This window comes from Coregonus lavaretus (genome assembly GCF_964263955.1).
Source record: "Coregonus lavaretus genome assembly, chromosome: 25".
NCBI lineage: Eukaryota > Metazoa > Chordata > Actinopteri > Salmoniformes > Salmonidae > Coregonus > Coregonus lavaretus.
In genome coordinates this window covers 2,578,802-2,650,890 of record NC_140012.1, presented here as the reverse complement: position 1 = coordinate 2,650,890, position 72,089 = coordinate 2,578,802, and the positions used below count along the sequence as shown (strand labels likewise).

General features: G+C 43.9%; 1 protein-coding gene across 1 annotated transcript; it reads left to right on the top strand.

Moving 5' to 3' along the window:
- The first annotated feature begins 12,696 nt into the window (after positions 1–12,696).
- On the top strand, positions 12,697–69,013 carry LOC311100413 (proline-rich protein 12-like). The gene is made up of 15 exons (XM_084141313.1): positions 12,697–13,550; positions 19,378–19,532; positions 21,668–21,832; positions 22,117–26,570; positions 26,913–27,143; positions 27,339–28,020; positions 37,464–37,936; positions 38,130–38,246; positions 39,153–39,283; positions 40,138–40,601; positions 42,978–43,097; positions 55,397–55,494; positions 63,878–64,009; positions 65,047–65,142; positions 67,490–69,013. The coding sequence occupies exons 1-15, from the start codon at positions 13,468–13,470 to the stop codon at positions 67,622–67,624; spliced, it is 7,536 nt and encodes a 2,511-aa protein (XP_083997439.1). The 5' UTR covers positions 12,697–13,467; the 3' UTR covers positions 67,625–69,013.
- The last annotated feature ends 3,076 nt before the right edge of the window (positions 69,014–72,089 follow it).

Sequence of the window (72,089 nt, the reverse complement as noted above, 5' to 3'; positions counted from 1 at the left end):
GGATCAGCAGCCAAAATGGTACTACAGCGCCTGGATAGAATACAGTCAAGGGCCCTGAGATTGTGTGTGGGATCCTACAGGATGACACCTGTTGAGGCATTGTAGGTGGATAGTGGGGAATTGCCACTGCGGATAAGGTGGGACAAACTTGCATTAGCATACTGGGCGAGGTTGAAAGGGAGTTCAGAAGGATATCCTGCGGTCACGGCAACTGGGAAATGCTGGGAGCGAGGAGTGGGTGCGCAGAGGGCTTACGGGTGGACCATTGGCGGGTGGACAATTGGGCAGAAAGTGGTAGAATTTGGACTGGGGAAGAAAGAGACAGGGCCGGCAATTGCATTTGGGAACGTTCCTCTGTGGTTGTTTCCGAAACCAAGTGTAGATGTGGTTATAATTGAGGGTAGGTGAGAACGGGGTGAGGACGTGAGACAGTGATAATCATGTTTATTTGTTTTTAAGGATATATACAGATGGTTCCAGTTCCATGGATCCAGTCAGTGGTAGGGTGGGGGCAGGGTTGTATATCCTAAATTTCAATGTTAGAGTATGTAAGCGATTAACGGATTATGTGTCAGTGTTTGCGGCTGAGTTAAAATCAAATCAAATTTTATTTGCCACATGGCCCGATATACAACAGATGTAGACCTTACAGTGAAATGCTTACTTACAAGCCCTTAACCAACAATGCAGTTTAAAAAAAAAAGTGTTAAGTAAAAAAAAAAAAAAAGATAGAGCAGCAGTAAAATAAAATAACAGTAGGAGGCTATATACAGGGGGTACCGGTACAGAGTCAATGTGCGGGGGCTCCAGTTAGTCGAGGTAATTGAGGTAATATGTACATGTGAGTAGAGTTAAAGTGACTATGCATAAATAATTAACAGAGTAGCAGCAGCGTAAAAGAGGGGGGTGGGGGGGGGGACAATGCAAATAGTCCGGGTAGCCATGATTAGCTCTTCAGGAGTCTTATGGCTTGGGGGTAGAAGCTGTTAAGAAGCCTTTTGGACCTAGACTTGGCGCTCCGGTACCGCTTGCCGTGCTGTAGCAGAGAGAACAGTCTATGACTAGGGTGGCTGGAGTCTTTGACCATTTTTAGGGCCTTCCTCTGACACCGCCTGCTATAGAGGTCCTGGATGGCAGGAAGCTTGGCCCCAGTGATGTACTGGACCGTACGCACTACCCTCTGTAGTGCCTTGTGGTCGAAGGCCGAGCAGTTGCCATACCAGGCGGTGATGCAACCAGTCAGGATGCTCTCGATGGTGCAGCTGTAGAACTTTTTGAGGATCTGAGGACCGATGCCAAATCTTTTCAGTCTCCTGAGGGGGAATAGGCTTTGTTGTGCCCTCTTCACGACTGTCTTGGTGTGTTTGGACCATGATAGTTTGTTGGTGATGTGGACACTAAGGAACTTGAAGCTCTCTACCTGTTCCACTACAGCCCCGTCAATGAGAATGGGGGCATGCTCAGTCCTCTTTTTTTCCTGTAGTCCACAATCATCTCCTTTGTCTTGATCACGTTGAGGGAGAGGTTGTTATCCTGGCACCACACGGCCAGGTCTCTGACCTCCTCCCTATAGGCTGTCTCATTGTTGTCAGTGATCAGGCCTACCACTGTTGTGTCGTCGGCAAACTTAATGATGGTGTTGGAGACGTGCCTGGCCATGCAGTCATGGGTGAACAGGGAGTACAGGAGGGGACAGAGCACACACCCCTGAGGGGCCCCCGTGTTGAGGATCAGCGTGGCAGATGTGTTGTTACCTACCCTTACCACCTGGAGGTGGAGGTGTTTAGTCCCAGGGTCCTTAGCTTAGTGATGAGCTTTGAGGGCACTATGGTATTGAACACTGAGCTGTAGTCAATGAATAGCATTCTGACGTAGGTGTTCCTGTTGTCCAGGTGGGAAAGGGCAGTGTGGAGTGCAATAGAGATTGCATCATCTGTGGATCTGTTGGGGCGGTATGCAAATTGGAGTGGGTCAAGGGTTTCTGGGATAATGGTGTTGATGTGAGCCATGACTCCACAGAGCTGGCTTTACGGAAGAGTCATTGCTTAAAGAAAAAAATAAGCAAACACGTTTGGTGTTCGCCAAAAGGCATGTGGGAGACTCCCCAAACATATGGAAGAAGGTACTCTGGTCAGATGAGACTAAAATTGAGCTTTTTGGCCATCAAGGAAAACGCTATGTCTGGCACAAACCCAACACCTCTCATCACCCCGAGAACACCATCCCCACAGTGAAGCATGGTGGTGGCAGCATCATACTGTGGGGATGTTTTTCATCGGCAGGGACTGGGAAACTGGTCAGAATTGAAGGAATGATGGATGGCGCTAAATACAGGGAAATTCTTGAGGGAAACCTGTTTCAGTCTTCCAGAGATTTGAGACTGGGACGGAGTTTCACCTTCCAGCAGGACAATGACCCTAAGCATACTGCTAAAGCAACACTTGAGTGGTTTAAGGGGAAACATTTAAATGTATTGGAATGGCCTAGTCAATGCCCAGACCTCAGAATCTGTGGTATGACTGAAAGATTGCTGTACACCAGCGGAACCCATCCAACTTGAAGAAGCTGGAGCAGTTTTGCCTTGAAGAATGGGCAGAAATCCCAGTGGCTAGATGTGCCAAGCTTATAGAGACGTACCCCAAGAGATTTGCAGCTGTAATTGCTGCAAAGGGTGGCTCTACAAAGTATTGACTTTGGAGGTTGAATAGTTATGAACGAACAAGTTTTCTGTTTTCTTTGTCTTATTTCTTGTTTGTTTCACAAGAAAAAATATTTTGCATCTTCAAAGTGGTAGGCATGTTGTGTAAATCAAATTATACAAACCCCCAAAAAATCCAATTTAATTCCAGGTTGTAAGGCAACAAAATAGGAAAAATGTCAAGGGAGGTGAATACTATTGCAAGCCACTGTATACCGTATTCCTATTTGTCGCATCAGCCTGAATTTCTTTAACCAACAACAAGGGGAACCTAAGTGGTCTAGAGATGCAACAGTAAGGTTACTTTCAATTATGGAACTTCAGGATTTTGGGCACTGTCCAGCTAGGCTAGTAGGCCACTATTCGTACTAGCCTGGGTCCAAAATCGGTGCCGAAAAGTACTATCCTCGAGTTAGCTTAATTTCCATTCCTGGTTACTTTTTCGTAGCGAGTGAGATGTCTACCTCAGAGTTATAGCTGCCTCTCGGCTATACACGCCTAGTGCCCAAATTGATTACGTTTGTCGCACTGCGAGAGTCAAGTGGAGATGAACAGATTCGGTTCAGTTCAGTCAGTCTTCCTGAAGAGCCCTTAAATCACTACAATACATGTGCTTTAGCTGTCACCCTGGCCTGATATTGGCTACACTATCTAGCTGCATCCCTCTCCTTACTGCAGCAAGCAGGAGCGAATGACATGGTGCCCCTGTGTTGTTGTGTTGTCAGCTTGCAGCGCAAACTCTCCGCATTGAGCAGTGTAGACTGTGTAGACTCACATGGGCTGTGTTCTCTGGCGCAACTACCTGTCAATCACGAAGTGTGTTACCAGTTTACCATTGAGACTGATGGCGCAATGTCCACCAATTAATCCCAGCTGTCATGACGGGTAACTTTAAATGTCTTTTTTTTATGGCTAGGTAGCAAGCTTTTTTGTTCTTTGTAATACGTTTTTGGTAGCTATTGTCCAAGTCGTTGTTATTAAAAGTTTGTAACTCTAACGTTGTGGTCTGATACTAGCTACCAAAATTGATTAGATAAAGTTATTTTGCAAGCTATTTTTAAGCTAGCTAGCTAGTTAGCTAATGTTAGCTTGATTCTGAATGGAGCCATACAGTGCATTTGAAAAGTATTCAGACACCTTGACTTTATCCACATTTTGTTACATTACAGCCTTATTCTAAAATTTATTGAATAGTTTTTTTCCCTCATCAATCTACAAACAATAACCAATAACGAGAAATAAAAAACGGAAATATCACATTTACATAAGTATTCAGACCCTTACTCAGTACTTTGTTGAAGCACCTTTGGGAGCGATTACAGCCTTGAGTCTTCTTGGGTATGACGCTACAAGCTTGGCACACCTGTCCCGTGTAGCTCAGTTGGTAGAGCATGGTGTTTGCAATGCCAGGGTTGTGGGTTCGATTCCCACGGGGGGCCAGTATGAAAAATGTATGCACTCACTAACTGTAAGTCGCTCTGTATAAGAGCGTCTGCTAAATGACTAAAATCTAAATCTATTTGGGGAGTTTCTCCCATTCTTCTCTAAAGCTCCTCTCAAGCTCTGTCAGGTTGGATGGGGAGCGTCGCTGCACAGCTATTTTCAGGTCTCTCCAGAGATGTTCAATTGGGTTCAAGTCCGGGCCTCTCAAGGACATTCAGAGACTTGTCCCGAAGCCACTCATGCGTTGTCTTGGCTGTGTGCTTAGGGTCGTTGTCCTGTTGGAAGGTGAACCTTCGCCCCAGTCTGAGGTCCTGAGAGCTCTGGAGCAGGTTTTCATCAAGGATCTCTCTGTACTTTGCTCCGTTCATCTTTCCCCCGATCCTGACTAGTCTCCCAGTCCCTGCCGCTGAAAAACATCACCCCAGCATGATGCTGCCAACACCATGCTTCACCGTAGGGATGGTGCCAGGTTTCCTCTAGACGTGACGCTTGGCATTCAGGGCAAAGAGTTCAATCTTGGTTTCATCAGACCAGAGAATCTTGTTTCTCATGGTCAGAGTCGTTTAGGTGCCTCTTGGCAAACTCCAAGCGGGCTGTCATGTGCCTTTTACTGAGGAGTGGCTTCCATCTGGCCACTCTACCATAAAGGCCTGATTGTTGGAGTGGTTATAAAAAAAAATATCAGAAACTTTGAACATTCCACGGAGCACCATTAAATCCATTATTAAAATATTTAAAGAATATGGCACCACAACAAACCTGCCAAGAGAGGGCCGCCCACCAAAACTCACGGAACAGGCAAGGAGGGCATTAATCAGAGAGGCAACAAAGAGACCAAAGATAACATTGAAGGAACTGCAAAGCTCCACAGTGGAGATTGGAGTATCTGTCCACAGTACCACTTTAAGCCGTACACTCTACAGAGCTGGGCTTTACGAAAGAGTGGCCAGAAAAAAGCCATTGCTTAAAGAAATAAATAAGCAAACACGTTTGGTGTTCGCCACAAGCCATGTGGGAGACTCCCCAAACATATGGAAGATGGTACTCTGTTCAGATGAGACTAAAATTTAGTTTTTTGGCCATCAAGGAAAATGCTATGTCTGGCGCAAACCCAACACCTCTCATCACCCCGAGAACACCATCCCCACAGTGAAGCATGGTAGTGGCAGCATCATACTGTGGGGATGTTTTTCATCGGCAGGGACTGGGAAACTGGTCAGAATTGAAGGAATGATGGATGGCGCTAAATACAGGGAAATTCTTAAGGGAAACCTGTTTCAGTCTTCCAGAGATTTGAGACTGGGACGGAGGTTCACCTTCCAGCAGGACAATGACCCTAAGCATACTGCTAAATCAACACTTGACTGGTTTAAGGGGAAACATTTAAATGTCTTGGAATGGCCTTGTCAAAGCCCAGACCTCAATTCAATTGAGAATCTGTGGTATGACTGAAAGATTGCTGTACACCAGCGGAACCCATCCAACTTGAAGGCGCTGGAGCAGTTTTGCCTTGAAGAATTGGCAAAAATCCCAGTGGCTAGATGTGCCAAGCTTATAGAGACATACCCCAAGAGACTTGCAGCTGTAATTGCTGCAGAAGGTGGCTTTACGAAGTATTGACTTTGGGGGGGGGGGGGGGGGGGGGGGGTGAATAGTTATGCACGCTCAAGTTATTTCTTGATTTTTATTTTTATTTTTATATTTTGCATCTTCAAATTGATAGGCATGTTGTGTAAATCAAATGATACAAACCCCCCAAAAATCCATTTTAATTCCAGGTTATAAGGCAACAAAATAGGAAAAATGCCAAGGGGGGTGAATACTTTCGCAAGCCACTGTAGCTAGCTAACGTTAGCTACCCTAGTCTGACCTCAAGAGTAACCTAACGTTAGCTGACATAGCTAGTTAGCAGACGATGATAGCTAGCTAAATGTCTACTGGCACCTGGACATGGTATGCCTCCTGTTAGAGGCTAGGGCTGACAAGATGTACACAGCCCTCATGGAGGATTGTATGGTGAGTACAGACACACACTGGCTGCTGTTGGAGAGCGGGGCACAGGTCAACATGCCTGCTGACTCTTTTGCGTCTCTGCTGACGCTGGCGGCCTGTTGGGGACACGTACTGTATAGCTGGCTGCCATGCTAATCGAGAGGGGCACCAACCTGGAGGAGGTCAATGATGAGGGATACAATCCACTCATGGAGGCTGCACGAGAGGGCCAAGAGAAGATGGTGGCCCTGCCAGACACTCACCGACTCCTATCCTTAGGTAGCCCCCATAGAGGTAGATAAAGGACTCATCTTTGCCATTATAGCATCTGAGACAGCATGGGCAGTGCCATTGAGGCTATCTATTTTAATGTAGTCAGTTTTCTTTTTCACCATTGGCTGATCCCTCCTGATGACCCGGTTGGACATGACTCCAACAGGGCCACCAGCAGGGATCAGCCAATGAAGTTGGAAGTCCCACCCAGTTGACTGCATTCAAATGGTGGAAGTACTCAATGGTGCTACCCATGCAAATACGGCCTTTTGGCCACTAGAGGCCTCTATCATTCTCTCTGGTAGCCCCCTGCCAGACACAGCTTTTGTCAAGACCTGTGGTTTTGTTGATAGATTTTACCTACCATATTGACCGTCCAAGCTCAGTGTTGAGGCAAAATATGAAACTCCTCTTTTACGTTCATAATCTCATTGAGTTTATGTAAAAGGTACAAGCTAGCTTTTCCCAAATAAATTGAAATCATTGTTCTGGGGTCAATAGCCAACAGTGGGAATAGATTAGTGCTCTTTTAATGTGCGTTCCAAGCAGAACCATTTAAAATCCTCCTTCTGTTGTATCTGTTGTCTGCAGGTGCCAACATCAACGCTCAGACAGAATAGACCCAGGAGACGGCCATAACTGGTGCTGGCTGCAGGTGAGCAGAACTTCCTAACTGGACAGCCTCTCTGTTCGGCTCTCTCAAACCAAACTCTACTGACCTCTATTTGAGATTCTATCATCCTCAATACTTACATTATCAAAATTAACTTGGTTATCACCAAAACCAACATTTCCTCAAGTTTTTCTTTGTTATCCTTAACACACACACAACCCTCTGTGTGTAATTTGACACCTGTGTTTTTCTCCTCAGGAGCCAATGTCCACACCACCACGGCGGCGGGGAGACACGGCGCTGATGTTCACTTGTGAGAACGTACACACAGACGTGCCCATAGGGCTCTGGTCAAAAGTAGTGCACTTTATAGGGAATAGGGTGCCATATAGGATGCAACCTGAGTGTTGTTTAGATGCATGACTCCTTGAATAGGCGTTTCCATGTGTCCGTTTTACTCACGCCTGTCTTTCTGTTGCAGGAACATGAATTGGAGGGGGACAGAACCCCCTCTAATGAAAGTCAAGAAGGACCAATGTTTAATGAGGTAATTTGCACACTCCAAATTGTAAGCATTGGGCATCCTACTTTTGTGTCGTATAGTTATTAGGAAATTCTGGTCAGTTTACAAATATTATGTCTTGTTTTATTTTTGCCCTGTCACATGTTCTAGCCTAGGGCAATGTAAATATGGATGTATTTTTGCTAATACAGTCTTCTCACAATTGGTAAAATGTTTAGCTTGATTGCACATGAATTTAGATGTTTTTGTGTGCAAGAAAGGAGATCCATGAAGTGAACAGGGACAGCATCTCTAATCCTGAGTTCTCGTCAAGTAAAGGTAAGGGGGGCTCACTTAGGGAGCTCTACACTCACAATTCTACTTAGTTCAGGAACTAAATGGGCATTCTTATGGAGAAATCAAATGTCTTAGTCAACTGAATTGAGATCGAATTAATTGGTAACTCTTGACTTGCTCTGGCTCCTCCCAAGTTTGGACGGGGCAGTGCATTTCCTCAAAATCAAGGGTGTCCCTGACAGTTGGAAGATGGACATGAGAGAGATCTTTACATCATCCTGCATCGAGGAGGACACCGAAGGAAAAGAGAGTGAAGAGGAAAAGGATGTGCTAAGGGTGGTCACACCATTGTGGTGTCCTACCTCCTCGACTACCCCAACAACATCCTGTCAGTCCCCGCGCCAGACCTATCTTAGCTCACACACCCCTCCCATGACACCTTTAGCTGGTTTACTAACAGACAAACAACTACTGTACTTCTGCAAACATGTTTATTTATTTGTCTGGATGGTGTTGTATTGACACCAAGTTGATAACAAATATTGATACCAAATATACTTTTGTAATATCTACTTACATCTTACCTAACCCAAACAGACTCCATGAGTTCGATTCCAAGCCCTGGCCATGGTTCTGCCTCCCTAAGAGCCAGACAGAGTACCCTCCAACATCACAACACCTCCACTCGTCAACACAAAAGGTCAGTCCAATAGGTCTAACTTTGTTAATTCCCTGACCAAGAAGACAACAAGACACCAGTTGACTGCACAAGGCATCAACGCATTACAGGTAATGATTACTGTATACTGTATGGTACAACCTTGTAGCTAAATGGTTGTGTTGTCCTGTGTGGCTGTCTCAGGCGGCTCCAAGCAGTGGCTGAGCCCCCTACAGGGTAACCCCGTTGATACAGACAGTCCAGACAGAACTGCTGCCCCCTTCCACCCATACCAGACCGTGGAGTGCACCGTGAAAGAGACTGAGGGCAAGCTGAACGAGCTGGGCCAGAGGATCTCAGCCATAGAGAAGGCCCAGCTGCAGAATAAGAGGATGATCCTCAAGGAGCAGTTCACCAAAGAGTACATGAAGGCCAAAGGCCTGAAGGATGACCCGTGCAGCCCTTGCAGACCAGCTTCGTACCTTGGCCACCCAGCAGTCCAGACGTTAGTACGGTAGACTACTCCGACAGCTCTAGCCCTGACTTGCTGAGGCTGATGGTGAGCCAGCAGCAGATGTTGGGGCAGCAGTTGACAGGCATGGGACAGGGCCTTCTCAACCAGACCCCCAACGGACTAATGGTGGCCTTCCCCACACAGGACAACATCATGGCAGGTATGTGTGCAGTTACGATAGAAGCTGGTTCTCCCTTAATTCTTTGTTCCTTAATTAAAAAAATAGAGACAGTGTTCCGTCCCCCATCCTTTTCCTTAATGCTGAACATGGTTTCAATACATTTTCAACATAATTCACAACTGGTTTTAAATTAAATCTTTAATTTAATTTACGCTGAACAAAAATTTAAACGTAAAGTGTTGGTCCCATGTTTCACAAGCTGAAACAAAAGATCCCAGAAATTTTCCATTCACACAAAAAGCGTATTTGGCAAAATAAATTAGCTACATTTTTTCTACATGTTAGCCCCATGGTGGCGGTGGGGTTATGGTATGGGCAGGCATAAGCTACGGACACGAACACAATTACATTTTATCGATAGCAATTTCAATGCACAGAGCTACCGTGACAAGATCCTGAGGACCATTGTCGTGCCATTCATCCGCCGCCATCACCTCATGTTTAAGCATGATAATGCACGGCCCCATGTCGCAAGGATCTGTACACAATTCCTGGAAGTTGAAAATGTCCCAGTTGGCCTGCATACTCACCAGGCATTTCACCCATTGAGCATGTTTGGGATGCTCTGGATCTACGTTTATTATGATGTGTTCCAGTTCCCGCCAATATCCAGCAACTTCGCACAGCCATTGAAGAGGAGTGGGACATCATTCCACAGGCCACAATCAACAGCCTGATCAACTATATGTGAAGGAGATGTGTCACGCTGCATGAGGAAAATGGTGGTCACACCAGATACTGACTGGTTTTCTGATCCACACCCCTACCTTTTTGTTAAGATATCTGTGACCAACAGACACATATCTGTATGCCCAGTCATGTGAAATCCATAGATTAGGGCCTGATTTCCTTTGAAATTGTTGCATGTTGCGTTTATATTTTTTTCCAGTTAAATATGATGTATTTTTTATTTGAAGGTTGACTCTTATTAACAGCTCTCTCGCCCCCGTGACAGTAGCGGTGAGCAGAAGAGTGCCTATGTTGAACACTGCAACCTCGCCCATACCCACAGCTCAGACGCCCATCAACACAATGTCCCCACCCTCCATGCTCCCCCTCTAGCCCTCTGTGGACATCGATGCACATATACATCACACCAAGTAGCTATATTTTTATATATAGATGTCCATCTTTCAGGGAACTTGATAATTTGTGTGTAGAAGTGGGAGTCTGTATCTGTGTATGATGGTGTTGGAGAGTAATCTCTGTCCCCAGGGTTCACTCCTCTAACCCTGGCTGCTACAGCGGGTCATGTTGAGGTGGAGATCCTGCTGGGTAAAGGAGGGGACATCGAAGCCCAGTCTGCGAGAACCCAGTCTGAGAGAACAAAACACACAATATTGTTTCTCTGGACAATATTGCAAAACATGTTGATGCTCCTCTTAGTATCACTGAAGGTCTTACATGTGTTGACTCATACTGCTTTTTGTATTCCTTTGCATGGGTGAACTGGATGTATGCCACACACCACTAATTTGAGCTGAAGTGAAAGAGGTGGCTGCCGCTGTGGTCCATGTTGTGTCTACAACCGTCTCCACACTGACAGGAAAAGACAAGCATTGCTGTGAAGGATCCTGCCCAATCCAAATGCTTCAAATGGCACAATTACATAAGAGGCTGTCTGTTTGACAGGTGTTTATCAAACGGAAACCACCAGAACACTATCCCTCACAAGATAGATTTAAAAAAGTGAATCAAGTGATTGTTTGATTGAAACAGTTTTATCATAAACTAATGATAATATTTTGTTAACCTTTTCTGATATGATTTTATGAATCCTTACTGCTGTCTTTAGGTTAGTCTTGTCTGACACAAACACTTGTTGCTGAATGCATTGCTAATACTGCCCCCAAAACATTGCCATTCCCATGCTGTTTCATTATGTGTATCTTCTCATTAATCATTTACATAAACGTATGTGTGTGCTACGTTGTGGTATTTCTTTCCTATGTTGATAGTTGCAATGGTCAAAATAACAAGCATTACAAATGTATTTATACATTTTATTGATTTGATTTTGGTCTCGGTGCCAATTCCCACATAAGTTGTGTACTCTGCAAGGTTCTCTGTATAATATTACTTGTTGATGAAAAGGAAATCATATGATGTAAAATATATATATACTGTATGTAGCTGTAGAGGGATAAGTGTGGACCTATGCCACCCCAGGTTTAAACAAGAGAATGGGGAACACTGCCTATTAATACAGTACAATACAGGTTTGTAAATCTGGTGGGAGCTCACAATGTTTAACCAGGGAAGAGGCTGAGACTAGAATAACTTTGTGGAATTTATTTCAAAGGTAGAGTCAGTGATATGACATAGATGCAGGCACAGATGCGTCCGTTCTGTTCAGAGGCAACTTAACATGAGTTGGGCTAAAACAAACAAAGGGGTGGGTTAACAGCATGACCTTGTGTTTAATGTATATCTGTGCCTTGACAATTAATTTTATGACATTACATTTACATTTTACATTTTTAGTCATTTAGCAGACGCTCTTATCCAGAGTGCATACATAATAAAAAATAAATAATAAAAAATCATACTGGCACCGAGAACAAAATCAGCCAGGGTTGTGGGTTCGATTCCCCCTGGGGTTTTATATTACTATTGAAATAAAATATAGATAAATAAAACATGCATGACAAATCGTGGGACTCTTATGTTGAAATTGGAACTCGCAGGACTTTTATATTGGCATGGCAAATTCAGGGACTTTTAATTTGAAATGGGAGTTGTAGGATTTATTTTGGCATGACAAATCGAGGGACTCTTATTTTGAAATCAGAAATCTCAGGATTTATTTTGGCATGACAAATTGAGGGACTGTTATTTTGAAATCGGAAATCACAGGACTATTTTTGCATGACATTTAGGGGGACTCTTATTTTGAAGTGTGCTACATCCAGCTCATTGTTACATCCTGCTAGATGCTGGATGTAACTGCCAAATGCTGGATGTAACTGCGGGATGCTAGATGTAACGCTCAGCCGGATGCTGGATGTAACCCTGTGCCAGATGCAGGATGTCTGAGCTGGATGTAACTCTCAGCCGGATGCTGGATGTAACTCTGTGCCGGATACTGGATGTAACTCTGAGCCGGATGCTATGCAGGATGTTGTAACTATGAGCTGGATGCTATACTGGATGTAACGTCAAAGGATCCAGCTCGGAGTTACAGCCCCTACTGGTATAGCCCTGCCCCTTCTCATGAGAACAGTTTACACTAGTTACCACAGCCACAAATTCAAAATGGTCTATATCGTAACAATGAATGAAAACAAAAATGTGCTTTTTTGGTCTTAATTTAACGTTAGCAGTGTGGTTAAGGTTAGGGTTAGGTTTAAAATCAGATTTTAAGAAGATAAATAGTAGAAATAGGCGGGGGTTATGACTTTGTCGCTGTGGTAACAAGCGACGACCCGTGAGAACCGGTGAATGGAGGACACAACAGACAGAGTGCGCGTGTATTTGAGCGACGTGAGCTAGGGGAGGGAGAAAAGAGAGAGAGACAGCCGCCTTCAAAAATGGCGTCTTCCGAGGAAAATGACAAAAAATATTAAAAACGAGGCCTACTTTTCGTCTTCATTGATTTTCGGAATTTAGATTATGGTTTCCAGACATCGCGATATCGTCGTCATCATTATTTTCTAATGTAAAAAAGAGAAGGAATGGTAGAAGGCTATATAAATAGCAACCCAGTTTTATTTTGATGCGTCGACAGGGCTAGCTAGCTATATACTAGTAGCATCTGCTAGCTCACAACAATTTCAGAATGGGAAGGCATTTTGCATGCTAAAGAAATCACAATTACTGTTATATGATAACTTATCTTTTGATACTGTTTGCAACAGTCGTGAGGTATCGATGGTAATCTTTTCAGTCGCGGATCGCGGCATTTACTCTAGTTAAAATAAAGGGGATGAGATACGGCAGGAAAGGATGCGTTTGATCAAATGTTTCTCTGCAATTTATCGATAATTTATCATGATCGTGCATAGCGTCGTTGCAATTTGGCAGTTGTGGAAATGATATTTGGAGACATAAGTGTAGGACAGGAGAGACTGATTATTGGAGGTGGTTGGAGTACACCCCCAGACCCCCCTTTTTTGTCCAGTTTTCTCCTCCCCTCCATTTCTCTTTCAATATGCTGTTTTCCAATCCAGAGGATTTGCTTATGAAACGGGGTAAATAGTCTAAAATCGATCACGGGGAAGACGGATACCCCAATTCTGTGAAAATTCCTACTACTCGGTGCTTTCGTCCTTGTCACACATTTTTCATAAATGCAAAATGGATAGAAATTACCCGGGAACAGGGTTCGGTGATTTGGGCGCAGGAGCGGGATGGAGTTATGAGAGATCGGCGAAAGCAAGGTAAGCATTTGATCCAGTCCAGATAATGTTTGCACACTAGCTAATACATTGCATTCTCTTTTCTTTAATGTAATCGATTGGTCGTTAATTTGGTACATTGACGTCGATCTGTAACCTGCCTATAGGCAGCATCGCGTTGTCATCCAGGTTTTTGCATGTTGTTACTAGTATTATAAATGGAATGGAGCAAGACGTGTGGGGGTGGTGGGACGAGCTAGCAGGGCTCTTGAAAATGCATAGAATGCGATTGACAGACTAAATGTATGGTTTTAGGTAGACGGAGGGGGAGGGAACGAGAGTAAAGAGGGGGATGGGTTGGAGAATATGTCTGGACCATTAGAATAATTATAGTAGTATGTCCTTTTAGAATAGTTTGACACATTGACTGTAAAAAAATAGTCCATATTTTAGTCATAGGTAAATGCACATGAGGCTATTGCATTGGAAGGAAAGTGCCATTACAATGCCCAATTTGTATCTTTCCAGTTTTTCCTTCTGTGACATTGCATGACACATTTGTTTCACATAGTAACTGAGATACCTCCTCCTGTGATGTATCAAAGTTGTTACAATGTAACATTTTACTGGCAAGTGATTAGCGCGAGATGCCAGTGGTCGAATGTTGGCGACTCGTGCTATGAAGAATGATAATGATTGATAGTCAACACATTGGCTCCTAAAATAACACCACAACTCTAGGTTGTTGTGTATAATTAAATTACAATGCATTACACCCAATCTTGATAGGATATCAAATATATTCGGTAGCTAAGTCTTTATTTCGATTTATCAGTGTTTTCAACATATTGCCATCAAGCCATATCTACCATGATTTGGTTTGCTAGCTAGTAGGCTACCTAGCTAATGATAAAAGCTAGCATGGTACATGGTCGGATCATGGCTGTTTAGTTGGCTGAGGCAGCATACCGTATATACCATCTACTGGGGTATTTGGAGATGGCCACGTCATGGTTTTTCAATACTGTCAATACCGTTGAAACTATTTATTTGAAGTTGAAATGCATTTGAATATTTGTAGATACTTTTTAAGTAAATACCTGCAGTCAACTTGTGCAATACGTCAGGAGATAAAGCAGATCGAGTTCTTCATTTCACATTATGAAGCTTACCATAGTTCACCAGAGCCAGTCACGTGTTTGTTTGTAAATAACACAACGAGAGAAAGCGAGAGTCCAGCTGTGTATTGACAGGGGTCGCGTTTTATATTGAAACTCAAGTCTTTCTTTGCTTCAATAGAATGATCAGGGACGTGCAACTATAATTTTACTTAACGGAAAATACATTAGTGCAAGACATTAGGCAGAAAATGGCATCATTCGCATTAGATGGCAACAGGAGTGCAACGCTATTTGGCTGGCAGCCACACCAGTACATTAGCTTACAATGAAAAATGTCGTTTTTGCAAAAAATATACATGGCCATCATGTTTATCATAAAGAATGTAGCCAGCTACATTTCCTAATGTTTTGCTTAAAGTTAATCTTTAAATGTACCGGAGAAAAGTAGGCTGGCTACACCAAGAAAAGTACCAGAGAAAAGTAGCTACACATCAGTCCGCGCTGTCTGCTGATAGAATGCCCTTTTGTGAATTCTTATCTGAGTGGAGAATTACAAATGAAGCACAAATTTAGTCTGAAGCTGAGCAGAAATTACAAGAAGCATTTTAGATCTCTGTTTACAAAATGCAGCATGATATTTCTTGTGCATTTTATAATTAATTCCTGCGTGGAAAAATGCAGATTTATGTGTTAACGCGACCCCTAAAATATCTAAGCAAGTGGCTGAATTAATAAGTTGACGGGGCATCATATAGTGTTCTCAAACACAGCAGAAAGCGAACTCATCCAAAGGGCTTTGACATCTGAACAGCTGCCACTGCTTGATTTCCTTGAGTTTTTTGTCCTCTGTGTTCTTGGCCAGCAGGCAGTCCCGTTGCCGTAGCGACTCCAAACTCCACACAGACACATGCTGCTTTAGCGCCAGTACTGCTCTTTCTTCAGACAAGCATGTGTCAAAACTTTGTTAATTTGCACAATGTCTCTCGTGCACGTTCGCGTGTAAATATCCAAACTCACCAACGATGACATTCGGTAGCTCCTACCTATACAGTACCAGTCAAACGTTTGGACACACCTACTCATTCCATGGGTTCTTTATTTGTACTATTTTCTACATTGTAGAATAATAGTGAAGACATCAAAACTATGAAATAACACATGGAATCATGTAGTAACCAAAAGTGTTAAACAAATCAAAATATATTTGAGATTCTTCAAAGTAGCCACCCTTTGCCTTGATGACAGGATTGCCTGTCTTTGCAACTTGTTTATTTTCATTTGCGCTCATTAGCATATTTAGCTAGCAGCCTCCATTCGCTATTACTTGTGCAGATTTTGCTAGTATTCTGGTAATAGACACCCAATGGGCGTTTGTGTTTTTTTTGGCTCCCCCTTGTGTACTAAACCGGTAATACGGTAAATCCCGGGATGGGAGAAGTATTGGTATGACTATATGAAAATCTGGATACCGCCCAACCCTTTAGCTAGCTATCTGCTTTAGTTTTTGAAATGATCTATCTCTGTCAACAGAGGAGCTTGTTTTTACATATTGTTTATATTTATTCCTTCTGAACACATTTCCGGTTGTTGGCAATGTCAATTCTTGCAATATTTTTCAAAACTTTTTTTTCGCTAGCTGGACAGGCACACGCCGCTGAATAATAAACTGTAAACCAATCAAAACTTGATCACGTCTGCCAATCACGTAATCTGCATCTTAGGTGCCAACCAAGTGCTATTCACCAAGCATGGGCTGATTATCTCACCTATGAGAAACATCCTACTGCAGTTTGAACTAGCCCTACCGTCACTATTTAGACATTGGGACCACATATGCATTTGCCTGTTGTGTTTTTGTTGTGGGTTTTGTCTTACGTTGTAGTGCATTTTAGAGTTGAAGAACACCAACGACAGATAAACGCGCTTGTTTGAGCATCTTAAAGACCAAATTCAATGTAGAATCAGTTTAACAGGTGACCAACTGATTATTTTACTATTGTAACATGCAGTGGGGAGAATTCTATTGTCCCCGTCAGGAGCCCAGGCTTTTGCCATAGATGGTAGAGTTCTCGTCTCTGGACCACACAAGCTTTAGATTGCATTCTGTTAAGGCCCTTGTCTCTCTCTACATCTGTCAGCTACGTTGGTGACCAGGGTGGGAGTCTTTCGATACGCCTATGGGGCCTGGGCACACACATGCTCATAGATATAAGGGGGAATACTGAAGCATGCGTTGATGACAGTTCTACAGTCTCCATCAGATTCCCAGGCTTTTGGTATAGATGGTAACGCTCTCGTTTCTGAACTGCAACATTGTAATATTGTGCCCTCTATGGCACTAAATATACATTGATTGGTAGGTTACACTATATTTAGATACTTCTGCCTGAGACAATACTGCTGAACCTCTTTGTTATAGTGATCTTTGTTCGAATGTATATGCATGAAACGTACATTATGGAAAGCATGTCTCGCATTCAATCCTAGTTAGTAGAATAATGAATGGATTTGGCACAGTCAACTTTTAGAAGATTAGTAGGAAAGGTAATCATGTAGACTACCTAAGTACAGTGCATTTGGAAAGTATTCAGACACCTTGAACCTATCCACTTTGTTACGTTACAGCCTTATTCTAAAATTGATTATATTGTTTTTTTCCCCTCATCAATCTACACACAATACCCCATAATGACAAAGCAAAAACATGTTTTTAGATTTTTTTGCAAATGTATTACGAAAAAAGATTCACATTTACATAAGTATTCAGATCCTTTACTCAGTAATTTGTTGAAGCACCTTTGGCAGTGATTACAGCCTTGAGTCTAATTGGGTATGATGCAACAACCTTGGCACACCTGTATTTGGGGAGTTTCTCCCATTCTCTGCAGATCCTCTCAAGCTCTGTCAGGTTGGATGGGAGTGTCGCTGCACAGCTATTTTCAGGTCTCTCCAGAGAGGTTCTGGCTGGGCCACTAAAGGACATTCAGAGACTTGTCCCGAAGCCACTCCTGCCTTGTCTTGGCTGTGTGCTTAGGGTCGTTGTCCTGTTAGAAGGTGAACCTTCGCCCCCAGTCTGAGGTCCTGAGCGTTCTGGAGTAGGTTTTCATCAAGGGTCTCTCTGTACTTTGCTCCGTTCATCTTTCCGTTGATCCTGACTAGTCTCCCAGTCCCTGTCGCTGAAAAACATCCCCACAGCATGACGCTGCCACCTCCATGCTTCATCGTAGGGATGGTGCCAGGTTTCCTCCAGACTTGGCATTCAGGCCAAAGAGTTCAATCTTGGTTTAATCAGAACAGATAATCTTGTAGTCCTTTAGGTGCCTTTTGGCAAACTCCAAGCGTCCTTTTACTGAAGAGTGGCTTCCGTCTGGCCACTCTACCATAAAGGCCTGATTGGTGGAGTGCTGCAGAGATGGTTGTCCTTCTGGAAGGTTCTCCCATCTCCACAGAGGAACTCTGGAGCTTTGTCAGAGTGACCATCGGGTTCTTGGTCACGCCGATTGCTCAGTTTGGCCGGGCAGCCAGCTCTAGAAAGAGTCTTGGTGGTTCCAAACTTCTTCCATTTAAGAATGGTGGAGGCGACTGTGTTGTTGGGGACCTTTCAATGCTGCAAAAAAATGTTGGTACCCTTCCCCAGAGCTGTACCTCAACACAATCCTGTCTCTGAGTTCTACTGACAATTCCTTCATCCTCATGGCTTTGTTTTTGCTCTGACATGCACTGTCAACTGTGGGACCTTATGTTGACAGGTCTGTGCCTTTCCAAATCATGTCCAATCAATTGAATTTACCACAGGTGGACTCCAATCAAGTTGTAGAAACATCTCAAGGATGATCATTGGAAACGGGATGCACCTGAGCTCAATTTCGAGTCTCATAGCAAAGGGTCTGAATACTTATGTAAATAAGGTATTTCTGTTTTATTTTTTTATACATTTCCAACAATTTCTAGAAACCTGTTTTCGCTTTTTTATTATGGGGTATTGGGTGTAGATTAATGAGGGGGAAAAAATGTATTTAATATTTTTTTTAGAAAAAGGCTGTAACGTAACAAAGTGGAAAAAGGGAAGGGGTCTGAATACTTTCCGTATGCACTGTAGACCTACACTATGCAACCCTGCATATAGCAAGCTCAGTCACGGTTTCTGTTGTCTGATTGCTGTGCTGATCTCTGCAACGTGGATAGATGGAGTTCACCACATAATGCTGCAAATGAAGAAACATATCGAAATTGAGACGGTATAACATTTTTGAGATACTATCAAATTATATTTTGGGGTGGTGGTAATGGGCTTCCATACTGTAAGTACAGGCATAAAGTACTGTGTTGGTAAAATATCACAGACAGGAATTGTAAATGAAGTCTACAGCAGGCTTTAAGATGGCAATCATATTTTAGTATGTATTCTGAGTTGATTTTGTCTAATCTATAGTCTGATATTCTAAATTCTTACAATGTGAAGAATGGTGACCTACAGTAATTTTATTAGGATGGAGATGTGCTAAATTGACTTACACATCTGAATAAATTTTAATAAGATCGCAAAGTTTTCTGAAGAGGGTGTGCTGTCATGACATTCAAACCAAACAATCCTCTTAGTGTATTTATTTAGTAGGCCTATTTACATAGGATTTGCATCTGTTTCAATTTCACGGCCTCTCCCAGAGGGTACATTTTGGACAAAAGTTTATGAAGATGAAGACAATTGGACTTGAACAGTTGAATAAATTACCTCTTCTCCTCCCTAGTCTCGTCTATGGAAGTTCCAGATCATCACACCCTGAGTCGGAGCTTCTCCATCGACAAGCCTACGGCACTCCCCACCCTCTGCAGGGCTATGCCACCAATCACCACCCGGGCAGCTCTGGCCAAGGCGGGGCTTGGGGAGCAGGTCGGAGTTTGGGTGAGAGACATGTCACACACCTTATAATTTTGTCACCACAGTACAGTGCCCTCGGGATGATATGACTGGCCGTGCTGATGGCACTAAGGTTGCAGTCACTGAAAAATGTATTTTCAATGGAAACTCCTTTTTGTGTGGGGGGAAAAACCTGTATTTTACCTGGTAACATATAGGGCCAAATTAGATTTATAACATCTGTTAGGCCTACGTTTTGTATTTTGGTGTAATGGACACTCCTTGACCTATTCAGCCCAGTGATGCAATTTTATCACATACAGTGGCTTGTGAAAGTATTCACCCCGCTTGGCATTTTTCCTATTTTGTTGCCTTACAACCTGGAATTGAAATGGATTTTTAGCGGGTTTGTATCATTTGATTTACACAACATGCCTACCACTTTGAAGATGCAAAATATTTTTGTGTGTGAAACAAACAAGAAATAAGACAAAAAAAGAACTTGAGCGTGCATAACTATTCACCCCACAAAGTCAATACTTTGTAAAGCCACCTTCTGCAGCAATTACAGCTGCAAGTCTCTTGGGGTATGTCTCTATAAGCTTGGCACATCTAGCCACTGGGATTTTTGCCAATTCTTCAAGGCAAAACTGCTCCAGCGCCTTCAAGTTGGATGGGTTCCGCTGGTGTACAGCAATCTTTCAGTCCTACCACAGATTCTCAATTGAATTGAGGTCTGGGCTTTGACTAGGCCATTCCAAGACATTTAAATGTTTCCCGTTAAACCACTGAAGTGTTGCTTTAGCAGTATGCTTAGGGTAATTGCCCTGCTGGAAGGTGAACCTCTGTCCGACTAGGTGAAAAATCTGTCGATGTGCCCTTAAGCAAGGCACTTAACCCTAATTGCTCCTGTAAGTCGCTCTGGATAAGAGCGTCTGCTAAATGACTAAAATGTAAATGTAAAATGTCCCAGTCTCAAATCTCTGGAAGACTGAAACAGGTTTCCCTCAAGAATTTCCCTGTATTTAGCGCCATCCATCATTCCTTCAATTCTGACCAGTTTCCCAGTCCCTGCCGATGGAAAAACATCCCCACAGCATGATGCTGCCACCACCATGCTTCACTGTGGGGATGGTGTTCTCGGGGTGATGAGAGGTGTTGGGTTTGCGCCAGACATAGCGCTTTCCTTGATAGCCAACAAGCTCAATTTTAGTCTCATCTGACCAGAGTACCTTCTTCCATATGTTTGGGGAGTCTCCCACATGGCTTTTGGCGAACACCAAACGTGTTTGCTTATTTTTTTTCTTTAAGCAATGGCTTTTTTCTAGCCACTCTTCTGTAAAGCCCAGCTCTGTGGAGTGTACGGCTTAAAGTGGTCCTATGGACAGATACTCCAGTCTCCGCTGTGGAGCTTTGCAGCTCCTTCAGTGTTATCTTTGGTCTCTTTGTTGCCTCTCTGATTAATGCCCTCCTTGCCTGGTCCGTGAGTTTTGGTGGGCGGCCCTCTCTTGGCAGGTTTGTTGTGGTGCCATATTATTTCCAGTTTTTAATAATGGATTTAATGGTGCTCGGTGGGATGTTCAAAGTTTCAGATGTTTTTTTATAACCCAACCCTGATCTGTACTTCTCCACAACTTTGTCCCTGACCTGTTTGGAGAGCTCCTTTGTCTTCATGGTGCTGCTTGCTTGGTGGTGCCCCTTGCTTAGTGGTGTTGCAGACTCTGGGGCTTTTCAGAACATGTGTATATATACTGAGATCATGTGACAGATCATGTGACACTTAAATTACACACAGGTGGACTTTATTTAACTAACTTCTTCTGAAGGTAATTGGTTGCACCAGATCTTATTTAGGGGCTTCATAGCAAAGGGGGTGAATACATATGCACGCACCGCTATTCCGTTATTAATTTTTTAGAATGATTTGAAACAAGTTATTTTTTTCACTTCACCGATTTGGACTATTTTGTGTGTGTCCATTACCTGAAATCCAAATAAAAATAAATTTAAATTCCAGGTTATAATGCAACAAAATAGGAAAAACGCCAAGGGGAATCAATACGTTTGCAAGGCACTGTAGATATAGTTATCTCTCTAAATGTCCTGTTGAGTTTGCATAATCTGTCAAAAGGGACATGGTCGTCACGGTTTACTCATGGTTGTATTTGTTGTCCCATCAGGTCTCTCTGGACTATTTGAAACCGGCCTGCACCATGCCAGCCCCTCTGGCCCAGACGCTTCGGTGATGAACCTGATCTCCGCTCTGGAATCCCAGCGGGGTCCCCAGGCTCCCCCCTCTGCCTCCTCCCTCCTCTCCCAGTTCCGCACGCCGTCCTGGCAGACAGGTGAGCATGTGACCAGACCTGTGTTGACATTCAAAACGGGTTCGCAAAAGTCGATATGACATTTCCAACGCCTCACATGTTCTATCAAATTGTCATTCCTCTCGCATGTCCGCATTGTTGGTGAGATTATGTTGGTACATTTGCATATTTGATTCTTTTAGCTTTTTACATGTTAAGGGAGGGTGGGAGTACAATTATTTAGTCATGCTTGTCAGTTTTTTTCTGTTGACAGATTGACGGGTTTTGAATAATCGTCGTCTTGTCTCTCCATCTGGCCCTGACAGCAATACACACCCCGGCCCCTGCTGAGCTCTTCATCTCCGGGCCCCTCCCCGGCTCGGGCTCCTTCACCTCTTCCTCGGCCCTGTCGGCCTATCAGCACCCGGCCTCCTTCTCCAGCCGCTCCTTCCCCACCCTCCAGGACACGCCCACGTTCAACTCCACCTCCAATGGACTCCTCTCCCCCCACGACCCTCTGTTGCACATCAAGGGTCCCTCTCAGTCCAGCCTGGGCTTTGACCGCCTCCTATCCTCCCAGGGCGCCGCCACAGCCTACCGGGGCGGCCAGGATCCCACAGGTGCCTCGTCGGCCCAGGCCTCATCAGCGCGGCACCTCCAGTCCCACCAGTTCAACCTGCTGTCCTCTCAGCTGCAGGACCAGTCCTCCCAGTTGTACAATGCCTCAGTGTTCTCCTCGGCCCAGGCTCAGGTGCAAGCCCAGGCTCAGGCCCAGTCTAACTCGATCCAAGAGAGGGCTGTGCCTCGGCAGGACAGTGTGATCAAGCACTACCAGCGGCCCACGCCGTCCCAGTCCCAGCTCTCCTCCTCGGCGGCCCACTCCCTGCAGCACTACCTCAGTTGCGGCGGGGCTGGGTACCAGCAGATCGCCCACCACAGGCAGGCCGGCCTCTCTTGCAGCCCCCTGGGTGACCAGAGCCCCTCCTCAGACCACAAGGCCTCTTCCCGGACGGAACAGGTGTACCGGCCCATCATCCAGCCCCCCTACTCGATCTCCACCCCTTCTTCAGCAGCAGGGAAGGGCGCCAAGAGCAACTCCAGCAGCGGCTACTCCTCGGCCAACTCGGCATCCTCCTCCCGCACCCCTCACACGCCCCCTTCTGCGTCCTCCAGCTCTTCAACAACCTCCTCTTCCTCCTCTGCCTCGGGAGCCCACCCCTCCAACTCACTCCCCCCCTCCAGCTCCAGCTCGGCCCCCTCTAGACAGCAGCCTCTCCCTCAGAGCACTCCAGCTCCCCAGCAGCAGCCCCCTCCTACCTCATCCACATCGGCCCAGCAACCCTTAACTAAGCACAGCCTCTCGGGCTACGGCTCACCCGTGCCCCCAGTGAAAACCCCCGCCGCCGCCCTCACAGGCCAAACCCCGCCACAACAGCAGAACCAGTCATACTCGCCCAGCCAGCCCCCTCCCTCCCACCTCCCCCAGTCGTATGGCGGCTTCAGCTCCCCTCAGGCCCAGGACCTGAGCTCAGCCGGGGGAAGAAAAGGCTACGGGAGCCTGGGAGGGCGAAGCCAGTTGTACTCGGCGGATGTGGTCTACGGGGCTGACTCTGCCTATGGGTCCCTCCCATCCTCTCTGGGCGGCGCGGGATGTCCATCGCTAGGTTACGGCCCAGGCCACTCCCCCGCCCTTTTACAGTCGAGCGGGTCGTCGGGGGGCGGAACCTCAGGAGGCGGTGGTAGCAGCAGCGCAGTAAGCGGGAACTCCGGCTCAGGAGGAGCCGGGAGCAGTATGGCCAATGAGAGAGGAGGTGGTGCCGGAGGAGGGTCTTACCATATCCCTGAGTCTAGCCCCTCCCCGTCGGCCAACTCTGGGATCATCCGTCCAGGGTTGCACTCCCCCGCCCCTGCCTGCCCCACACAGTCCCCGGGAGGAACGGGCTCCAACAAATACATCTCCTCGGTCCTCTCCCCCACTTTCATGTCCTCCCCTCAGGGCTACCCCGACAGCAGAGCCCCCCCCGACACCAGAGGCCCCCGGTCCCAGCCCCAGTCCTACCATCCCACCTCCAACAAAACCAAGTCCGACCCCAGCAGTATGCTAGGTGTGGGCTCCCAGAGGTCTCAAGAGGACGTGGATGACGATGACGACTTCTTGATCCAGCACCTTCTCCAAGCCCAGGCCAGTCCCACACCCCAGGCATCCCACCACCACTCCCAGCAGCAACAACCTCAACAGAAGGTCCAACAACAGGCACCTCTGCAGCCTGTCCCCTCTACCACGGACACCGGCAAAGGGCTATTGTCCTACGAGCTGGGCAAGAGCTCTGAGGAGAGGTACCACCTCCAGAGCGTCATCCGCACCCACAGCGCCACCTCCAGCGCCGGTGCCGGATCGGGAGGGGCGGTCACGGGCCTAGACAGCCAGCTGGAGATGTCTCTCAAGAAACAGCAACATCCACAACAGCAACAACAACCAAGGAATGACAGCGAAGGCGGTGGCAGGAGTGGTGGTGGAGGAGGAAGAGGAGGCACCGAGCAAAGCCACCCCCACTTACACCACCACGACTCCCTGGGGTCGGTGGTGCACTACGGCCGGGGCGACCCGTACTCCCAGCACTCCCTGGGCCCCCAACACTCCCACCCGCAGCAGCACGCCGCCTCCCACACCCACCTTCAGTCCCACACTCACATGGAGCTGCAGAAGAATCCACAAGAGCGCTCAGAGCTGGTGTACCCACGCAAGACCCCTGAGGTCCAGCAGCAGCACTCTCAATCCTCTGCCTCCCTCATGGATTCCCCCACGGACCAGTCCCACCAGCCGCCCCACCTGCTCCAGTCTGTGCTGTCTCACACCACTCGCAACAAGATGGAGCCCCATCAGCAGCAGCAGCATTCAGTGAGCCAACAACAAGCTATGATGGATGGAGCTGGAGGGAGAATGGGCGCTGGCAAACACCAGTCTCAGACCCAGCAGGCCTCCCAGCTTCAGCTACAACTCCAGTCCCAGACTTTGGAGGTCACAGCGGCGGCCGCTCACTACAACCACGGACCTCCTCGGCAGGACCAGAGCCAGTCCAAGCAACAACAGCAAAGCTCGGTGGTGTCCTCCCTGGACATGCTGGAGTGCTCGCTCTCCCAGACATCCAGTGCGGACGGAGGGGGAGTGGAGGAGAGGAGAGGAGGCGGAGGAGGTGGTGGAGGAGGGGGAAGAAGCGGCGGGAGCGCAGAGTGCCACAGGCAGCAGCAGCAAGAGCAGCAGAGGCTCTCGGCCCATCACCCTCAACACTCTGCCTCGGAGCTCCACTCGTTCCTCTCTGAGCCCGACATGGGCTTATCTGCCCCTTTGCACGTGCACCACCTCCCCCAACGCCATCAACATCCCAACTCCCACCACCAGCAAAGCCACTCGGTGCACCACCCCCACTCCCATGGCCACGCTCACCCCCAGTCTCACACTCACCCTCAGCCCCTTCCCTCCACCCACTCCCAGCAACAGGAGTCCCAGTCCCACCCGTCCCAGCTCACCCCAGGCCAGCAGGTCCAAATGGACCAGCATCAGCGCACCGAGCAGCACCCGTTCGACACGGTCAGCCCTGTGGAGAAAAGCTGTGGCCAGCGCCAGCAGAGCCAGAACCGCTTTGTCACGCTCACCTCTATCTGCTTCCCGGACTCGCTCCTGCAGGACGAGGACCGCTCCTTCTTCCCTGGCATGGAGGACATGTTCTGCTCAGACGACTTCTCCAAGTCGAGCTGTGCCGGAGAAGGCGCAGGCCCAGGGCAGGAGGAGATGAACCAGGAGGGACCAGGAGGGGGCCATGAGGAGCCCATGAAGGCTAATTCAGGAGGAGGAAGTGGAGGGGGAAGCGGAGGAGCCGGGTACGAAATGCTGGGCCACCACGGCGGCGACCAGGGCTATGGGCAGTACTGCCACGGGCTTTCCGAGTCCGGAAACCGCACCCTGGACCTGGACTCTCTCAAGACACATGAGCTGCCCTCCACCGTTAACACAGCGCAGCTGGGCCTGATCCAGTCCTCAGGTTCAGGCGCGTGCACCGGTGGAGCTGGCGCCGGCCCCGGAGGCCTCACCTCGCCCATCTTCTGCTCGTCGCGCCCCAAGAAGCTCCTCAAGTCGAGCTCGTTCCACCTGCTCAAGGAGCGCCGAGACCCCAACACACTGCCCAAAAAGAGCTACGCGCAGGAGTATGAGTTTGAGGATGATGAGGACAAGGACAACCAGCCGGCGGACATCCGTCTGAACAGCCGCCGGCTCCCTGACCTCCTCCCCGACCTGGTCTCCAGCTGCCGTAAAACAGGAGGTGGAGGTGGGGCCGGAGGAGGAGGCACGCTCAGCCCCCTCATGGGCGACCTCGACTACTACCACTCGTCCGGCTACCCCTCCCTCTGCCCCCCTCCCCAGCTCCTGCCGCAGGACGGGCCCAAGAAGAGAGGCCGCAAGCCCACCAAGCCAAAGAGAGCAGGGCCTCCTAGGCCCAGGGGTAGGCCTCGCATTCGCCCGCATCCCGAGCAGCACGCGCCCCGCGGAATGATGGGCGGTGAGATGGGAGAAGGAACCGAAGCAGGAAGGGGGTATGGAGGAGGAATTGAGGGCAAACGGAGCAGGGGCCGTGGCGGCGGAGGCCGAGGGAGAGGGAGGAGAGATGACATGTTCATGGAGATAACTGGGAAGGAGCAGATGCAGCAACACCACCTTAATCGGCAACAGCATCAACTCCACCACCAGGCTCCACAGCATCAGGAGCCCATACCACATCTCAAGGTGAGTGTGGATACATTGAATTGAACTGTACTTTATTCATTCCCAGGGGGAAATGTTGATGTCATTGCAGGCTTATACTTAAAGGGACATTACACTTTTAAATCAAAGTTTGTCAAACGATTTCATATCTCTAAAGTAGTCTAATGTCAAGATTAAACCACATCCCATATACCTGGATCTACACAACTGATGACATGGGATGCGAACTCATGATGACATGGGATGCGATCGCATTCATTTTGGAGTGTAATGTTCCTTTAAGGTGGCAGGAATAGCAAAGTTTACTGTACTGTACTCTATTGGCGTTTTAACCTAACTTTTCTCCTATTTTTCCTGTCTTAGATCAAACTGCCCATCGGCTCCATGTCCTCTTCCGAAGTCCTGCTGAGGACAGACTCTCTGTCCGGCACGGACCCCGCTCTGTCAGACGGCTCGGTAGGGTCTGCTCCCTCCCTTGGCCTGAGTCCTGGACCCCTGTGCGGAGGGGCAGACTCCAACAGGACCCAGGACAAGAGCAAGCAGAAGATCCAGATACAGAGTGACGGAGTGGATGGCGAGGGGATGGATGGAAGGGTAAGGGACGATTTTAGACTTTGTTTGGCCACTCAATCAGTCAGCATTAATGGTTAATCTTGTGTTGTATGTGACAAAATGTTAGCCTTAGCTTGTAAAATTAAGAGGGAAACCACTATTTCCCTCTCTCATTAACTATTTTCTCTCGCTCTCTCTATTCCCCCCCGAACCTCTCCCTCTCTGTCTTTCTCTCAGAGGGATGAGAAAGCGGGCTGCATGGCCTCCTTCATGGACTTCCTCAAGTCGGGAAAGAGACCTCCGGGCTTGGAAATGCCCCTGGGAATGGAATCAGGAAATGGTGACGCCTCCCCTCTCAAATCTGAAGGGCTCCGTCCCTTGTCCCCAGCACCCCCTCCAACACTGCCCCCACCTTCTTTCGGTGAGGGCAAGGGCAACAGCGGCCTGGGGGGCTGCCCCAGCCCCTGCAAGCGCACCCTGGACGACGAGCTGAAGAGGAACCTGGAGACGCTGCCCTCGTTCTCCTCAGACGAGGAGGATTCGGTGGGCAAGAACCAAGACCTGCAGAAAAGCATCTCCTCGGCCATCTCGGCTCTCTACGACACGCCGCAGCTGGCCTCGCTCCAGCCGCCCCCGCCTTCTCCCCCATCCCAGTCCCAAGACCAACCCAGCCATGACCCACTCACACCGACCGCCCTGCAGCCGCCCGCCCTCAGCCCCCAACTCCCCTCACACAACCCTCACACCCAGCCCCAGGCAGCCGAGCCGGCCGTACTACAGCGAGAGGACCAGGAGATGGAGGAGAATGATGAGGAGGAAGAGAGGAAGATGCGAGGAGGGGGTGATGATGAGAGTGAAGTGAATGATATTGAAGAAGAGGAGCCAGAGTTGGAGATACTTGGTGCACCCAGATTGGAAGGTAAGGGAAATACCGGACCGATACAGATCATATTGATTTATATTTTGTTGTCGATGATTGCCAATGCCGGTATGGCAAAAGGAGAATAAATATTTAGTCCTTGTGAGAATCGAGATTAAGGGATTGTTATCAGCAACTTTGTCGTATTTGTACGACAAGGTTTTAATAAAAGTTACTGCAGCAGCAAATATATGATTTATATATACAGTGGGGGAAAAAAGTATTTAGTCAGCCACCAATTGTGCAAGTTCTCCCACTTCAAAAGATGAGAGGCCTGTAATTTTCATCATAGGTACACGTCAACTATGACAGACAAAATGAGAATTTTTTTTCTCCAGAAAATCACATTGTAGGATTTTTTATGAATGTATTTGCAAATTATGGTGAAAATAAGTATTTGGTCATCTACAAACAAGCAAGATTTCTGGCTCTCACAGACCTGTAACAACTTCTTTAAGAGGCTCCTCTGTCCTCCACTCGTTACTTGTATTAATGGCACCTGTTTGAACTTGTTATCAGTATAAAAGACACCTGTCCACAACCTCAAACAGTCACACTCCAAACTCCACTATGGCCAAGACCAAAGAGCTGTCAAAGGACACCAGAAACAAAATTGTAGACCTGCACCAGGCTGGGAAGACTGAATCTGTAATAGGTAAGCAGCTTGGTTTGAAGACATCAACTGTGGGAGCAATTATTAGGAAATGGAAGACATACAAGACCACTGATAATCTCCCTCGATCTGGGGCTCCACGCAAGATCTCACCCCGTGGGGTCAAAATGATCACAAGTGAATGGACCTAGTGAATGACCTGCAGAGAGCTGGGACCAAAGTAACAACGCCTACCATCAGTAACACACTACGCCGCCAGGGACTCAAATCCTGCAGTGCCAGACGTGTCCCCCTGCTTAAGCCAGTACATGTCCAGGCCCGTCTGAAGTTTGCTAGAGTGCATTTGGATGATCCAGAAGAGGATTGGGAGAATGTCAGATGAAACCAAAATAGAACTTTTTGGTAAAAACTCAACTCGTCGTGTTTGGAGGACAAAGAATGCTGAGTTGCATCCAAAGAACACCATACCTACTGTGAAGCATGGGGGTGGAAACATCATGCTTTGGGGCTGTTTTTCTGCAAAGGGACCAGGACGACTGATCTGTGTAAAGGAAAGAATGAATGGGGCCATGTATCGTGAGATTTTGAGTGAAAACCTCCTTCCATCAGCAAGGGCATTGAAGATGAAACGTGGCTGGGTCTTTCAGCATGACAATGATCCCAAACACACCGCCCGGGCAACGAAGGAGTGGCTTCGTAAGAAGCATTTCAAGGTCCTGGAGTGGCCTAGCCAGTCTCCAGATCTCAACCCCATAGAAAATCTTTGGAGGGGGGAGTTGAAAGTCCGTGTTGCCCAGCGACAGCCCCAAAACATCACTGCTCTAGAGGAGATCTGCATGGAGGAATGGGCAAAAATACCAGCAACAGTGTGTGAAAACCTTGTGAAGACTTACAGAAAACGTTTGACCTGTGTCATTGCCAACAAAGGGTATATAACAAAGTATTGAGAAACTTTTGTTATTGACCAAATACTTATTTTCCACCATAATTTGCAAATAAATTCATGAAAAATCCTACAATGTGATTTTCTGGATTTTTTTTTCTCAATTTGTCTGTCATAGTTGACGTGTACCTATGATGAAAATTACAGGCCTCTCTCATCTTTTTAAGTGGGAGAACTAGCACAATTGGTGGCTGACAATACTTTTTTCCCCCACTGTATATACGCAGTGGGGAGAACAAGTCTTTGATACACTGCCGATTTTGCAGGTTTTCCTACTTACAAAGCATGTAGAGGTCTGTAATCATAGGTACACTTCAACTGTGAGAGACGGAATCTAAAACAAAAATCCAGAAAATCACATTGTATGATTTAAGTAATTTGCATTTTATTGCATGACATAAGTATTTGATACATCAGAAAAGCAGAACTTAATATTTGGTACAGAAACCTTTGTTTGCAATTACAGAGATCTTACGTTTCCTGTAGGTCTTGACCAGGTTTGCACACACTGCAGCAGGGATTTTGGCCCACTCCTCCATACAGACCTTCTCCAGATCCTTCAGGTTTCGGGGCTGTCGCTGGGCAATACGGACTTTCAGCTCCCTCCAAAGATTTTATATTGGGTTCAGGTCTGGAGACTGGCTAGGCCACTCCAGGACCTTGAGATGCTTCTTACGGAGCCACTCCTTAGTTGCCCTGGCTGTGTGTTTCGGGTCGTTGTCATGCTGGAAGACCCAGCCACGACCCATCTTCAATGCTCTTACTGAGGGAAGGAGGTTGTTGGCCAAGATCTTGCGCTACATGGCCCTATTCATCCTCCCCTCAATATGGTGCAGTCGTCCTGTCCCCTTTGCAAAAAAGCATCCCCAAAGAATGATGTTTCCACCCCCATGTTCTTGGGGTTGTACTCATCCTTCTTCTTCCTCCAAACACGGCGAGTGGAGTTTAGACAAAAGCTATATTTTGGTCTCATCAGACCACATGACCTTCTCCCATTCCTCCTCTGGATCATCCAGATGGTCATTAGCAAGCTTCAGACGGGCCTGGACATGCGCTGGCTTGAGCAGGGGGACCTTGCGTGCGCTGCAGGATTTTAATCCATGACGGCGTAGTGTGTTACTAATGGTTTTCTTTGAGACTGTGGTCCCAGCTCTCTTCAGGTCATTGACCAGGTCCTGCTGTGTAGTTCTGGGCTGATCCCTCACCTTCCTCATGATCATTGTTGCCCCACGAGGTGAGATCTTGCATGGAGCCCCAGACCGAGGGTGATTGACCGTCATCTTGAACTTCTTCCATTTTCGAATAATTGCGCCAACAGTTGTTGCCTTCTCACCAAGCTGCTTGCCTATTGTCCTGTAGCCCATCCCAGCCTTGTGCAGGTCTACAATTTTATCCCTGATGTCCTTACACAGCTCTCTGGTCTTGGCCATTGTGGAGAGGTTGGAGTCTGTTTGATTGAGTGTGTGGACAGGTGTCTTTTATACAGGTAACGAGTTCAAACAGGTGCAGTTAATACAGGTAATGAGTGGAGAACAGGAGGGCTTCTTAAAGAAAAACTAACAGGTCTGTGAGATCCGGAATTCTTACTGGTTGGTAGATGATCAAATACTTATGTCATGCAATAAAATGCAAATTAATTACTTAAAAATCATAAAATGTGATTTTCTGGATTTTTGTTTTAGATTCCGTCTCTCACAGTTGAAGTGTACCTATGATAAGAAATTACAGACCTCTACATGCTTTGTAAGTAGGAAAACCTGCAAAATCGGCAGTGTATCAAATACTTGTTCTCCCCACTGTACGTACGTACATACATACATGCATACATACACACACACACACACACACACACACACACACACACACACACACACACACACACACAGAAGTATGTGGACAATGGGATACAATATTGTCACATAATATCGGCTATGAAATCGAATATCATCGGGTACTAATAGCCTATGTTTTATTGGCAGATAATGTATGTAGGCTGTTATATTGTGCATCTCTTTGTGGAACCACAATTTTTTTTCCCACTTTCTTATTACAAGACTTTTGTTCATAGTCTTGTTGTTTCAGCTCATGTCCCATTGTTCTTAGAATTGATTTTCACTGCTTAGCTCATGAAAAATAATTATTTTAGCCTTGGGCTGTGTAGTTGCTGTAGAATTCGGACCTTGAATCAATTTCCTGTTGCACACATTGTAAATCAATTATTAAAAGAAATGATAGCCCCAATGTTATGATGATAGTTTGAATTAAATGACCTTAAAGGCCCACTCTGATCTTTACAGCTGTTTTTGGTAATTTAAATGAATGATAAATACCCATTGGGCGATTCCACACCAAGACAGCCCAAAAATATGTTTGGTGTCTCAGATTGTTCTGGAAATTCTCACATAGAAGCTTCATCGGGAGGAAGGATCTTTGACATGCTTTTTACATTTGTATAATAATAATAATATGCCATTTAGCAGACGCTTTTATCCAAAGCGACTTAAAGTCATGTGTGCATACATTTTTACGTATGGGTGGTCTTGGGGATCGAACCCACTACCCTGGCGTTACAAGCGCCATGCTCTACCAATTGAGCTACAGAGGACCACTGTATCACAAACATGTTTGTATCACAAACATTATTTATTTTAGGCCCATTTTAGAACTATACATGCCTCCTGTAAGACCCTATGATCCGTGAACCGAACCGTACATCATACAGACATCTTGGTGTAATTATACTCCTTATAGCAAGGATCATCAACTAGATTCAGCTGCGGGCCGATTTCTTTTTCTTGAGCGGATGGTCAGGGAGCAGGAACATAATTACAAATCATTTAAGAGTGTTTTACCAGTAGCCGAAAGGTTGCTGGATCGAATCTCTGAGCCGACTAGGTGAAAAATCTGTCTCTGCCCTTGAGCAAGGCACTTAACCCTAATAGCTCCTGTAAGTCGCTCTGGATAAGACTGTCTGCTAAATGACTTAAAATATAAATTTATTTATAGACTGCAAATTGACTGCAAGAAGCCCAAACAGCTATAATATTTGACTAAAACATAATAATTTCAAACCTTGCTTTCATTTGTGTACGATCACATCTATCTCTACTATGCGTGGGAATACTTTGGAACAGATTTCCAAAATGTTAATCACTTGGAGCTGATTTGCTTGTGTTTTTAGTGTTTTATGTCCAACAAGAACAACAATTATTTGGGGGGCCAAATAAAATCCCCACTCCCGAATTTGGCCGCCAGTTGGGGAACCGCCTTATAGTGTGCTCTCATATGGAGTAGGTCTTAATTCTGAAATAAAAAATGTCATTTATTCAACAAATGTAATATCTCAAAAGTACCCCTTTTTAAGCATTTTTTGGAACAATATACTCTTCAAATACATACATTTCCAGAGTGGGCTATGACCAATTTTATACATAGAAATTGACATTATAGGTCTTTAACCAATCACAGCCCTTCTTTAGGATTGCGCATTTGGCAAATCACCAATGGAAGGAGTTCCCTTTGAATAAATGTTCCCATTCACTGTGTTGGTGGTGCACATAACATTTACAGTTGAAATCGGAAGTTTACATACACCTTAGCCAAATACATTTAAACTCAGTTTTTCACAATTCCTGACATTTAATCCTAGTAAAAAATCCCTGTTTTAGGTCAGTTAGGGTCACCACTTTATTTTAAGAATGTGAAATGTCAGAATAATAGTAGTGATTTATTTCAGCTTTTATTTATTTCATCACATTCCCAGTAGGTCAGAAGTTTACATACACTCAATTAGTATTTGGTAGCATTGCCTTTTAAATTGTTTAACTTGGGTCAAACGTTTTGGGTAGCCTTCCACAAGCTTCCCACAATAAGTTGGGTGAATTTTGGCCCATTCCTCCTGACAGAACTGGTGTAAGTGAGTCAGGTTTATAGGCCTCCTTGCTCGCACACGCCTTTTCAGTTCTGCCCACAAATGTTCTATAGGATTGAGTTCAGGGCTTTGTGATGGCCACTCCAATACCTTGACTTTGTTGTCCTTAAGCCATTTTGCCACAACTTCGGAAGTATGCTTGGGGTCATTGTCCATTTGGAAGATCCATTTGCGACCAAGCTTTAACTTCCTGACTGATGTCTTGAGATGTTGCTTCAATATATCCACATAATTTTCCTTCCTCATGATGTCATCTATTTTGTGAAGTGCACCAGTCCCTCCTGCAGCAAAGCAACCCCACAGCATGATGCTGCCACCCTCGTGCTTCACGGTTGGGATGGTGTTTTTCGGCTTGCAAGCCTTCAACTTTTTCCTCCAAACATAACGATGGTCATTATGGCCAAACAGTTCTATTTTTGTTTCATCAGACCAGAGGAAATTTTTTCCAAAAAAGTATGATCTTTGTCCCCATGAGCAGTTGCAAACCATAGTCTGGCTTTTTTATGGCGGTTTTGGAGCAGTGGCTTCTTCCTTACTGAGCAGCCTTTCAGGTTATGTCGATATAGGACTCGTTTTACTGTGAATGTAAAAAGATTTGTACCTGTTTCCTCCAGCATCTTCACAAGGTCCTTTGTTGTTGTTCTGGGATTGATTTGCACTTTTCGCACCAAGGTACGTTCATCTCTAGGAGACAGAACGCGTCTCCTTCCTGAGCGGTATGACGGCTGCGTGGTCCCATGGTGTTTATACTTGCATACTATTGTTTGTACAGATGAACGTGGTACCTTCAGGCGTTTGGAAATTGCTCCCAAGGATGAACCAGACTTGTGGTCATCTACAAAAAAAAGATTCTGAGGTCTTGGCTGATTTCTTTTGATTTTCCCATGATGTCAAGCAAAGAGGCACTGAGTTTGAAGATAGGCCTTGAAATACATCCACAGGTACACCTCCAATTGACTGAAATGATGTCAATTAGCCTATCAGAAGCTTCTAAAGCCATGACATCATTTTCTGGAATTTTCCAAGCTGTTTAAAGGCACAGTCAATTTAGTGTTTGTAAACTTCTGACCCACTGGAATTGTGATACAGTGAATTATAAGTGAAATCTGTCTGTAAACAATTGTTGGAAAAATTACTTGTGTCATGCACAAAGTAGATGTCCTAACCGACTTGCCAAAACTATAGTTTGTTACCAAGAAATGTGTGGAGTGGTTGAAAAATGAGTTTTAATGACTCCAACCTAAAGTGTATGTAAACTTCCGACTTCAACTGTATCGTAACGTCAAAATTAGCAGAGAGCCCACTCTGGAAATGTGATGTAGAGTATATTGTTCCAAACAATGTCTTAAAATGAACAAAATCAAATAGGGTACCTATGAGATACTAATATTTTTCATGTTGAATAAAATAATGTGAAATTATATTTCAGAATCTAGACGTACTCCATATGTTAGAACATACTATAATGACACCAAGATGTTGTCTGTATCATGTACGGTCACGGATCATAGGGTCTTACAGGAGGCATGTGAAGTGCATTCGGAATGTATTCAGACCCCTTGACTTTTTCCAAATGTTGTTACGTTACAGCCTTATTCTACAATTGATTAAATAAAACATTCGTCATCAATCTACACACAATACCCCATAATGACAAAACGAAAACGTACCTTATTTACGTAAGTATTCAGACCCTTTGCTATGAGACTCGAAATTGAGCTCATGTGCATCCTGTTTCCATTGATCGTCCTTGAGATGTTTCTACAACTTGATTGGAGTCCACCTGTGGTAAATTCAATTGATTGGACATGATTTGGAAAGGCACTCACCTGTCTATATAAGGTCCCACAGTTGACAGTGCATGTCAGAGCAAAAACCAAGCAATGAGGTCGAAGGAATTGTCCATAGAGCTCCGAGACAGGATTGTGTCGAGGCACAGATCTGGGGAGTTTGCCAAAAGGCAGCTAAAGACTCTCAGACCATGAGAAACAAGATTCTCTGGTCTGATGAAACCAAGATTGAAGTCTTTGGCCTGAATGCCAAGCATCATGTCTGGAGGAAACCTTGCACCATCCCTATGGTTAAGCATGGTGGTGGCAGCAGTATCATGCTGTGGGGATGTTTTTCAGCGGCAGGGAGACTAGTCAGGATCGAGGGAAAGATGAACGGAGCAAAGTACAGAGAGATGCTTGATGAAAACCTGCTCCAGAGCGCACAGGACCTCAGACTGGGGTGAAGATTCACCTTCCAACAAGACGACAACAACCCGGACTTGAACCTGATCGAACATCTCTGGAGCCACCTGAAAACAGATGTGCAGCAATGCTCCCCATCCAACTGGACAGAGCTTAAGAGGATCTGCAGAGAAGAATGGGAGGAACTCCCAAAATACAGGTGTGCCAAGCTTGTAGAGTCAAACCTAAGAAGACTCGAGGCTGTAATCGCTGCCAAAGGTGCTTCAAGAAAGTACTGAAGTAAAGGGTCTGAATTGTTACAGTGCATTCATAAAGTATTCAGACCCCTTGACTTTTTCTACATTTTGTTATGTTATTACAGCCTTATTCTAAAATTGATTACATTGTTTTCCCCCCTCATTAATCTACACACAATACCCCATAATGACAAAGCAAAAACAGTTTAAAAAATAAAAAAATATTTTGCTAATTTATACAAATAAAAAAACTGGAAATATTACATTTTTCATAAGTATTCAGACCCTTTACTCAGTACTTTGTTAAAGCACTTTTGGCAGCGAATACAGCATCAAGTCTTCTTGGGTATGACGCTACAAGCTTGGCACACCTGTATTTGGGGAGTTTCTCCCATTCCTCTCTGCAGATCCTCTCAAGTTCTGTCAGGTTGGATGGGGAGCATTGCTGCACATCTGTTTTCAGGTGGCTCCAGAGATGTTCGATCGGGTTCAAGTCCGGGCTCTGGCGGGGCCACTCAAGGTAATTCAGAGACTTCTACCGAAGCCACTCCTGCCTTGTCTTGGCAGTGTGCTTAGGGTCGTTGTCCTGTTGGAAGGTGAACCTTTGCCCCAGTCTGGGGTCCTGAGCGCTCTGGAGCAGGTTTTCATCAAGGATCTCTCTGTACTTTGCTCCGTTCATCTTTCCCTCGATCCTGACTAGTCTCCCAGTCCCTGCGACTTCTCCCCCGATTGCTCAGTTTGACCGGGCGGCCAGCTCTAGAAAGGGTCTTGGTGGTTCCAAACTTCTTCCATTTAAGAATGATGGAGGCCACTGCACCATTGAAGGTCCCCAAGAACACAGACATTTTTTGGTACCCTTCTCCAGATCTGTGCCTCGACACAATCCTGTCTCGGAACTCTATGGACAATTCCTTCGACCTGATGGCTTAGTTTTTGCTCTGACATGCACTGTCAACTGTGGGACTTTATATAGACAGGTGTGTGCCTTTCCAAATCATGTCCAATCAATTGAATTTACCACAGGTGGACTTCAATCAAGTTGTAGAAACATCTCAAGGATGATCAATGGAAACAGGATGCACCTGAGCTCAATTCCAAGTTTCATAGCAAGGGGTCTGAATTCTTATTTTTGGTACATTTGCTAAATTTTCTAGAAACCTGTTTTCACTTTGTTATAATGGGGTATTGTGTGTAGATTGAGGGGGAAAAATAAATGTAATCCATTTTAGAATAAGGCTGTAAAGCAACAAAATGTGGAAAATGTCAAGGGGTCTGAATAATTTCCGAATGCACTGTATATGTCTAAAACGTGCCTAAAATGGCCACATTAATCATTTTCTTCCCTTTGTTTTTTTCATTGTTTGTGATACAAATGTAAAAAGCATGTTAAACATCCTTCCTCCCAATGTAGTTTCTATGTGAGAATTGACAGAACATTCTACCAAAACTTTTTTTGGCCTATTCTGGCGTGGAATCGCATTTGATTCTTGAAGAACAATCACCACTTATCTCCTTTTTATTCCAGCCTCTGCCCCAGAGTCCCCAGTGGCACCAGCCGCGCCCCCACCTCTCTCTGCCTCCCCCGCTCAATCATTCTCTCCCTCTCCCCCGCCTTCCCCCTTACTTCTCCTCTCTCTCCCTTCATCACCCCTGCCCCCACAAGAGGCGGCACAACAGCAGAAGCAGTCCCAACCTCCGAGCCCCCTCCCTCCTTCCATTCCTTCCCCTCTTCCTCCTGCTCCCGCCACCCTCCCTCCCTCCTCCCCGACTCCTCCTTCCTCCCCTCCCCCGGCCTCCGATTCCCCCTCACTGGAGCTCCCCGCGTCCCCGGAAGATGCTCCCGCCCCTCAGGTCACCTCTCTGCACGTGGCCCAGAAGCAGGAGGACGCTGCCATCGCTGGAGAGAGCGAGGATGACGAGAGCGAGAGCGGAGGGGAAGGCATTTTCCGAGAGAGGGACGAGTTTGTGGTGCGCGTAGAAGACATCGCAACAATGAAGGTATTTGTGTGTTTTTGTGCGCGTGTGTAAAAAAGGCATCACTAACCACCAGATCAACAGTCGATAGGTTGGATGGTTAGTCCGTATAGTCCATCTGTTCCGTAAGTTGATTGTGTGAGTATGTGTGTGTCCGTATGTGGTATATGTGTGTTCAGGATGTGCTGTATTAATTCCCTCACCCCTCTGTCCCCAGCTTGCCCTGAAGACCGGTCGAGAGCCTCCCCCCATCTGGAGGGTGCAGAAAGCCCTGCTGCAGAAGTTCAGCCCCGAGATCAAGAACGGACAGAGGCAGTTCTGTGCCACCAGCAATGTGAGTCAGTCAGTCTGTCCACCCAACACAGTGGTATTCAAACTTGTTCAGCGGGGACTCCATTTTCTCCGCCAGAATTTCTGGGGACCCCATTTTTTTCCCCCAAAGAATTTCTCGCGACCCGACCCCACAACCTTAAAATCTGTAAATTTAGATTTTTACGTCAACAAAGAACCCTCAATTCATTTCATTTTTCATCTCTTGTCAAAAATGAAAACAAACCAATACATACATTTACTCAATACAATTGTATTTTTCAAATGATCTTTCTCAAAAACGTTTGTATTTCTTCCCATACAATAATCTGTACTCTTAATTTTGTGTTCCGCTGACCCAACACTGCTCAATGTCAAAACATAATGCACCTTTCTGTCTATCAGCAGGGCACGCAATGGAAATTTTTTAAAACACATGAGCGTCAAGTAGGACAAGTCCAGATAGTCTCTCCCTGTTTCAGTACCTTTTCCACAGTTGGGTGCCTAATGTTCCACTGACCCAACAATGAAGATCACTGTTCAATCTCAACACAGATTGCTTGTTTCTGTGTCCGTCTGTGTGATTGTTGGTTGCATTTCAGGTCGTCTTAATTGCAGTCGCTGAGCATCTCACGAGTGCTATATCATATTAATGTGATTCCTGAGACATTAAACTGTTCCTAGATCAGCACGCGGACTATTTTGCCTTTTAGATTATTAGACATGGACAGTGGGAACCTGGTTTTAGGTCAACATTCCTACTCTGAGACACTTTATGAAAATGGAACCTAATAAACTGTGGAGCACGACAACAATAAAGATGACCTGGAACAGACCAACTGATTTGTGTGGACCCCAGGATGACTAGCTGTTCAATAAGTAGTTATCAGGCATCCCAATAAACAAAATGGCTACTCTTTCTCTTCCTCAGTATCTGGGCTACTTTGGAGACGCCAAGATGCGGTACCAGCGCCTGTACGTCAAGTTCCTGGAAAACGTCAACAAGAAGGACTACGTGAGAGTGTGCTCTCGACGACCATGGCACAGACCATCCGGACTGAGGTACCCATCGGGATCTATTCTATACACCCATTTCCCGGCCGCGTCATGAAAAGTTGCGTGCGCAGGTCTTCATCAGAAACCTCTTTTGTTAACCTAGCAGTGGATAAGATGACCTGCAACTTCAAATGCAGCTTGTGCAAGGTAACAAACACATAATTAGATGGTTATCGTCAGAGGATTGATTACCTAGCAAGCCAGTGAGGCGAGGTAAAATCACAAATAGAGCCAGATAAAGCCAGAAGAATAATATACTTGTTGAACATGGCTACAGCCATCGGTCTTGGGTGTTTTCATGGTCATTACCCAGTCACTGTTAAGTTTGTCAAGGTCATGACATCAGCGTTAGCTATCCTGCTACAGAGCTTTCTGATGTCGGGATGCTTGCGCATCACTCGAACGTGACGTTTGATGGTAAACAGAAAATGGCTCTATTTTGGTGTACATTGTATATGCTTTTACTTCTCAAAGGTTTTCTTCCACCTTGTCATTGAACAATTCATAGGACAGTGCTGTCCGAAATATATGTTTTGAAGGTTTATTACTTGCACCTCTAAAATATAAATTTCAGAGTGTGCTGTCCTGTTGAATGTCCATGGACAATGTTTAAGAGGAAAATATTAGCCTAAAGAGCTAACATGGTGTTTGCACTAACATCAAGCTATCCAGTGTGTTCCCAAAAATCTGAAGTAACCAGCATACTGAAAAAATCTGCCAGCTAGGGGGGTGAGAAGGCATGACCCCCACAAAATTAGGGTTTGTAGTCAGCGATTTGGTTGGAAGTGGGTGCTTATAGAACTGGTCATCTGAAATATGGTTGCCTTCTCTTTATTCAAATCCCTACTCATCTTCAACAGGCAACAGGCCCTTCCCAAAATGGCTTCCCCGCCTCTCACCACCCAGACCCCGCCTCGAGCTGAGAAGGAGGAGAGGGAGCAGCGAGTGGCAACGGCACGAGAGCCAGTGCAGCGTAAGCCCAGGGAGAGAACAAGGGCAAAGAACGAACTGCGAGAAAAAGAGAAGGCGGCTGCGGTGGTGAAAGAGGAGTGGGAGAAAGAGAAGCAGAGAGAGGAGAAGGAGAAGAGGGTGCAGCCGTCTCAGAAGCCTGAGAAACGGGCCGCCACAGTGGCAACGACGGAACGAGGGAAGGGGAAGGAGAAGAAAGGGGGAGTGGAGAAAGGGAAGAAGGTAGAGCGGCCTCCCAAGTTGAAGCCAGCCAAGGTCAAGGCGGAACCGCTTCTGAAAAAGAGGAAGTGGCTGAAGGAGGTCCCCTCGTCGTCGGATTCCGACTCATCCGAGGAGGCAGCCAGCGAGGATGAGAGTGAGAAGCGTTTTTTGCCTATAGGGCCAGTTTCTTAGACACAGATTAAGCCTAGTCCAGGAGTAAAATGCATTCTCAATGGAGATTCTCAATTGAAATAGCTTTTTAGTCCAAGACTAGTCATGAACTGTGTCTTGGAATGTAGCCCATAATATTTTATTTTGTGAAGCAGTTTTGTACTGATTATTGTTGGTACACCATACATACTATATAGTGCACTACTTTTGACCAGATGTAGTGCACTATGAAGGGATTATAGTGCCAATTGGAACGCTGTGCCTTCAGAAAGTATTCATACCCTTTTACTTATTCCACATTTTGTTACAGCCTGAATTCAAAATTGATTAAATTGATCTCTACACTACCCAATAATGAAAGTCAAAACATATTTTTAGAAATGTTTGCAAATGTATTGAAAATGAAATATAGAAATATCTCATTTACGTAAGTATTCACACACTTGAGTCAATACTTTGTAGAAGCACCTTTTGGCAGCAATTACAGCTGTAACTCTCTCTCTGTCTCTTAGAGCTTTCCACACCTGGATTGTGCAACATTTGACCATTATTCTTTTCAAAATTCTTCATGCTCTGTCAAATTGTTTGTTGATCATTGCTGGACAACTATTTTCCGGTCTTGCCGTAGGTTTTCAAGCAGATTTAAGTCAAAACTGTAACTCGGCCACTCATGAACATTCACTGTTTTTTTGGTAAGCAACTCCAGTGTAGATTTGGCCTTGTGTTTTAGGTTATTGTCCTGCTGAAAGATGAATTAATCTCCCAGTGTCTGGTGGAAAGCAAACTGAACCAGGTTTTCCTCTAGGATTTTGCTTGTGCTTAACTCCATTCCGTTTCTTTTTTTATCCTGAAAAACTCTCCAGTCGTTAACGATTACAAGCATACCCATAACATGATGCTGCCACCACTATGCTTGAAAAATGGAGAGTGGTACTCAGTAATGCGTTATTGGATTTGCCCCAAACAAACATTTGTATTCAGGAAAAAAAGTTAATTGCTTTGCCAAATTTTTTCCAGTATTACTTTAGTGCCTTGTTGCAAACAGGATGCATGTTTTCGAATATCTTTGTTCCGTACAAGCTTCCATCTTTTCACTCTGTCAATTAGGTTAGTATTGTGGAGTAACTACAATGTTGTTGATCTATCCTCAGTTTTCTCTTATCACAGCCATTAAACTCTAACTGTTTTAAAGTCACCATTGGCTTCCTGATGAAATCCCTGAGCGGTTTCCTTCCTCTCCAGCAACTGAGTTAGGAAGGACGCTTGTGTCTTTGTAGTGACTTGGTGTATTAATACACCATCCAAAGTGTAATTAATAACTTCACCATGCTCAAACGGATATTCAATGTCTGCTTTTATTTATTTTTTACCCATCTACCAATAGGTGCCCTTCTTTGCAAGGCATTGGAAAACCTTGCTGGTCTTTGTGGTTGAATCTGTGTTTGGAATACACTGCTCGACTGAGAAACCTTACAGATAATTGTATGTGTGGGGTACAGAGATGAGGTAGTCATTCAAAATTCATGTAAAACACTATTATTGTGTTGGCTTCATGGTGAAATCCCTGAGCGGTTTCCTTCCTCTCCGGCAACTGAGTTAGGAAGGACGCCTGTATCTTTAGTGATTGGGTGTACTATTTTTAGGCTTGCCATAACAAAAAGGGGTTGAATACTTATTGACTCAAGACATTTCAGCTTTTAATATTTTTCAAAAAACATAATTCCACTTTGACATCATGGGGTATTGTGTGTAGGCCAGTGACAAATCTCATTTTAAATTTGGGCTGTAACACAACACAATATGGAAAAAGTAAAGGGGTGTGAATACTTTCTGAAGGCACTGTATGTTTATCCCATATGTATCTGTATTTGTGCAGTCCAACTGGGTGGAGGGATTCTGTAATGGTCAGGGGAGTAATAGGTGTCTGTATATGCCCCATAATAAATGGAATAAAATGGCTGTTTGGGTGCGCCAGGCAGTGAATAGAAGGGGAGACAAATAAAAGCTTTCAGGAATGTATTCGGCAATTAGGTAGAGCTGTGTGTGTGTGTGGGGGGTTGTCACGATAATATGATACAACATGTTCCATTGCAAAAAGGAAAACGCAATGCAGACTACACTCTTTGGTCATTTAAGAATGTTATGTTACGTATTGTGTGCAATAGCTTGGAGATTAAACAAATGTGACTCTGGGTTACAACATAAGAAACCATTTTGCTGTTTTCCTCAATTTCCTTGACATGATACGTCTGAATATTGTGATACAGGTGTGACAACCCTATGTGTGTTGGTGTGTATGCCATGCGTGTCTAACCCCTGTATGTGTGTGTGTGTGTGTGTGTGTGTAACCTCCATGCAGTGACAATGCAAGGTGGGGTGAACAACCGGGCCATGCGGGAGATGTTCAGGAGCTATGTGGAGATGCTGGTCAGCACGGCCCTGGACCCCGACATGATCCAAGCCCTGGAGGATACAGACGGTGAGAGCTCAGAACACACACACACACACACACGGCCCTGGACCTCAACATGACACAGACGGTGAGAGCAGAACACACACACAGCCCTGAGGGGTGAACTACGAAGCTGGATAGAGGAGTTACTGCGCTAACTTGGGTCAATTCCTATTTAACTCGGGATAACCGTTGACACGAAGGTGGCTCACCTGTTAGCCAGGTACATTTCTATGGCAACGAATGCTTTAGCTTTAACCTGCTAACTCCATCCTGAATGAAGTGTTTAAGGCTCGAGGACCAATCAAATTAGATTCCCTCACTCTCGCAAAAAATGGGTCATCATCCTCTTCTCTGGACCATATTTGAGAAAGATGACTGATTTTTAAATATTTTATTAGTCAGATGTTCTTTTGTGTTAAAAATAGCCATATTAAAATGCATATCACATTACACATTTTAGTAATGATAGGATGCATTTGAAACTTAATGCGCTATAAAACTTTCGTATGACCTATCGATATTTAGTTTTTATTAAGAGTGGGGAAAAGGGGGTTTGTGCATTGATAAGCACACCAAAGACAACATTAACAATATAATTAATAAAAGAATGACGGCACTTCTAATAGCCTATTTCCCACTATATCCTGCTGAATTTGCAGGATAACCTGTCTTTCATTTTGATATCGGCAAAAATGTAAATGTGGCACTTGACTCCTCCATGGATTGCTATTTCAGCATTGGCTCAATGAAGAGTTTGCCGTTAGACCAGCCATGTTCGACACAAACACGCAGTTACAAGCTGGCTCGAGTTAACGGCGGTTGCGCGGTCAATATCCACCTTCGTAACATGGCTGACACACACACACACACACACACACACACAAAATACTCTACCAGTTTATTGTAAAAACAGCTGTTTCGAACACAACACACCAGTGGGCCTGGGTTAGGGCTGCACAATGAATCGAATTCAAATCGAAATCGCAATATTGATATGTGCAATATCCATATAGCAAGAGGTTAGAGCTGGGACGATAAACCGACTATTACCGACACTGACATTTCTAACTCATACAGAAGCAATTTTGCATATGTCGGTAATTTTCTGTGATTACACAATGTTCCTGCGTGCATTAACCAATAGCCTATGGAGCAGCACGGCATATATGAAAGTGAAACGGCATAGGAAGAAGCATTGCGCTCCCGGAACTCAACACTTTCATCGACGCCGTTTTATTTGAACCAAGACTACAGCAGCCAATCAGAGCCGTTTTCTATCCCATGCTTACCACACCTTTTGTTGGCAGTTCTCCCAAGTGATGTTGCGAGTAAACTTGTTCATTAGCAGTGAAAAATTAGGAAAATGCAGTCCCAGAAAGCCAAGAACAATTACTGCCAAAGAAGGATGCAGTGTCGGTTGTTTGGAACTATTTTGGTTTTAAACCTAGGGACAGGCAGAGTGAGGTGGTGTGCTTGAACTGTTGCAAAACTATAGCAACCACTGGAGGTAACACAAACCACTTATTCTACCATTTGAAACACAGGCATGTAATACAGCATGACAAATGCATGGCAAAGAAACATTTGGCGAACGAGCGTCATCGCGAGAGGAAAGCCCAGGGGCAACAATCCATTACGGAATTGTTTGCACACAGAACTCCCTATGCACTCACTGATGGAATTAAATAACAGATGCCATAACGTACCACATAGCAAAAGACGTGGTAATTTCAACAGTTGAACAAAATGTCATCAATAAAATATTTCTCACAAACGGCATTTGTACAAGAAATGTCATGCCAAAATAGCATCGGAGCTGAAACGGGTGAACTATTTCGTGACAACTCATAGGTCCAGCAGGACGCTGGAGCCCTACATGTAATTGGCACTGCACTACATCGATGACGTTTGGAAGCTTCGCAACAGGTGCTTGCAGACTGCCTACTTTCCAGAGGACCACACTGGGGAGATGATAGCCCAGGGGCTGCAGGACTCGCTAGCAGCCTGGGATCAGCCAGAGGAGAAGCAGGTGTGCATCCCAACGAACCGTGGGGCAAACGTTGTGAAGGCCACCAACCTAAAATGGATACGAGGCTGCAGTGTTTTGGCCATAGACTTCACCTCGCCATCGGTATGTATTGTAATAAAGTGAAATATAAATTGAGCAAAAAGTTATAGGCATACATTTTGATTGTGTTTGGACCAAATAATATGTTACAATTACCTAACACCAATATACTAACGGATTTGAACTTAGTTTAAAATACTATTACATTTAAAATCAGTCTCATGTCTTCATAAGACATAAATGCATAAATCAATGAATGTTTAAAATACAGGTCTCTTTCTGTAGCAGCATTATATTATCTCATAAACCATATGCATTACATTTTATCAATTGAAGTAATGAAATGCATTTGTTTTATTTAATTAGGCACTTTTCTGTGTTTAATTTTCAACAGAAAACTCCATGAAAGATCCCTGTGTAGGACGAGCTATAGCGATGTGCAAGAAGGTGGGCAGCACCTTTTCATACAGCTGGAAAAAGTCAGTGGCCCTGGTGACGACACAGAAGGAGCTCAAGCTGCCACAACACAAACTGAAAACTGCCTGTGTAACACGATGAGGATCCAGGCGGCTGATGATTGCAAGGTTCCAGGAGCAACAGCGAGCCATCATACAAATCCTCTCTGCAGACAAGAAGACCAGGAACCTGTCGCCCTCCTGGCAAGACATCGACCTCCTGGAGGCTATCAACAAAGCTCTTAGCCCAGTGATGGAAGTTAAGAGATGCACTCTCAGGAGAACATTATGTGAGTCATTTGTGAAGCCTTTTCTGCATATCCTCAACTCAAGTGGAGGAGGAGGAGGAAACATCGCTGACCAAGTCTATCAAGAGAAACATCTTGGGCTACCTGAATGAAAAGGAGCAGCTGGCCCTGGCCTGTTTTCTTTACCCCAGATTCAAGATCAAATACATCAGAGCACACAATGTCCCCTCGATCAAAACAAAAGTGAAAATGGAGATGGAGTCAGCATCACCAACAGTGGTGAGGCCCACAGTGAGCACAGAACCCCAAGAAGCAAGTGCAGTTAGTGCACCAGAGGTGAAAAGGGCCAGGAAGTCTTTGGGGAGCTTTTTCAAGGGAAGCGACACATCAGCTTCAACATCTGTCCCCACTGTGTCACTACGGGGAGCACTGGAAGCAGAGATGGATAGCTACATGTTTTCCGCTTTGGTAGACATTGAAGAGGATCCACTGGCTTAGTGGAAGTTGCATCATATCAACTTTTCTACAATAAGCAAACTGGCACGGAAGTACCTGTGTATCCCTGCCACCAGCTCGCCATCTGATTGAGTTTTCAGCACAGGTGGCAACATTGTTACATGCCGCCGATCATGTTTGAAACCAGACAAGGTCAATATGTTGGTTTTTCTGGCTAAAAACCTAGAGTATGATGGGCCTGAAGGCCAGTATTTTTTTTTTTTCAGTTTACAAATGTACTGTTTACAAATGTACTGACACTGAAAATGTGCTGACACTAACCAGGTTTCCATCCAGCCTTTTTATTCGAGTAAAGTACATGACGGATAATCTTTTTTATGACAGGCCTTATGTCGGTATACTATCCAAATGTCGACAAAACTAAATACGCTAGACAAGGTGGGATCATTTTGTCTGTAAAATGTATTATCTGAGAAATGTCGGTGGAAAAGCTTTTATGCGCAAATATTGATATAATAACCTTCATATCGAAGTAAACTTGGAGTCATGCAGTTTTTTTAGGCTACATATTAAATAAGTTATGATGAACTTCACAGTGAAAGTGCAAGGTGATGAGCTTGATGATGCTTCTTTCCAATAAATATTGAGGGTCCTATAGACTGGTTGTTTTTTTTGCAACAAAACCGAGGTGTGCGCAACTATCGGGCAAAACAAACGGGGTTGGCTTAGATTGTTGACATGTAAGCTATATTTAATCTCCAATGTTTATTGAAAACATGAATACATTTGCACAACGCTCACTTGGTTTCTCTTACATACATCGTAACAGTTGTTGGTTGGCTAGCTAGTGAATTTTTGTCATATTAGCATTGACATGAAAAATCAGTCAAAACACCTCAAAACTAGACATGGTATCAATAACGAGATGAAACGAGCCACTTAAGATTCCCCACACGGCAGTTTCTTGTCATTCATGCCAGCAATCTGGCCATCTAGAATTGTTGTTAGCTAACCCATTTATTCTGGTGACATGATCATCGATGCTTGGCTGCCGTTTGACAAATAAAAATAATCTTGCTCTTTTGTCCATAATAATAATGTAGGCTATAACCGCACTGTATCTGCGAGCTGTGACTTTTAACGTGGCACTGGCATAGGATGCCACCTTTCCAAAGGTAGGTGTGTGGATTAGAAAACCAGTCAGTATCTGGTGTGAACACCATTTGCCTCATGCAGCGCGACATCTCCTTCGCATAGAGTTGATCAGGCTGTTGATTGTGGCCTGTGAAATGCTGTCCCTCTCCTCTTCAATGGCTATGTGAAGTTGCTGGATATTGGTGGGAACTGGAACAGGCTGTCGTACACGTCGATTCAGAGCATCCCAAACGTGCTCAATGGGTGACATTTCTGGTGAGTATGCAGGCCATTGAAGAACTGGGACATTTCCAGCTTCCAGGAATTGTGTACAGATCCTTGTGACAAGGGGCCGTGCATTATCATGCTGAAACATGAGGGGATGGTGGCGGATGAATGGCATGACAATGGTCCTCAGGATTTCGTCACGGTATCTCTGCGCGTTCAAATTGCCATTGATAAAATGCAATTGTGTTTGTTGTCCGTAGCTTATGCCTGCCCATACCATAACCCCACCGCCTCCAGGCGGCACTCTGTTCAGAACGTTGACATCAGCAAACCCACACAACGCCTGCCATCTTCCCGGTACAGTTGAAACCGGGATCCATTTGTGAGGAGCACACTTCTCCAGCGTTGCAATCAATCAATCAATGAAATGTATTTATAAAGCCCTTTTTACATCAGCATATGTCACAAAGTGCTATACAGAAACCCAGCCTAAAACCCCAAACAGCAAGCAAGGCAGATGTAGAAGCATGGTGGCTAGGAACAACTCCCTAGAAATGCAGAAACCTAGGAAGAAACCTAGAGAGGAACCAGGCTCTGAGAGGTGGCCAGTCCCCTTCTGGCTGTGCCGGGTGGAGATTATAACAGTACATGGCCATTAAGTAGGTATGTACGGCAGGAACAAATCGGAGAGATGGGTAGGAGCAAGCCCATGTAATGCTTTGTAGGTTAGCAGTAAAACCTTGAAATCAGCCTTAGCCTTAACAGGAAGCCAGAAGCTAGCACTGGAGTAATATGATCAAATTTGTTGGTTCTAGTCAAGATTCTAGCAGCCGTGTTTAGCACTAACTGGAGTTTATTTAGTGCTTTATCCGGGTAGCCGGAGAGTAGAGCATTGCGGTAGTCTAATCTAGAAGTGAGAAAAGCATGGATTAGCTTTTCTGCATAATTTCTGGACAAAACTTTTCAGATTTTTGCAATGTTACGAAGATGGAAAAAAGCTGTCCTTTAAATATTCGTGATATGTTTGTCAAAAGCACAAAAAGAAATTGACGACTGTTCAACCATCGAGATTAGTTGTCAGATCCAACATAAGATCTCTTTGTTTCTTGGGACCTAGAACTACCATCTCTGTTTTGTCAGAGTTTAAAAGTAAAACATTTGCCGCCATCCACTTCCTTATGTCTGAAACACAGGCTTCCAGGGTAGGCAATTTTGGGGCTTCACCATGTTTCATCGAAATGTACAGCTGTGTGTCGTCCACATACCAATGAAAGTTAACATTGTGTTTCCGAATGACATCACCAAGAGTTAAATTATATAGTGAAAACAATAGTGGTCCTAAAACAGAACCTTGAGGAACACCGAAACGTACAATTGATTTGTCAGAGGACAAACCATCCACAGAGACTAACTGATATCTTTCCGACAGATAAGATCTAAAACAGGCAAGAACTTGTCCGTGTAGACCAATTAGGGTTTCCAATCTCTCAAAGAGTGTGGTGATGGATGGTGTCAAAAGCAGCACTAAGGACTAGGAGCACGAGGACCGATGCAGAGTCTTGGTCTGACGACATTAAAATATAATTTACCACCTTCACGAGTGCAGTCTCAGTGCTATGATGGGGTCTAAAACCAGACTGAAGCGTTTCGTATACATTATTTGTTTTCAGGAAGGCAGTGAGTTGCTGAGCAATAGCTTTTTCAATAACATTTTGGGGAATGGGAGATTCGATATAGGCCGATTTTTATTTTTATTTTTTTATTTTATGTTTTGTTTTTTACATTTTCTGGGTCAAGGTTTGGCATTTTCAAGAGAGGCTTTATTACTGCCACTTTTAGTGAGTTTGGTACACATCCAGTGGATAGGGAGCAATGTATTATGTTCAACATAGGAGGGCCAACAACAGGAAGTAGCTCTTTCAGTAGTTTAGTTGGAATAGGGTCTAGTATGCAGCTTGAAGGTTTAGAGGCCATGACTATTTTCATGAATGTGTCGAAATATAGGATAAACAAACTTTAGTGTTTCAATTGATCCTAGGTCCTGGCAGTTTTTTGCAGACTCAGGACAGCTGAGCTTTGGAGAAATACGCAGATTCAAAGAGGAGTCCGTAATTTGCTTTCTAATGATCATGATCTTTTCGTCGAAGAAGTTCGTGAATTCATCACTGCTGAAGTGAAAGGCATCCTCTCTTGGGGAATGCTGCTTTTTAGTTAGCTTTGCGACAGTGTCAAATTGAAATTTTGGACTGTTCTTATTCTCAATTAGTTTGGAAAAAATAGGATGATCGAGCAGCAGTGAGGGCTCTTCGATATTGCACTGTACTTTCTTTCCAAGCTAGTCAGAAGACTTCCAGTTTGGTGGAGCGCCATTTCCGTTCCAGTTTTCTGGAAGCTTGCTTCAGGGCTCTGGTATTTTCTGTATACCAGGGAGCTAGTTTCTTGTGACAAATGTTTTTTAGTTTTTATGGGTGCGACTGCATCTAGGGTATTAAGCAAGGTTAAATTTAGATCCTCAGTTAGGTCGTTAAGTGATTTTTGTGCTCCGACGTCCTTGAGTTGGTAGAGGGAGTCTGGAAGGGCCTCTAGGAATCTTTGGGTTGTCCAAGAATTTATATCACGGCTTTTGTTGGTCCTTGGTTGGGGTCTGAGCAGATTATTTGTTGCGATTGCAAACGTAATAAGATGGTGGTCCGATAGACCAGGGTTATGAGGAAAAACATTTAGATCCACGGGACAAAACTAGATCCAGGGTATGACTGTGGCAATGAGTAGGTCCGGAGACATGTTGGACAAAACCCACTGAGTCGATGATTGCTCTGAAAGCCTTTTGGAGTGGGTCTGTGGACTTTTCCATGTGAATATTAAAGTCACCAAAAATTAGAATATTATCTGCCATGACTACAAGGTCCAATTGGAATTCAGGGAACTCGGTGAGGAACTCTGTATACGGCCCAGGAGGCCTGTAAACAGTAGCTATAAAATGTGATTGAGTAGGCTGCATAGACTTCATGTCTAGAAGCTCAAAAGACGAAAACAGTCTTTTTTTGGGGGGGGGGTAAATTGACATTTGCTATCGTAAATGTTAGCAACATCTCCACCTTTGCGGGATGCGCGGGGGATATGGTCACTAGTGTAACCAGGAGGTGAGGCCTCGTTTAACACAGTAAATTCATCAGGCTTAAGCCATGTTTGTCAGGCCAATCACATCAAGATTATGATCAGTGATTAGTTATTTGACCGTAACTGCCTTGGAAGTGAGGGATCTAACATTAAGTAGCCCTATTTTGAGATGTGAGATATCACAATCTCTTTCAATAATGACAGGAATGGAGGAGGTCTTTGTTCCATTGAGATTGCTAAGGCGAACACTGCCATGTTTAGTTTTGCTCAACCTAGATTGAGGCACAGACACGGTCTCAATGGGGATAGCTGAGCTGACTACACTGACTGTGCTAGTGGCAGACTCCACTAAGCTGGCAGGCTGGCTAACAGCCTGCTGCCTGGCCTGCCTCATTGTGGAATTAGAGGAGTTGGAGCCCTGTCTATGTTGGTATATAAGATGAGAGCACCCCTCCAGCTAGGATGGAGTCCGTCACTCCTCAGCAGGCCAGGCTTGGTCCTGTTTGTGGGTAAGTCCCAGAAAGGGGACCAATTATCTACAAATTATTTTGGGAGGGGCAGAAAACTGTTTTCAACCAGCGATTGAGTTGTGAGACTCTGCTGTAGAGCTCAACACTCGCCCTAACTGGGACGGGGCCAGGGACAATTACTCGATGCCGACACATCTTTCTAGCTAATTTACACACTGAAGCTATGTTGCTCTTGGTGAGCTCTGACTGTTTCATCCTAACATCGTTGGTGCCGACGTGGATAACAATATCCCTATACTCTCTACACTCGCCAGTTTTTGTCTTAGCCAGCACCATCTTCAGATTAGCCTTTACGTCGGTAGCCCTGCCCCCTGGTAAAGAGTGTATGATCGCTGGATGATTATTTTAAAGTCTAATATTGCATGTAATTGAGTTGCCAATGACTAGGGTTTTCAATTTGTCCGAGCTAATGGTGGGAGGCTTCGGTGGCTCAGATCCCGTAACAGGTGGAGGAGAGACCTGAGAAGGCTCGGCCTCTGACTCGTTTCTTAATGGGGAGAACCGGTTTAAAGTTTCTGTCAGCTGAATGAGTGACACTGGTTGAGCATGCCGACAGCATTTCTTTCCAGAAGACTTGAGAAAATTGTCCGGCTGCGGGGACTGTGCAGGGGGATTTATACTACTATCTGTACTTACTGGTGGCACAGGTGCTGTTTCATCCTTTCCTACATTTAAATTGCCCTTGCCTAACGATTGCATCTGAAGCTTGCAACATGACTATCTTCACCATAAGGTGATAGTTTTCCTGTGTATTATGAGTACAGCGACTGCAATTAGATGGCATAGTGTTAATGTTACTACGTACCTTCTGCTGGTGGAGGTCCTGTAGGACCATGTCCATATAAAGCGTCCGGGGTGAAAAAGTTGAATTAAAAAAGTAGTTAAAAAAATAACTAAGACGTTGGTAAAATGTGTTAAATGAAGATTGATTAAACAGTTTAAAAAAAGTAAAAACCGTGAAGTTTGGCAGATAGCCAAGCCACAAACAGCACAGAAGCACAGAGACAAGTGACGCGCTCAAAACGGAAGTGAACATCCATTGAAAGTGAGCATTTGCCCACTGAAGTCAGTTACGACGCCGAACTGCAGTCATGTCAAGACCCTGGTGAGGATGATGAGCAAGCAGATGAGCTTCCCTAAGACGGTTTCTGACAGTTTGTGCAGAAATTATTCGGTTGTGCAATCCCACAGTTTCATCAGCTGTCCGGGTGGCTGGTCTCAGACTATATTGCAAGTGAAGATGCCATATGTGGAGGTCTTGGGCTGGCGTGGTTACACGTGGTCTGTGGTTTTGAGGCCGGTTGGACGGACTGCCAAGTTCTCTAAAACAAAGTTGGAGGCGGCTTATGGTAGAGAAATTAACATTTAATTATCTGGCAACGGCTCTGGTGGACATTCCTGCAGTCAGCATGCCAATTGCACGCTCCCTCAACTTGAGACATCTGTGGCATTGTGTTGTGTGACAAAACTGCACATTTTAGAGTGGCCTTTTATTGTTCCTTGCACAAGGTGCACCTGTGTAATGATCATGCCGTTTAAGCAGCTTCCTGATATGCCACATTTGTCAGGTGGATGGATTATCTTGGCAAAGGACAAATGCTCACTAACAGGGATGTAAACAGATTTGTGCTCAAAATTCTAGATTTTTTTGTGCATATGGAAAATATCTGCATTATTTTATGTCAGCTAATGAAACATGGGACCAACGCTTTACATGTTGCATTTATATTTTTTTTAAAGAATAGAAACTGAACAGCGCATTTTGTTGCTGATTTATTATTTAAGAGATCAGAATCTGAACAGTACTTTTTTGTTGCTGATATTATTTAAGAGAAACTGAACAGCGCTTTTTGTTGCTGATATTTATTATTTAAGATAATATTCAGCCTATTATTCAATATACTTATATTTTTGTTATTTAGCTTCTCATTTCAAATAGTTGAAAATAAAGAACAGAGTTGAGATTGCAATCAGGGGTTTGGGAAATATTTTTTGTTTACAATGGAGGGCAAGGTTACCCTGAATGATTTTGACATAAGCGCTCAGGGCACTTTGCCCTTGTCAATTGTCCAGATCTCAGTTTAATGTGAGTTACACTTGGTAACTTTTCAGAATAAAGTTGAGTTGGGAAAATGTTTATCATGCTTTATTTTCCTTTGCAGCCTTTTGCTGGATCACCTGGTAACCAAATGACTTAGGCTAATATATTATGGAAATGTCTTTGACATGATGTAAAAAAGGCGCTAAAGGAGAGTAACTGCGCCTTCCAAAAATATAATTTATCGGTATTGCAAAAAATAGGTTATTTTATCGTGACATGGATTTTTGTCAGTATCGCACAGCTCTACAAAAAATCTCCATATCGCAATATTTTGAAAACTCCAATCAGCCGCGTGTAACGTCCATTTTTATAGTTTACTCTGTCGTCTCGTTCCCGGTCTCCTGTTGCAGCTGCTTCCCACACATACAAAGCCTTGCCCCCTGTCACTCAAGCAGCGCAGTTCCTTCTCACCACTGAGAAGGAACTGCGCTGTTTGCATGCTGTTCTGTTAGGTGAAATGCAGTTAACCGATTGTTCCAAACAACAAGAACAATGCTGCTTTCCACTTTGCTTCTTAAATGTCATTCTACTTCTATGATTCCAACAGTTCACTCGTGTTTTGATCTATATCGCAATTCGATTAATTGTTCAGCAGTCTTATGGCTTGGGTGTAGAAGCTGTTGAGAATCCATTTGGACCTAGACTTGGCGTTCCGGTACCGCTTGCCGTGCGGTTGCAGAGAGAACAGTCTTTGACTTGGGTGACTGGCGTCTATGACAATTTTTTGGGCCTTCCTCTGACACCGCCTAGTATATAGGTTCTGGATGGCAGGAATCTTGGTCCCAGTGATGTACTGGGCTGTACGCACTACCCTCTGTAGTCGGATGCCGAGCAGTTGCCATAACAGGCGGTGATGCAACCGGTCAGGATGCTCTCGATGGTGCAGCTGTAGAACTTTTTGAGGATCTGGGGACCAATGCCACATTTTTTCAGTCTCCTGAGGGGGAAAAAGGTGTTGTCTTGCCCTCTTCAGGAGCGCGTAAAGTTACAGAATGTTCAGATAGACATGTATTGTGTAGAAGAGATATGATGATTTATCATGTTAGAATTGGGAATCATGTCTGATCTATTCGTAACATTTAACTGAAAACATTCTGAATGTTTCACCTCACTGAATACATCCCAGTGGCATCCAGGGAATTAAAGTTAGACTTTCTGCCCCCGTTTGGGACGAATCCTAACTTACCCGCCACCCTTTGGGACAAATCCTAACTTTCCTATGCCCCTTGGCTCATGCGTATCCAAAGTTGAGGATTTGGCTCGCAAATCATTCTGATTATGAGTTGATAGAAAGGGACACTGTAGCCTGATTCACACTATAGGGCTAAACCGAGCCATGCCGAGCTGAACTGGGCTGGCCTGGTTACGCGTTCACCATAGCTGCTGGAACCATGCTAGAAAGGACAAGGTGAGAAGAAAGTATCTGAGTCAGCACAGTGCGATTTGCGTCGGCCATACAGTGTGAAATCAGGTACAGTTAGTGTTAGGTCTGCATTTGACATCGGCGGTATAGTTTGACTTTTCCCCTTGTTTGCTTTGTGCTCATTTCTTAGAAGCAACTAGTGTTGTCATGTCAGCTGTAATATGTCAGTAAATAGTTTGGTAAGGGAAAGCAGGGCACAGCGTTCATTTGAATGGAAACAGTGCTGTTTTGAATGACCAGTTGAATGTTGTGATTATGGTGGCTGAGAGGGTGATTGTGTTTGGTTTTGAGATTTCACATGGTCACACCCATATTGATCAGGCCACACCCCACCACACACACCAAACTGGAGCAAACATACCTAGTGGAATGTTGAAGAACAGTGCACAGCGTTGTGGGAAAGCGTGTTGTTCAGTACAAACAGTTGCGCATGTAGCAAAACATTTAATCAACTGAATATGCCCCTGGTTAGCCTCCCTCAGGTTTGGAATGATTGACAGTGGTGTGAAACATATCCGTTTAATCAGGCTTTCCTCTCCATCTCCATTTGGTTCCCTCAGATGAGCTGTACCTCCCTGGGATGAGGAAGATTGACGGCATCATCGTGGAACAGAAGAGGAGACTGATAAGGAGAGTCAACATGAGTACTCAGCACCAGGTAACCTGCTCTGAATATACTCTCAATGTATATATTCTGAACAAAAATATAAAAGCAACATGCAACAATTTCAAAGATTTTACTGAGTTACAGTTCATATAAGAAAATCAGTAATTTAAAAATATAAATATTAGGCCCTAATCTATGGGTTTTACATGACTGGGAATACAGATATACATCTGTTTGTCACACATATACTACCGTTCAAAAGTTTGGTGTCACTTACAAATTTCCTTGATTTCGAAAGAAAAGCAATTTTTTTTGTCCATTAAAATAACATCAAATTGATCAGAAATACAGTGTAGACATAGTTAATGTTGTAAATGGCTATTGTAGCTGGAAACAGCTTTTTTTTTAAAGCCATATCTCAGACTGGCCAATAAAAATAAAAGATTAAGATGGGGAGTCTGAGATATGGCTTTTTCTTTTCAAGTCTGCCTAGAAGGTCAGCATCTCGGAGTCACCTCTTCACTGTTGACGTTGAGACTGGTGTTTTGTGGGTACTATTTAATGAAGCTGCCAGTTGAGGACCTGTGAGGCGTCTGCTTCTCAAACTAGACACACTAATGTATTTGTCCTCTTGCCCAGTTGTGCACCGGGGCCTCCCACTTCTCTTTCTATTCTGGTTAGAGCCAGTTTGCACTGTTCTGTGATGGAGTAGTACACAGCCTTGTACGAGATCTTCAGTTTCTTGGCAATTTCTCGCATTGAATAGCCTTAATTTCTCAGAACAAGAATAGACTGACAAGTTTCAGAAGAAAGTTCTTTGTTTCTGGCCATTTTGATCCTGTAATCGAACCCACAATTGCTGATTCTCCAGATACTCAACTAGTCTCAAGAAGGCCAGTTTTATTGCTTCTTTAATCAGCACACAGTTTTCAGCTGTGCTAACATAATTGCAAAAGGGTTTCTAATGATCAATTAGCCTTTTAAAATGATAAACTTGGATTAGCAAACAGAACGTGCCATTGGAACACAGGACTGATGGTTGCTGATAATGGGCCTCTGTACGCCTATGTAGATATTCCATAAAAAATCAGCCGTTTCCAGCTACAATAGCCATTAAAACATTAACAATGTCTACACTGTATTTCTGATCAATTTGATGTTATTTTAATGGACAAAAAAAAAGCTTTTCTTTCGAAAACAAGGACATTTCTAAGTGACCCCAAACTTTTGAACGGTAGTGTACCTTTAAATAAATGGACCTCACAATGGGCCTCTGGATGTCCTCACGGTATTTCTGTTCATTCAAATTGCCATCGATAAAATGCAATTGTGTTCGTTGTCCGTAGCTTATGCCTGCCCATACCATAACTCCACCGCCACCATAGGGCACTCTGTTCACAACGTTGACATCAGCAAACCGTTCGCCCACATGATGCCAGACACGTGGCCCGTCGGTTGTGAGGCCGTTTGGACGTACTGCTAAATTCTCTGGGGGACATTCTTGCAGTCAGCATGCCAATTGCACGCTCCCTCAAAACTTGAGACGTGTGGAATTGTGTTGTGTGACACAACTGCATGTTTTAGTGGCCTTTTTATTGTCCCCAGCACAAGGTGCACCTGTGTAATGATCATGCTGTTTAATCAGCTTCTTGATATGCCACACCTGTCAGGTGGATGGATTGTCTTGGCAAAGGAGAAATGCTCACTAACAGGGATGTAAACAAATTTGTGCATATGGAACATTTCTTTGATCTTCTATTTCAGCTCATGAAACATGGGACCAGCACATTACATGTTGTGTAAATATTTTTTTTCAATGTAAATATATACAGTGCCTTCTGAAAATATTCAGACCCCTTGACTTTTTCCACATTTTGTTACGTTATAGCCTTATTCTAAAATTGATTAAATTGTTTTTTTCCCCTCATCAATCTACACACAATACCCCATAATGACAAAGCAAAAACAAGTTTTATAATTTTTTGCTAAATTATTAAAAATAAACATAACATTTACATAATTATTCAGACCCTTTACTCAGTACTTTGTTGAAGCACCTTTGGCAGCGATTACAGCCTTGAGTCTTCTTGGGTATGACGCTACAAGCTTGGCACACCTGTATTTGGGGAGATTCTGTCATTCTTCTCTGCAGATCCTCTCAAGCTCTGTAAGGTTGGATGGGGAGCATTGCTGCACAGCTATTTTCAGGTTTCTCCAGAGATGTTCGATCGGGTTCAAGTCCGGGCTCTGGCTGGGCCACTCAAAGACATTCAGAGACTTGTCCCGAAGCCACTTTTGCGTTGTCTTGGCTTTGTGCTTAGGGTTGTTGTGCTGTCGGAAGGTGAACCTTCGCCCCAGTCTGAGGTCCTGAGCAATCTGGAGCAGGTTCCGTTAATCTTTCCCTCGATCCTGACTAGTCTCCCAGTCTCTGCTGCTGAAAAACATCCTCACAGCATAATGCTGCCACCACCATGCTTCACCGTAGGGATGGTGCCAGGTTTCCTCCAGATGTAATGCTTGGCATTCAGGCCAAAGAGTTCAATCTTGTTTCTCATGGTCTGAGAGTCCTTTAGGTGCCTTTTGGCAAACTCCACGCGCGCAACTAGGTCTGTGGCGGTCACGATATTTCGTCAGCCGGTGATTGTCAAGCAAATAACTGTTGGTCTCACAGCCTACAAGCCACTGATGCAGACCTTTTGGAACATCTACATTTTAAAATGTCTAATAAATCCATGTAATATAGCCTACACCTTCACAATAAATCCATTATTTATTTTAGACAGGTCTAAAGAAACATGATTATGAGGAAAATGCAGTCTATTTCAGAAGAACAGAATAGCGTACTCTGCATTGTCCTGATCTGGCTATGCCAAATGGCTGTGGGCTACACTAGTTCATTTATCAGACAAGATTTGCTTACAATTCCGTGGCATTATTTTATAGTATGAAGAATACAATTGAACAAAGCTGAATAAAGTATATTTTCTCCAAACGATTTGTGAGAGTGTGCACATTCTATTCTGTGGTGAGCGGTTAACAAAGAAATAGGTACTCCTATATGCTTAATTTAGAGTTATTAATGTAACTTTAGTTGTTCTACAAACGTTGGGCTATATGTTTTGATTTTTAATACATGTAAGGCTGCATGATGCGACTCTGATTTGAAAAAGTCGCTTGAAAGGCATGAGCTCGGCATAGTTTTTTTTGCAGAGGCTGTACATACTTCGTCAGTCTCTCATTCACAATTTGAGAAGCACTTGATAATGCCTCGAATTTCCCGGTAGCGTCCCCTTTGTGTGGCTGTAATGCACCCTAAAAAAATCCATTCCTTTTGCAGCCCTTCTCCCTGAGTGCTGCCTGCTCCGAAGCACCTCTCATCTAACTCACACGGCTCTCCATCACATGATCAGGTCTTTCTCACAGGCTACAAGTGAAGACCGACACATTGGCAACGCAATTGTGCTCGTCCTTATCCAATTCTGAGGTGCATATTGAAGATATTGGAAGAACTGTCCACATTTACTTTTTGTCAGCCAACAAGATGAGTAGGCCTAACGAATCAATCTACTATCCCCCGTCGTACAAAAGTTGACATTCTGTGCGAAAAATAGATATTCCAAAGATGGTCTGGGACAATTGTGGGATGCGATAGATACCAAATTAAAACAACGACTAGCATTAACTTTTTTTATGCAATGAGGCTGACGCAACATATCAGAACATTTAGCTTAAAATGTTGATAAACTATTAGGCTATTTCTTCACAATATAAGCGCAGCAATGTGCACACTGCAGTAGGCTATAAGTGTGAATGTTCCATTAGCGGGAAAACACCATTATCAAAAGTGACCACAAATGCGATTATGCATGTAATGCTTTTATTATAAAGGTGCATTTCTATGGTGAACATTATCTTCCCCAAACTTGAAACTCACGCGATGCATACAGTATGGATGCCAGTTAGGCTCTACACCCGTTGTAAAGTGGATTAATGTGCTTAATTTTAAGAAGTTATTTGGCCACTTTAGTTGAGATACAAACCTTATCAGAACATATAGGGCTATGGGTGAGGCTACATGAGGTGTGTGACTATGATTCGAAAAACTCACCAAAAAAAAGGCATTGTTTCTTACCTTAAACTGGGCATCATTCACAAGTGAAAATATATAATTCACAAGTGATAGGCTAATATTGTCACCCATCAGACTATTCTTGATTTAATCTTGTCTTTACATATATTAAATAATATACAGTTGAAGTCGGAAGTTTACATACACTTAGGTTGGAGTCATTAAAACTCGTTTTTCAACCACCAGCCGGAATTCTTACTGGCTGGTAGGTGATCAAATACTTATGTCATGCAATAAAATGCAAATTAATTACTTAAAAATCATACAATGTGATTTTCTGGATTTTTGTTTTAGATTCCGTCTCTCACAGTTGAAGTGTACCTATGATAAAAATTACAGACCTCTACATGCTTTGTAAGTAGGAAAACCTGCAAAATCGGCAGTGTATCAAATACTTGTTCTCCCCACTGTATATCCACAGTAAAACGAGTCCTATATCGACATAACCTGAAAGGCAGCTCAGCAAGGAAGAAGCCACTGCTCCAAAACCACCATATCAAAGCCAGACTACGGTTTGCAACTGCACATGCACTTCACAAAATAGATGGCATTATTAGGAAGGAAAATGATGTGGATATATTGAAGCAACATCTCAAGACATCAGTCAGGAAGTTAAAGCTTGGTCGCAAATGGGTCTTCCAAATGGACAATGACCCCAAGATACTTCCAAAGTTGTGGCAAAATGGCTTAAGGACAACAAAGTCAAGGTATTGGAGGGGCCATGACAAACCCCTAACCTCAATCCTATAGAACATTTGTGGGCAAAACTGAAAAAGCGTGTGCGAGCAAGGAGGCCTACAAACCTGATTCAGTTACACCAGCTCTGTCAGGAGGAATGGGCCAGAATTCACCCAACTTATTGTGGGAAGCTTGTGGAAGGCTCCCCAAAACGTTTGACCCAAATTAATTAATTTTAAAGGCAATGCTACCAAATACTAATTGAGTGTATGTAAACTTCTGACCCACTGGGAATGTGATGAAATAAATAAAAGCTGAAATAAATAATTCTCTCTACTATTATTCTGACATTTCACATTCTTAAAATAAAGTGGTGATCCTAACTGACCTAAGACTGATTTTTTACTAGGATTAAATGTATTTGGCTAAGGTGTATGTAAACTTCTGACTTCAACTGTATGTGTGAAATTCGTTTTGATTTAGAATGGACCATTGTCATGCACCTGTCTCGAAACGGGCTGGGGAAAAAATACGTCATCTCTGCACTTAAATAGTGAATGGAGGATGCTTTTCCTGTGGTTCATTTTCATGCCAGCCAGGTGGCCTATTCTCCTGTTGTAAAGATAGATGTGCTTAATATTTGCTTAATATTAGTGAAGTTGAGAAATAAATATAGTAGGCCTAGCCTAAAGAAAGCTGATGGGATCCTCTTTTTAATAGAGGTCATCACTCTGTTTTATCTCGCAATTGCATAGCCTATAGAAATGTTGTGCAACACGAGCTCATGGGCTCTCATGAAGTATTTGATTTTCGATTACATTTGCATTGATGTCAGAGTGCTTAGAGGGACAATAGAGTGCTGAGTACCAGGCAGTTGGTAAGCTTGGTAGGCTACTAATGACCATCAGCAGCATCAGAGCTTGGAGAAGCCTAATTACCATGATACATGGTTATGTGGAATTTGACTACCTTTATGACTCGTGACCGCCGGTGTGGCGGTAATATGGTCACCGCAACAGCCCAAGCTGTCATGTGCCTTTTACTGAGGAGTGTCTTTCATCTGGCTACTCTTCCATAAAGGCTTGATTTGGTGGAGTGCTGCAGAGATGGTTGTCCTTCTGGACGGTTCTCCCATTACATTTACATTGACATTTTAGTCATTTAGCAGACGCTCTTATCCAGAGCGACTTACAGGAGCAATTAGGGTTAAGTGCCTTGCTTAAGGGCACATCGACAGATTTTTCACCTAGTCGGCTCGGGGATTAGAACCAGCGACCTTTCGGTTACTGGCACAACGCTCTTACCCACTAAGCTACCTGCTGGAGCTCTGTAAGAGTGACCATCGGGTTCTTGGTCACCTCCCTGGCCAAGGCCCTTCTCTGCTGACAGCTCTAGGAAGAGAATTGGTGGTTCCAAACTTCTTCCATTTAAGAATGATGGAGGCCACTGTGTTCTTGGGGACCTTAGATGCTGCAGAAATTTTTTGGTACCCTTCCCCAGATCTGTGCCTCCACACAATCCTGTCTCGGCGCTCTACGGACAGTTCCTTCGACCTCATGGCATGGTTTCTGCTCTGAAATGCACGGTCAACTGTGGGACCTTATATAGACAGGTGTGTGCCTTTCCAAATCATATCCAATCAATTGAATTTACCACAGGTGGACTCCAATCAAGTTGTAGAAACATCTGATGGATGATCAATGGAAACAGGATGCACCTGAGCTCAATTTCGAGTCTCATAGCAAAGGGTCTGAATACTTATTTAAATAAGGTATTTCTGTTTTTTATTTTTAATAAATGTGCAAAGATTTCTGAACCTGTTTTTGCTTTGTCATTATGGGGTATTGTGTGTAGATTGACATTTTTTTTTAATTCAATCCATTTTAGAATAAGGTTGTAACATAACAAAATGTGGAGAAAGTCAAGGGGTCTGAATACTCTCCTAATGCACTCTGTGTGTGTATGTGTGTATATATAATTGATTTATTACGTTTTAGAACACCTACTCATTCAAGGGTTTTTCTTTTCTTTTTACTATTTTCCAAATGTTTAGAATAATAGTGAAGACATCAAAACTATGAAATAACACTTATGGAATCATGTTATAACCAATAAAGTGTTCAACAAATTAAAATATATTTTGTATTTGATATTCTTCAAATAGTCACCCTTTGCCTTGATGACAGCTTTGCACACTCTTGGCATTCTCTCAACCAGCTTCACCTGGAATGCTTTTCCAACAGTCTTGAAGGAGTTCCCACATATGCTGAGCTCTTGTTGGCTGCTTTTCCTTCACTCTGCGGTCCGACTCATCCCAAACCATCTCAATTGGGTTGAGGTCGGGGGATTGTGGAGGCCAGGTCATATGATGCAGCACTCCATCACTCTCCTTCTTGATAAAATAGCCCTTACACAGCCTGGAGGTGTGTTGGGTCATTGTCCTGTTGAAAAACAAATGATAGTCCCACTAAGCCCAAACCAGATGGGTTGGCGTATCGCTGCAGAATGCTGCAAAAATCTTCAATTTGGACTCTAGACCAAAGGACACATTTTCACCGGTCTAATGTCCATTGCTCGTGTTTCTTGGCCCAAGCAGGTCTCTTCTTATTATTTGTGTCCTTTAGTAGTGGTTTCTTTGCAGCAATTCAACCATGAAGGCCTGATTCACACAGTCCCCTCTGAACAGTTGATGTTGAGATGTGTCTGTTACTTGAACTCTGTGAAGCATTTTTTTGGGCTGCAATTTCTGAGGCTGGTAACTCTAATGAACTTATCCTCTGCAGCAGAGGTAACTCTGGGTCTTCCATTTCTGAGAGCCAGTTTCATCGTAGCGCTTGATGGTTTTTGCGACTGCACTTGAAGAAACTTTCAAAGTTCTTGAAATTTTCCGGATTGACTGACCTTCATGTCTTAAAGTAATGATGGACTGTCATTTCTCTTTGCTTATTTGAGCTGTTCTTGCCATAATATGGACTTGGTCTTTTACCAAATAGGGCTCTCTTCTATATAGCCCCCCCTATCTTGTCACAACACAACTGATTTGGCTCAAACACATTAAGAAGGAAATAAATTCCACAAATTCACTTTTAAGAAGGCACACCTGTTAATTGAAATGCATTCCAGGTGACTACCTCATGAAGCTGGTTGAGAGAATGCCAAGAGTGGGCAAAGCTGTCATCAAGGCATAGGGTGGCTATTTGAAGAATCTCAAATATAAAATATATTTTGATTTGTTTAACACCTTTTTGGTTATTACATGATTCCATATGTGTTATTTCATAGTTGTGATGTCTTCGCTATTATTCTACAATGTAGAAAATAGTAAAAAATAAAGAAGAATCCTTGAATGAGTAGGTGTGTCCAAACTTTTGACTGGTAATGTATATATAGGTAAATGTATCTATGAATATGTCTCTCGCTCTGTCCATCTGTTGTATGTATTTGTTTGTCAGTGTTCTCATCAATTTGGCATTGATGTTTTGTAGAATTTAATATTTTATCTCAAAGACATGATACAAGGATTGGGCACCTAGAAGTTCTAGCCTTTCAATGTTCAAGGTCTACCTTATTAAATTCTATTTTTCTTGACATCTTTCCTTCCATTTTCTCTCTCTCCACCCGTTTTAGGAGGCACTGCACACGTACCCTCAGATGGCGGCGGACCCCCTGGACTCAGGAGCTGTGAGGATGCGGCTCAGTGGGGAGGGCTACAACCGCAAGACCCTCAACAGAGTCAAGAAGAGCCTACCCAAACCACAGGTGTGTGTGTGTTTGTAGGTAGTTCTGATGTGTTTCATTGTATACCAAATATGGCAGATGATGTTGTGGAGGGAGGCCGGAAGGCTCATTTTTGAAGTGGGTTGCTCTTTTTACTCCTACATGGAGCAGACCTTTGCTGCCAAGTTGCTGAAATACCACCCCATCATGTCATGCCTGAACAGCCTTGGTTACCAAACTGCAATTTCTTTGATCGGTTTTCCGTTAAAACGATAGAAATTCATAAAACTATTGCCACACAGGACTTTGCTGCTGTCGCTTGCCTTTCTCAGCCATTTTCCCAACTCTTCAAGACGATGTCGTAGTGGTGGAATCGTCTCCCAAATTATTGATTCCTCGGCTCCTTGCACGTCGACTTCCTATGTCGGCTCCCATTTCCGAGTGTAAGATTCAGTTTTTTTGAACGGAGCAGACTGATTTAGATGCCATACTTCTGAGAACATAAACACTTGCATCTTTCATAGCGAGGGACAGAGAAAGGGGAGGGGCACGATATAGTCGGGTCGGCCACCAGGCAGACCGTCAGAACCGTGCACTAGGTCTATCTGTTGGCAATCAATAGCTGTATCGTACTAAAAAATGTTTATTTCATTTTGAATTCAGGCTGTAACACAACAACATGTGGAATAAGTTAAAGGGTGTGGATACTTTCTGAAGGCACTATCTGTGTCCGTTGAATTGTTCTAATCCTTCTCGACTGTAACGTAATGTAATTTGTTGATTCAAATAAAGTATTTCAAATGTGTGTGTGTTTGGGAGGGGGGGTGTATTTGCATTGTGTTTGTGTGGGTATTTGCAGTGTGTGTGTGTGTTTGTGTTAAAGGCATTACCAACAATCAGTTCAACAGCTGCTAGGTTGGGTTGGCCATCTCTTCCATAAGTTGATAGTGTGTGTTTGTAGGTATTTGCCTGTGTGTGTGTGTCATGTGTATTCCCATGTTGCGCTGTTGAACCTTGATTCAATGTTTCTCTCCATATATTGATTTTAATCTATTAGTTTAACCTCTGTCTTCCCACAGGACCTTAAACTGTCAACAGAATCCTGTCGGATCTACAGCCTCTATCATTCACTGCATCATTATAAATATCATACTTTCTTACACTGCAAGAAAGAGGTAAGGACATCCGCCCTGTATTTAATATTATTGTAACACCTATTTAATATATACAGGACCAGTCAAAAGTTTGGACTCACCTACTCATTCAATGGTTTTTCATTATTCTTTTACTATTTTCTACATTGTAGAATAACAGTGAAGACATCAAAACTATGAAATAACACATATCATGTAGTAACCAAAAAAGTGTTAAACAAATCAAAATATATTTGAGATATAGCCACCCTTTGCCTTTGACAGCTTTGCACACTCTTGGCATTCTCTCAACCAGCTTCATGAGGTAGTCACCTGGAATGCATTTCAATTAACAAGTGTGCCTTATTAAAAGTTAATTTGTGGAATTTCTTTCTTAATGTGTTTGAGCCAATCAGTTGTGTTGTGACAAGGTAGGGGGGTATACAGAAGATAGCCCTATTTGGTAAAAGACCAAGTACATATAATGGCAAGAACAGCTCAAATAAGCAAAGAGAAATCACAGTCCATCATTACTTTAAGACATGAAGGTCAGTCAATCCGGAAAATTTCAAGAACTTTGAAAGTTTCTTCAAGTGCTGTCGCAAAAACCATCAAGCGCTATGATGAAACTGGCTCTCAGAAATGGAAGACCCAGAGTTACCTCTGCTGCAGAGGATAAGTTCATTAGAGTTACCAGCCTCAGAAATTGCAGCCCAAATAAATGCTTAACAGAGTTCAAGTAACAGACATATCTCAACATCAACTGTTCAGAGGGGACTGTGTGAATCAGGCCTTCATGGTCGAATTGCTGCAAAGAAACCACTACTAAAGGACACCAATAAGAAGAGGAGACCTGCTTGGGCCAAGAAACACGAGCAATGGACATTAGACCGGTGGAAATTTGTCCTTTGGTCTGGAGTCCAAATTGGAGATTTTTGGTTCCAACCGCTGTGTCTTTGTGAGAGGCGATGTGGGTGAACGTATGATCTCCGCATGTGTATTTCCCACCGTAAAGCATGGAGGAGGAGGAGGTGTTATGTTGTGGGGGTGCTTTGCTGGTGACACTGTCTGTGATGTATTTAGAATTCAAGGCACACTTAACCAACATGGCTACCACAGCATTCTACAGCGATACGCCATCCCATCTGGTTTGGGCTTAGTGGGACTATCATTTGTTTTTCAACAGGACAATGACCCAACACACCTCCAGACTGTGTAAGGGCTATTTTACCAAGAAGGAGAGTGATGGAGTGCTGCATCAGATGACCTGGCCTCAACAATCCCCCGACCTCAACTAATCCCAATTGAGATGGTTTGGGGATTAGTCGAACCGCAGAGTGAAGGAAAAGCAGTCAAGAAGTGCTCAGCATATGTGGGAACTCCTTCAAGACTGATGGAAAAGCATTCCAGGTGAAGCTGGTTGAGAGAATGCCAAGAGTGTGCAAAGCTGTCATCAAGGCAAAGGGTGGCTCTTTGAAGAATCTCAAATGTTAAATATATTCTACAATGTAAAAAAAAAAAAAAAAAAAAGAAGAAATCCCTTGAATGAGTAGGTGTGTCTAAACTTTTGACTGGTAGTGTATTTCTCTTGTTGATATTGAAATATTGTTTCAATTTACCTAGCAGAAATATTAGCCAATGTTTTTTTTAAATTCCCATATCCTTGCTTAAACACTCCAGATATATTGTGTTTTTTGTCCCCTGCTGACATACAGTACATTTTATTCATACTTAATTGCCAACCAGCAATGGTTGATTTGGAATTCTAAATATTGTGTTTATATTAGCGCTGTCAAACGATTTAAAATAAATAATTGCATGATTTTTCAGTAGTTAATCGCGATTCAAATTTGGCCCTAAAATATTTTTCCATTACAAAAGCAGTTCATTGAGTTACAGGCATACTATGCTTTGATTGTAAGGGACGGAGACACAAAATCTGTATCAGAAACAAAATGCTCCCAATATTTAAGTAGGCTTACTCCCTCTTGTCAATGTTCTTGAAGTTTAACACTTTTACACACTCACGTATGTATGTGTGTGTGTGTGTGTGTGTGTGTGTATATATATATATACACACACACACACACACACACACACACACACACACACACACACACACACACACACACACGTACTGTTAAAGTATCAGGCATTCTAAATGAGTGTTCTCTCAATTTCTTTTATATGAATATTGTGTTTTTCCCAGCATACATAATATGTTGTGTTTATATTCCTTGGGTAGACACAACATAGCCTAGAGACATGTACTTCTACTTTTTCAAGTAGACATAATATTACCATAGTCTAAAAACACTGTATATTGTGCTTATGTTTGTGTTTCCATGGCAGACCTCATATATTGTATTACTGTTGTCTTCCCTGGCAGACCAACACTATAGAGCAGGCAGCTGAGGACCCTGGGCAGGAGGAGGTGGTGCAGCAGTGTATGGCCAACCAGGGCTGGCTGGACACGCTCTTCAACTCCTTCATCGAGCTGCTCACGCTCAGCGCCAAGGCCTGAGAGACAGACAGAGGGGATGGAAGACAGAAAGAAAAGGGAGAGCGAAATAACAAAAGGCACAGAAACTAGGCCCCAGGAATGGTGAGGTGGGCGAACGAGGGGAAACGAGGTAATGGAGGCCCCATCCCACCTGGAGTCGTGTGGGTCCGACGGACAACTTGAAAGGCCACACTAGGAACAAGAGGGTCGGTAGGTGTGACCTTGGAGAGTGACCTCTCCTTAGTAATTCAATGACTAAAATATAGAAATGACTTGACCTTGAGAAGGGATGATGACCCCACAGGAGCTGGGGTTGTTCCTGATTGGTCAAGAGATGAGACTGACCAATCAGGAGGCAAAGACACCTAAGGCAGAAGGAGGAGCTATTGCACCAAGTCACGGTGGATTGTCTTACAGACATTGTAAAACCTGTGCGTCAAAAAACGTTTTAGAGAATCTATTACTGTTTTGTTTTTACATAAATTATTTGTTTTTAAACATTGTGTTAGAGGAGTGCAGTGAGTGATGTGAATATATATGGGCTTGTCTGTGGAAAGGATGCAACATAACGGTGTTAATTCTCACTCGTTCTATGCGACAGTAGGCGGCGGCACCGGTGAACTATGTGATAGTATATAAACACATTTTAATTATTTATATGAGGAGGTTTTTAACAAACTCTCACAAGTGCTGGGATGCCGCCTTTAGCATTTTCATTAACATTTTTCAAAGGTTAAACGTTGTACATACACGCACATATCCAAGCTGTCTTCCTTTTTTCTCTGATACAAAAGATGGGTGGATGAGATGGAAACGTGGCATCAACTATGTCTGTAAAAGGAGCGAATGGGAGAGTATATTTGAAACCGACATTGTAGTGCTTTAGTTAATCAGAATCATGCAGGTGCAAAGAGAAAGAAACATCAAGTTCCCTTACAGGAATGGTTATAAATTAGTAATATTTAAGGAGGAAATGGTCATTTCATTTTTATCAGTTTGATGTTTTGCATATTACTATGACTTATTTTGGGGGGAAAAATATATTTTCCTTGTTAAGAAAGTCTGTGTAAATATTGTACATTTCTTGACAAATCTTTGTTTATACATTAGATATTCAGCGAAACGTATTGCTGCGAGCAGCGCCGCAGATATTGAGATGAGCGAGATGCAAGACTTCTGTCACAGTCACACACAGTATCTGCGCATGTGCACGGGTTCCTTCAGACTGTTGTAGCGTGGTAGCCACGGGACCAAAACAGCGGGGAAGTTGAGCCTCGCGCTTCAATGCTCTTAGTAGTTGCGGAAATTGACCAACTATGCTGTTTACTTTCTGCATCTACGTCATATCGCTGAGTCTACATTAAATAACTCTCCTGTATTTGAAAGACAAATAAAGACTGCAAAGAACAATTTGTTGTTGAAATCAATGAATGTATATGAAATACTGTAAAGATGCCAACTAGTGGATACATTACAAAAGGGAAGTTACCCAGAGCTGTTGGTGACGTAGAAGATGGAAAACGAAACTGAAGACACAGCATTTCCGCTCGAGGGGCATTTAAGCCAGGTATAACATACGCCGACTTTCCTGGTACAACCTGTTAAGCGAAACACAACATGTGCAATCTGCTTGCGCATGTCCTGATTGCGCATATCCAACAAAGAAGCCATCTGTAAATTAAAAGGTCTGTCTTTTCTGGCTAGGTCTCAAGCTTTATTTTCTCTTTGTAATTCGTTTTTGGAAGCTATTGTCCAAGTCATTGTTATTAAGAGTTTGCTACAAGGGTAACTAACATTGTAGTCTGATGCTATCTACCGAAATTGATTATGTAAAGTTATTTTGCAAGCTATTTTTAAGTTAGCTAGCTACTAAGCTAGCTAGCGCGATTCTTCTTAGGCTGGACACATTACATTTTTAACAACGCTTTTTCCTGATTAAAATGTATTAATTACATCCGCCATGGAGTCCAATTTCGTAATATTACCGTATGTCCCAGCTGCTTGCCGTAGTTTTGAAGTAATCACGAAAAACAGGCATTATTTTAGGGCATTTTTCACCCTGTCAGATGCTATTAGTTCTATTGAACACTGTGGCACCAACCTTTCTGGTCATGGTTGACGATTTTTTTCAGAAAGTTGTCCCTGTCCTCTTTTTCAAGATGTGGGCAATTTAAATTGGCAGGATAATTTTTTTGACCATTTTTGTTTCTAAATGGCTGCTGGGTCATTTGATATGCGTCTAAATCTGTTCGTTTGTAGGCATTGAATTGAGCATATGCTCACTGAGTTCAAACCAAATGGATGGGACTAGCTCATTGATTTGTGGATCTAATGCAGTTGCTACCTCAGATTATGAGCCCATCGAAAGAGGTATGTAGTACCCGCAGATGGCCACGGCAAGGAGCAAGAGTTATAAACCCATACAGTTATTTTTTTTGCTGGAAAGAAAAATCTAACCCTAGGTATAGCCCTTAAATTTTTTTTGTTATACCTATTTTAACCCTAACCCACAACAGTCAGTAACCCTAGGGTACGGTAGCCTACAACACTTTTAGAGACTATTTTGTTAGTAAATACCATTATAGGACTAAATAGCATTTTCATTTATTTTTTATAAACCAAAGTATTTGCTGTTTTTTAATTTTATGGTATTTGTTATTGCAAGGCAGAACACTTCTAATAAACAAGCCAATTTGTTTTATTATTATTTCAAATGTGGTTTGAACTGGGTGTGACCTAGGAACCTCAATGTGAAAGACCAGCAATTGGCGTGGGCAGGTTTGAGACTGATCTCTGGAATTAATAAGAAAAATATACTTTATTTTATTTCACAGCTGTCTCTTTGAATATTCACAGGTCCACTCCTGACGGCAGGCATTGCAGGCAGCAAACAGCTCAGCAGAAACAAAGGCCACCATATTTATTACAAACAACTAATTTCCTGTCTGTGTGCATTCAGAAAGTATTCAGACCCCTTGACTTTTCCCACATTTTGTTACATTACAGCCTTACTCTAAAATGGATTAAATAGCTTTTTCCCCCTCATCAATCTACACACAATACCCCATAATCACAAAGCAAAAACAGGTTTTTATAAATATTTGCCAAAACCGCCCCTGAAATATTACATTTACATATACTACCAGTCAAAAGTTTGGACACACCTACTCATTCAATGGTTTTTCTTAAATTTTTACGATTTTCTACATTGCAGAATAAAAGTGTAGACATCAAAACCATGAAATAACACATGGAATCATGTAGTAACCAGAAAAGTGTTAAACAAATTCATCAAATAGCCAACCTTTGCCTTGATGACTGCTTTGCATACTCTTGGCATTCTCTCAACCAGCTTCATGAGGTAGTCACCTGGAATGCATTTCAATTAACAGGTGTGCCTTATTAAAAGTTAATTTGTGGAATTTCTTTCTTAATGCGTTTGTGCCAATCATTTGTGTTGTGACAAGGTGGGGGGGGGGGGGGGGGGGGGGGGTATACAGAAGAGAGCCCTATTTGGTAAAAGACCAAGTCCATATTATGGCAAGAACAGCTCAAATAAGCAAACAAAACGACACTCCATCATTACTTTAAGACATGAAGGTCAGTCAATACGGAAAATGTCAAGAACTTTGAAAGTTTATTTAAGTGCTGTCGCAAAACCATCAAGCACTATTATGAAACTGGCTCTCATGAGGACCGTCACAGGAATGGAAGACCCAGAGTTACCTCTGCTGCAGAGGATAAGTTCATTAGAGTTACCAGCCTCAGAAATTGCAGCCCAAATAAATTATTCACAGAGTTCAAGTAACAGACACATCTCAACATCAGCTGTTCAGAGGAGACTGTCTGAATCAGGTCTTCATGGTCGAATTGCTGCAAAGAAACCACAACTAAAGGACACCAGTAAGAAGAAGAGACCTGCTTGGGCAAAGAAACATGGACATTAGACCGGTGGAAATTTGTCCTTTGGTCTGGAGTCCAAATTTGAGATTTTTGGTTCAAACCGTTGTGTCTTTGTGAGACGTGATGTGGGTGAACGGATGATCTCCGCATGTGTAGGTCCCACCGTAAAGCATGGAGGAAGAGGTGTTATTGTGTGGGGGTGCTTTGCTGGTGACACTGTGATTTTATTTAGAATTCAATGCACACTTAACCAGCATGGCTACCACAGCATTCTGCAGCAATACACCATCCCATCTGGTTTGGTCTTAGTGGGACTATCATTTGTTTTTCAACAGGACAATGACCCAACACGTCTCCAGGCTGTGTAAGAGCTTTTTTAACCAGGAGAGTGATGGAGTGCTGCATCAGATGACCTGGCCTCCACAATCCCCCGACCTCAACCCAATTGAGATGGTTTGGGATGAGTCAGACGGCAGAGTGAAGGAAAAACAGCCAACAAGTGCTCAGCATTTGTGGGAACTCCTTCAAGACTGTTGGAAATGCATTCCAGGTGAAACTGGTTGAGAGAATGCCAAGAGTGTGC

Coding starts and splice junctions, on each gene's coding strand:
- LOC311100413 (XM_084141313.1), top strand. CDS start 13,468: ATGGATAGAAATTACCCGGGAACAGGGTTCGGTGATTTGGGCGCAGGA. Junction 37,937..38,129: donor AAGACATCGCAACAATGAAG/GTATTTGTGTGT, acceptor CTCTGTCCCCAG/CTTGCCCTGAAGACCGGTCG. Junction 38,247..39,152: donor AGTTCTGTGCCACCAGCAAT/GTGAGTCAGTCA, acceptor TCTCTTCCTCAG/TATCTGGGCTACTTTGGAGA.